The 72,089-nt window shown below is 32.2% G+C and overlaps 5 protein-coding genes across 6 annotated transcripts; 3 read left to right on the top strand and 2 right to left on the bottom strand.

The window, feature by feature from the left end:
* Positions 1–24,351: 24,351 nt before the first annotated feature.
* On the top strand, positions 24,352–27,045 carry LOC148554277 (uncharacterized). The gene is made up of 5 exons (XM_088495068.1): positions 24,352–24,836; positions 25,450–25,532; positions 25,623–25,978; positions 26,379–26,569; positions 26,619–27,045. The coding sequence occupies exons 1-5, from the start codon at positions 24,352–24,354 to the stop codon at positions 27,043–27,045; spliced, it is 1,542 nt and encodes a 513-aa protein (XP_088351194.1).
* Positions 27,046–40,420: 13,375 nt separating this feature from the next.
* On the top strand, positions 40,421–43,580 carry LOC107606067 (elongation factor). The gene is made up of 6 exons (XM_016308032.3): positions 40,421–40,894; positions 41,041–41,155; positions 41,412–41,623; positions 41,714–41,741; positions 42,277–42,385; positions 43,228–43,580. Exons 1-6 carry the CDS (start codon positions 40,616–40,618, stop codon positions 43,307–43,309), a joined length of 825 nt encoding a protein of 274 aa, XP_016163518.1. The 5' UTR covers positions 40,421–40,615; the 3' UTR covers positions 43,310–43,580.
* A 784-nt stretch (positions 43,581–44,364) lies between these two features.
* Positions 44,365–48,024, bottom strand: LOC107606066 (basal transcription factor complex subunit-like protein). The gene is made up of 11 exons (XM_016308031.3): positions 47,811–48,024; positions 47,647–47,735; positions 47,278–47,560; positions 47,061–47,107; positions 46,631–46,668; positions 46,500–46,545; positions 46,275–46,328; positions 46,107–46,175; positions 45,731–45,807; positions 45,072–45,167; positions 44,365–44,900 (listed from the first exon to the last, which is right to left on the bottom strand). The coding sequence occupies exons 1-11, from the start codon at positions 47,839–47,841 to the stop codon at positions 44,837–44,839; spliced, it is 894 nt and encodes a 297-aa protein (XP_016163517.1). The 5' UTR covers positions 47,842–48,024; the 3' UTR covers positions 44,365–44,836.
* Positions 48,025–57,083: 9,059 nt separating this feature from the next.
* Positions 57,084–60,340, bottom strand: LOC107606064 (lysM domain-containing GPI-anchored protein 1). The gene is made up of 5 exons (XM_016308030.3): positions 59,255–60,340; positions 58,726–58,843; positions 58,387–58,548; positions 58,248–58,279; positions 57,084–57,528 (listed from the first exon to the last, which is right to left on the bottom strand). The coding sequence occupies exons 1-5, from the start codon at positions 59,931–59,933 to the stop codon at positions 57,242–57,244; spliced, it is 1,278 nt and encodes a 425-aa protein (XP_016163516.1). The 5' UTR covers positions 59,934–60,340; the 3' UTR covers positions 57,084–57,241.
* Positions 60,341–62,281: 1,941 nt separating this feature from the next.
* Positions 62,282–69,770, top strand: LOC107606063 (P-loop containing nucleoside triphosphate hydrolases superfamily protein). Of its 2 annotated transcripts, none has more exons than XM_016308029.3 (16): positions 62,282–62,653; positions 62,736–62,867; positions 63,083–63,250; positions 63,382–63,645; positions 63,814–63,908; positions 64,468–64,552; positions 64,635–64,865; positions 64,969–65,028; positions 65,163–65,242; positions 65,932–66,251; positions 66,337–66,428; positions 66,528–66,657; positions 67,328–68,439; positions 68,550–68,848; positions 68,973–69,134; positions 69,247–69,770. In XM_016308029.3, exons 1-16 carry the CDS (start codon positions 62,399–62,401, stop codon positions 69,380–69,382), a joined length of 3,621 nt encoding a protein of 1,206 aa, XP_016163515.1. In that variant the 5' UTR covers positions 62,282–62,398; the 3' UTR covers positions 69,383–69,770. The 2 variants fall into 2 exon arrangements, with proteins under 2 accessions (XP_016163515.1, XP_020962037.1); XM_021106378.2 differs by having other exon boundaries at positions 68,961–69,134; positions 69,247–69,584.
* The last annotated feature ends 2,319 nt before the right edge of the window (positions 69,771–72,089 follow it).

Here is a 72,089-nt window from a genome sequence, read left to right as displayed (position 1 = left end):
TGCCCCGCCTCGCCTAATAAGGCAGTCTTAAATTTCTCCCCCGTCCCCCCTAATGGTAGGTTGGCAGGTTGGCGGGCTCTTTTTTTTATAAATTATTAAATATTAAACAATATATATAATTTTACAATAATTTCAATAAATTTATAATTTCTAAAAATATAAAAAATATATAATTATAACTATGTAATAAACATAATTATAAACCAAATTTTTTGAAACAAAATAATAAAATCAATATTGTCCAAAGCAAAACAAATATTGTCCAAAATATATAATTAAACATCTTCAAGTTTATAATCAATCAAACATAAAAACATAATCCAAAATAAAACTTAGAACATCTTCAAGTTTATTATCTTCATCCTCTTGTAGATTAATAACATCATAAAAATTTGTAAAAAAATTGTCTTGACAAAATAAAAGATTGGTCCAGCGGAAAAACCTGCACCGTCCTACCGAAACCCGCCAAAGCTCATGGATTAGGCGGTGCGGGGTAGGCAGACTTTTTAAGTTTGGCAGTCTCAAATTTTCAGCCCAACCCTCCTTTTTTGTCGGGTTATGCGGGTCATCCCGACGGATTTTGGCCCGTTTGCCACCCCAAGTCTCCATCCATTTTCGGGTGGCATGTCGTGAGGATTTCACGAGTCCTCATCTAACCCCAAAATGTGAGTAATCTCTGCAAATACCTTTTTTGGTTATTTTTGTGATCATCCTTATTGCTAGCATTCATTGGTTTGTGACGTGGAGCTATTCTAGCCACTCAATAAATTTTTAGATAATCAAATTTTAAGTTATATCATTTTTATACAATCACATGTATCCTTGTTATAACAATATTAATAGAAGATAAATTGATAAACATTAAGCTATTGTTTGAATATAAGATAAAAAATAAGAGGAAAGAAAATAGAAAGAAAGAAAATGAGAGGAAACAAAATGGAAAGAAAAGTATATTTTTGTGTGTGTGTTTAGATGAAGAAAAAATGAATGGAAAGAAAATAGAGGAAAAAATTTTCTTTTGTTTTGATGGAAGGAAAAGTAAGAAAAGAAAAAATTATAATAGAGTAAAACTATATTAATGTTTTTATATATTATATATAAATTATAATTCAAATAGTAACTCTGTATTTTAACCCATGTTTGCATTTTTGCATGAGTTTTTTCGCAACTTTGAAGAGAAAAAATTTACATGAGCTCTACATACATTTTTATATTTTCATTTAATTTTTTTGTTGATCCAAACAATAAAAAATTGATTTTTTTTATCTATTTTCTTCTCCAACATTTTATTTTTCTACAAATTCTTTTAATCTAAACAATGCATAAATAAGTCACATTATATATATATAACATATTAGGTTAATTTATGTTGATAAACCAAAGCCACCCCAAAATTATCGAAATCCCCCAAACCCAAAAGCGTTACCTAGTTATCTCCATTTATATTTCTATATAAATCGAATTTAATGAATTCGAATTAGGATAATAAGTAATAAATTGAATCTATAGGATTCGAATTACTTAACATTGTGGTTTGAAAGTAAATTGAATTCAATGAATTTGAATTATATCATCTGTAAGACCCATAATTTTCAAAAAATTATTATCATGAGTTAATTTCAATTCATTTATCCATTAAAGACTTTATTATTAGAAATTATTTTATTAAAAGTAATTAAATTAAGTTTTGACAATTAAATTAGAAATTTTACTTAATATTATAATTATTGAATAATTTTCTATATTTAAATTAGGCAGCTTAACAGTTGTAAAAGAATAAGGATTTTATACAATTTAATTAAATATTAGAGATTCTAGAATTTAATACTTTAATTTTATAAACAAAGAAAATTAATTATATTATACTTAATTTTAAATTAAAATATTTGATTAAAAGTTAATTAATAAGTTAATAATCAAACAACATTTTCAAATAATTTTAAAGGATTAAATTATATTTTTAATTATTACTCTATACCCTAATTTTATTAAAATTACCTAAACTACCCTAATCCTAACTCTCTACCCCACCGGCCACCGCCACCCACCCCTTCCCCAAACCTAAACCTAATTGCAAGGGAAACAAAAGCAGAGAAGGAAAGAAAATGGGGAAACGGAAAAGGAGAGGAAGAGAGGTCTGAGGGAGAAGTGAGTTGCGCCGCAGGGGAGAAGAAGGAGACCGAGCTGTCGCGCTTACCGCTGTTCATCCCATGTCGTCGCCGTTTCGTCGAGTTGCTTCGTGGCGCTGTCTTGCCCCGACCGCCGCCATCGTGCCGCCGAACCGAGTTGAGAAGAGAGACTGGATCTGGTGGTGCGAGAGAGCGACATACGCGAGGAAGAGAAGAGCCGCCGCGCTCTGCCGCAACCAGCACCATCGTTTCCTGCGCCGCCGCTGAGTCAAGACGTCGCCGCCGAAGCCTATCGCCGCCATTCGCGCCTCTGTTGTCGAGAAACTCCGCTGCCGCCACTGAAATTCACCATCGGTAAGGGTTTTTGAGTTTGGTTTACCTTCGTTTGAGATTCCAAAAACCTTATTGTCTCTGCGAGTTGGTTTTAGTTACCGTCGAAGAAGCTTCAGCCGCCGTTGTCGGTTGTCACTGGGGAACGACCGTCGTGCCTCTGGTCGCCGGAATCACGGACTGGAGAGAAGGGGGCTGCCTCTTCTATTGCTGCTGCTTCGTTCTTTCATCGTAAGCGGTCTCTGTTTCCAGTTTCATTGAATTCATTTCTGTTTTCGGTTCCATTGAGTTTGAATTCTCTATTGTGCTGTAACCATGGTCACTATTGCTGGAATTACAAACGCCGCCCTCGGTGCTGATTGGATTAACCACCATAGCTATTCTGCATCACCTTCACTTTTCATTATTTCTGTCAGGTCCCGTTCTTGCTGGTGAGAGCCGTTGGATTTGCAACAGCTCCAAATTTTATTTCCCTCTTGATTCGGTGAGTTTTTCTTGTTTTGGAACTTTTGCTGTTAGCAATTCGTTATAGTTTATTGAGGATTTTGCAATGTTATTTGCTATTTGATTGAGTTTTGGTTATTTCTTATTGCGATTAGAGTAACTATTGTTGCTGCAAAAATGGTTTGGAACTACGGTTGTGGTTGCCGCTATGATGAGCTGGGGGGAAAAAGGATTCAACGCGTTTAATTATGCAGATTGCGAATAATTGAGGTATGGCTTTTCTTAAGATTTATTTTATATTACAGAGTTGTTATAAATAGATATTGATGCAAACATATATTTCTGTGATTATGTTCGCCTTGTGGATGTGGTTGCTTGATTGCTTGAGTGAAGTACGGTTGTTGATAAGAAATGAGTTTAAAAAGTTGTTTACTTGATTATTATGAAAAGTGGTTTTTCTTGGTTTGGAGTCAAAGTGGTTTGATTTTGAGTCGGTCTGATTTTATAAATGATTTAATACTTGAGCTGGTTTGATTTTAAAAAAAGTTTTATTATTGGAATTGGTCTGATTTAAAATAATTTGATATTGGAACTGGTTGAATTCTGGAAAATGTTTGAGATTTGGAAATGGTTGAGAAAAGGCTTGAGAAATATTTGGATGGGACCCGAAAAGGGTGGTAGTGTTCGAGTTTTAGAAGAGATACTGCCGAAATTTTATAAAATTAGAAGTTTTATTTGAAGTAATTAGTTAAAAAGATTTGTTTTTAAACGTTATATGTTTTAAGATTGATTTATTTATCAAAGAAAGAATTATGTTTTGAATTGGGATTGTTAAAGAACGGAATGGAAAGAAGGATGATGAGAATTCTCTTTGAAATATGGTTTTTGAATGAATTTGGAAATGAGATTTGGATTGATGAATGATTATGATATTGAGATATTGATCGAGAATGATGAGATATGATCTTTGAATTATTCATATGGCTTATGAATTTGAATTATCTGAGATACGAGGTTCCTTGGATAAAGTACCATAGCTTGCCACCATGTGTACCAGGTTGAAAACTCGATACTCTGTTGACCCTACGACGTAAGTGTGACCGGGCACTATATAAATTCCCGGAAATGTTACTCCCATTGAGCAATATTGATTATTTGAGAAAAAACTATGCATAGACTCTTGGGGATGCACGTCGGGGGACAGTCTAAGGACAATTCAGACTTGTCGGGTTGGCTGGATAACCGACAGATGAGCCTCATCAGCCGTAGGACAGGCATGCATCATATGCATTTGTATGCTTTGCTTGGGTTTGAACTTGTTTGGGTTTGCCTAATTGCTAAACTGTTCTTAACTGCTACTTGAACTATTTGCTGTAACTGCTACCTACTTGTGATTTCCTTGTCTGTCTTGCTTGTGTTTGTCCTGGCATGCTACATTTGAGAATGAACTTTGGTGCTGAATTAATGATTGTATTGTTTGATTACGTGGTTGATTTTTGATTGAGATTTTTCTTATAAGAAAGGAAAGGTTTCGGATTTCTGAAAGATTAAACATTGTTTCTTTGAAAAGGTTTTGAACGATTATCTATTAGTTTTTTAAAAAAATTCATAAGGCAATGATAATCACTGAGTTTGAAAATAATTTTCTTATTAAATATCTTCTTATGACAACTTTGAGACTTCGTGGTGAGACCGTGTGATTAGTTTCTCACCCCCTACAGCTTTACCTTTTCAGGAACCGGATAAAGAAGCATTAAGAAGAGTTGTACTGCGTTTGGTTTATATGTTGTTGTATTGATTAGTTTATTTTCTTCCCTCATCCTTGTTTTTACAATTTTGTAAGAGGGATAGGAGTTGTATGTTTTATATATATTATAGTATAAGATATTATGTAAGAAGTCTTGTATATAAATTTATGCCTGCTTATTTTTTTTAAGATAAAGTATTTATTTCTGGTTTTTAAAAGAAATCAACGATACGGTGTTGAGTCACAGGCTCCTATTTTAATATTAAGTATATAAAGTAGTTGTAATACTTCTTGCTATCAGAGTGGCGCAGCCGGAAGCGTGACATTCTGGTAGTGAGGGTGTTACATCATCCCCTACTAAATCAAATCTATAAATTTTGATTTATATGGTCCATGCTAAATCGAATCTCCTTCATTCGATTTAGTAGCATAGATAGCATCCAAGTAATTCAAATTTTATAGATTCGATTTATTATGAAAACACATAATTCGAACTCCATAAATTTGATTTACATAGATATGTAAATTGAGACATGCGCGTAATTTTTTTACTTTGGCAGATATACGTAAAATTAGTTTGCAAATAGTTTATAAAGGTGATTTACTCCACATATTATAACTTGTGAAATCATAATATTTTGAAAAGTGATGTATAGACAACTTAAATATTGATAAGATAAGTCTGAAAAATTTTAGAAAAAAATAAAAATATAAAAAAATTACATGTTGATCCATAAATTTTTTTAAAAAAAAATTGTCTATAGTCTATGATTAATAACTTTAAAATTATATATATTTTTTATTTTTATTTTTATTTTTATTTTATAGAGACTTATAATTTTGTTATCGGCGATGTTAGTGGTTATAGAGAGATTTTTACTTTTAAATAAATTATAGAGAAAGTAAAAACAAAATTGGTTGCTATTTTTCTTACAATTCATTTAGTTTTTAGTTTAAATTAAAATTAAATTATATATTCAATTTATATTTATTTGTTTATCCTAATGATTGTATATAATAGATAATATATTTAAGTATGATTTGAAAGAAACTATTGAATTTTATATAATTGAAAATTAACTATGAAATTTAAGCTAAGATGAAGTGAAATACAACAAACATCTGAGGAGTGAAATTAAAATAAATAATTAAAAATAAGGTAATAAAATAATTAAAAAAAAGACAGAAAAATAATGTATGTAGTTGATAAAAATACACTGTAAAAAAATTTAGTATAATCAATGAATATAAAAGATGAAAGACAAAAATTAAGATATATTTTTGTTAAAAAATTCAAGAAAAACATTGTGAAGAAGAACCTATTAATCAAGTTTTATAAAAATATTATAAAAAAATTTAAAATATTAGTAAAAAAAATAGTAACTTTTTTAAGAATTGTTAATCAAAATACATAAAAGTACATTCTGATTTCTAGATATAAAAAATAATTCAAATTAAATTCATTTATTTTATTTATTTGTTTATTTTTTATTAAATAATTTAATGTTTATTTAATTTTGGTCAAATCAGATAATATAATTAATTAGTTATAATTAATGTTGTTCATCCTAATGGTTTAATTGAAACATATTGAAACTCTAAAGGTAAAATTGAAACTAAATGTTAAGGATAAAATTAAAAAAAAAATTTCATTTGCTATCTTGAATTTTTTTTTTAATAAAAATTTTATACTTCTTTAAAATGCATCACTTTAATACAATGATATTTTTATTAAAAATAAAAATTATGATAAATATCTTATATATTTGTTAGTAAATTATATACAAATATTTTTTAAAGTATATCATTTTTATTATATAAAAATAACTTAAATACTTTTAAATGTGATTATGATAATTCATTAAGTATTATATTTTTTTACTAATTTATATTTAATCATTTATCTCTAACTTTTAATTATAGTAAAAATGTAACATATGATGCCCAAAAAAAGTTAAAGCGACATAAATTTTTTACTAACAAAAAAATAATTTTTTTTATTTTTTAGACACGTATCTATTTTTTTAAGTTATACATTTTAATTTATATAAATTAATGACAATTAAATGTATAAAAAATATTAATTAATAAATAAATAAATTTTAAGATAAACATGTCCTGAACAAATTGAAATAAAATAAAGACTTTTAATTATGATCATTAATTATAATCACATATACTTACTTCAAGACTTATACTTCAAAAACTCAGTATATTAATATTGTGTATTTTTATTTTTTAATTTTAGACTATCACGAACATTAGTTACTCTTCAATAATGACAATGCTTTTAAAAAAATAAACATAATTAAATGATCTTAAAATTATATAATAATTTTTAAAATAACAATAAAATATACAATTACTTAAAATATAATATTTATGTAGTAATTAAAATTTAATTGCCAATATAAAAGTAACATATAATATCATTTCGTAATCAAATAAGTGTTTAATCAAAGAATTTAATATTTATATATATAATAATATGACAAAATAAATAAAATTTTGAGTTTAACCATAATATAAATTGTAACTGATTTGATTTAATAATTTAAAAAAAATTGAATAACCCTTTTTAGAAATGTGCCAATCTAAATAATATAAATTGAAAATAAAAAATATAACTAAATTATATAATACAATATAATATTTCTAAAAATTTATTTTATAGCATATCTAATATCAAGATATTTATCATCATTTATGGTATAATCTAATTTTATAAATTATTTAAACATTGTTTTTATGAAAAATCGCATTATTTATTTTGAAAAAAAATATTTACTCATTATTATAATTTAAATAGAATATAAAATAGATATTAAACCAATTATTTCTTTTAATAATTACTCAATCACAAATATCCATCAAGGACATGAGATTTAAGAGCATACAAAGTAAATATAATGCTTACAACTTTTACATTACTACGATAAGATGATTATCACAAGTCTTTTTAGCGTAAATTAAATAGAACAACATATAATAATAAAGAAACAATCAAATCCAAAAAAATTATAGAACACCTGTCATACACTACGACGGTTAGTATTGAGAAAACTTTAACCATTTATTTTTTTATTGAATAAACTACCATTTGTACCCATAAAAGATACAGATACTGACAAATGTACCATATAAGAATAAAACGACAATTATAACCACGAAATATGGCTTTCGTGTGCCAAGAGTACCCGGACGTTGGTTACATAATTGGTTCGTTAGGGTATTATATTCTTGGCACGTATAATTGTCGTTTTATTCTTATATGGATACATTTGTCAACATTTGTATCTTTCATGGATACAAATGGTAATTTATTCTTTTTTATTAGCTATCTTTTTATCTGCTCTGCACTTCATCTAGGAATATGTTAAGGACTAAACATATACTTTAACCTTTCAAAATCTCATATATTCTTTCCAAACACAATATTATTATGCCTTTTTTTTTTATAAAAACCATTGAATGAAAAAACCGTTAGTAAAAAGATGTATGGCTTCTGATGAAAATAATATATTCAACATGGATATTGTTTGTTAGGTAAAAGATAATAGATTGACAAAGAAAATTAATTACAATGGGTATATTTATTTTAAAAAATATTTTTTTATATAATACTATAAAAAATATCATGGTCACCCTAAATTACAACAGGTTCAATTTCCATCGACAGCGATAGAATGCCTAAATTGAGACATTTTCAGACTATAATATTTGTTAAAAAATAATTAATGAAACACTCATACATACCTTCTCATTTTGAGTATATTTATATATAAAAAAAAGAGTTAAAATAGCAAAAGTGATAAAAATGATGATTTTTATAATTTTGTATGGCTATCTATATATCTGATACGCGAAAATTAGAATATTAACGCGCAACCGGCAAGTATACCGGGTCGTATCAAGTAATAAAACTCACTAAGAGTGAGGTCGATCCCACGGAGATTGGTGGATTAAGCAACTTTAGTTAAATAGTATATTTAGTCAAGCAAACATGGTTTTGAATTCATGAGATTTGATTTTTGACTGTAATTGCGGAAAGTTAAATGACAAGAAATTTAAAGAACTAGAGTAAAGAAGAACAATGAAAGTAAATAACTGAAACTTAAAATGCAAGAAACTTAAATGACATTAAAGATAAATTGCAGGAAAGTAAAGATTGCGGAATTATAAAGAGCAGAAAAGTAAACTGCAAGAAATAGAAAACAGAATGTAATTGGCAAGAAGGATAAATTGCAAGAAGATAAAAGGGAATTGGGTAGTGGGTATTCAAAATGACTAAAGAACAAAAGAAATGAGAATTAATGATGGATAGATCATTAGAAGTCAGAGATGTAAATTGTCATGAATTGATTTTGCTCAATTCCTTCTCAATCATGGGTATAGATCCATGGAGGATTGTGAATAATTGAATCTCAATCTCTTGGCAATTCAATTTCTCTCAACACAATCAATTGCCACTCTCGTGATCTAATTGGTCATGAGAAGAGGTGAAGTTCAATTTCTAATCCAAGGCCACACAACTTCCAGGATCTCAACTAAGGGAGGTTACATCTCACATACCAACCCAAAATGTATTGATCAAAGAAATCATGAAAGGATGAACTCTAAACTGAGTTATATGGCTCCTTTCTCAAGTTCACCATATAATTCATATAGATTCAACCCCTCTCTCGATGGTGATTGAATCTGTGAAGAACAAGAGTTTCCTCTTGGATGAACCACTTTGAATTGAGAAGGAAAAGAAAAGTTATCAACCCATTTAAATAAACAGAGCTCCTCTCCCTAATGAAAATGGAGTTTAGTGAATCATAGCTCTAATTTCAACAATAAATGCAAAAGTAGAATTAAAATTGAGTAGTGAAGAATATTGAAGAATGAAGAAGAAGTTCTTAAAAACTGAAATTTAAAATTGCAGAAGAAAACAAATTAAAGGACGGGTGAGAAAAAGTAAAAATGCTAGTGTAATAGTAAAAAAGTCTAAGTGTAAAAGTAAAAAAAATCCCAAAAGTTTCCTTAAAGTACAAACTCCTTCTCTATTTATACTAGTCCTAAGACTCATTTAGAGATCTTCAATTGGGTTAGTAATGTGGGCTTTATCCTTGTTGAATATTGGCTCAATGAAGTGTTACCAAACAGAGGAAACAGAGCTCATTCTTCTCGCTTCTGGCCCAGTGGTCTGGCGTTACTGGCAAACATGCTAGCTTTATGCACGTTGGCAACGTGCTCAAGAATTTCCTAGGTTGGGAACTTGGTGCTTGGGCGTTGCCAGCCCAAGTTGTTGCTAAACACTTGGCCCTTTCTGCCTTTTTGAACTCAGTTTTGATGCCCAAAGTTACCTCTAGTTTGAGCTTTAATTTTGTGCTCCACTATAGACTATGATATATGGTTGGAAAGCTCTTGATGTCTACTTTCCAACGCAACTGAAAGCACCTCAATTGGATCTCTGTAGCTCAAGTTATGTTCCATTGAAGAAGGCAAGGTCAGGCTGCCTGGCGTTGTTGCCCAAGTTGTTGGCAAAACACGCCAGCAACAACGCCTTAGTGTCTGAGACTCTAAATAAAGTCAGCTTTTGAGTCTTCAAATGAACTCAAATCTCATACTATGATATATGGTTGGAAAGCTCTTGATGTCTACTTTCCAATGCCACTGAAATCACCTCATTTGGAGTTTTCTAGCTCAAGATATGCTCCATTGAAGAAGGCAAGGTCAGGCTGCCTGGCGTTGTTGCGCAAGTTGTTGGCAAAACACGCCAGCAACAACGCCCATCCTTCTTCTCTGGTGGCTTCCTGGCATTTTTGCCCAAGTTATTGGCAAAACACGCCAGGAACAACGCCCAAGCCTTCTTCTCCCTGGCAGCTTGATTTGCATGGGCGTTGTTGCCCAAGTTGTTGGCAAACACGCCAGTAACAACGTGCATCCTTCCTGCACACACACTTGCACGTTGCCAACTTGGTTTTCAAGTTGCCAACTTGCTTCATCACCTCAACTCCAAAATGTGCCCAAAATTCCTCTTTTTTTCTTTTTAGTTTATTTTGTACTCTTTTGCTTCTTTTTCTTTTTATTTCCTACAAAATTTATAAAATCAAAAGATCAAGAAAATATACCATTTAAGTACAAAAGAATGCAATAATTAAGCACTAATTATAAATTTCTTGTATGAAAAAACATAGAAAAATATGACATGGTGATATGTCATCAATATCGAAGACCAAAAGACTATGATTATCTAACAAAATTAATTTTATTTATTACATTTAATTTGAATAAGTAAAAAATCATCTTATTTTATTTTATTCCTTAATTTCACATGATTTAAATTTAGCTCAACTAGTGTATGTTCCCGTACAGTGTACGGGATAATTAATAAAAATATATAATTTTTTATTAAAAGAAATTAAACAAAAGATGTTATATAATAATTATTACTATAAATATTTTACAAAGTTATAATTAAAATCAAAATTTAATTATTTTTAATGTTAAAAATATTAAAAATAATTAGTATTTGTCTTAACTGATTTGGATTGACTGAGTAATCATCTCACTTGTCTACCTAAGTAAGTATTAGAGTTTCGAATTCCGCCTTGTGTATGTAACAACTCATTGGCTTCAATCCGTGGAGGATTAGTTCTCGACCTGTCGAGTTGGAAAATACAGTGAAAGAAAATAGTATTTGTCTTGAAAGTAGAACAATTATCATTGATGATAGCAATACTTATGGAGATTTGCCTTTGTTAAAATTTAACTCTGACGGTTTTATTTATTGGTATCATATTCATTCAGGAAGTCAACCAATATGATCAACGTTATTACCGGTTAAAATTTTATATTTTATGACATGATTTTCAAGCTTCTAAACTTATAAACTTATGTCATTAAAAAAGCTATTAGATTGATTAATATTTTTTGGTAATATTACCAAAACACCGTAGTTGAGTATATTAAATTGTGTAAAAAGAAATTATAATAACTTTTGTTATTTAATATATAATTTATTCTATTGAAAAATAAATTATTATTCGTAGATTGGAATATTTTTTTTCATTTTTATATCATTTTATTTGAAAATAATTTTCATTAAAAAAATGAATGACTACATTATTTTATAATATGACATACAAAATAATTTTTATTTTAAAATTAATTCTGGTTAGTGAAAAAAATTTAAAATAATTTCTTACACAAATTTAAATTTAAATTTGAATTTAGAATTGATTAACAACTCACCTTTTTTAAAATTTTAATAACAAAAGCAAAATTAGTTAACTGCAAAATATTTAGCATTTAATAATTTTAATCATTTAAATTTTAATTACCAAAAATTGAGTTAGAAATTAATTATAACTTAATAATCGATAATACATATATATATATATATATATATATATATATTTATTTATATATATTAGTACACAAATAGTAATATTTAATATATCATTTAATTTTTTTTAAAAAGAGCTAATGTATAATTTATTGAGGATTAATTTATTGTCTAAATTTTTTAAAAAAAACTTTATAGTATGCGAAAATAGTGATCTTATTTTTTATTATTATTTAAAAAAATATTTATAATTTTATTATGTAATTAACTTAATTAATAACCTTTATTATTGTTTTTCTACAAACAAAATCATGTTTATATTATTTGTATATTTTTTTAATACTAATAAATATATAGGTATTTGTACTATTATATTTATTGTCTTAGATAATTGGCTTAAGTTACTTATTTCGTATGTTAAATAATATAAATTATATTTTATATATTAAATTCATCAATTTATCCATATTAAGAGGAGAAAAATTATGCAATAGATCGTATATTATAAAGATTAGTTAATTTACATATAAATTATCTTTAGAAAAATAAAGAAATAATTTATCACATATAATAATCCTTGATATATGTAGTGTCATGTGTATATTAGGATGATCTATTTTGATTATGTGAGTGATTATTATTATTCACTTTTTCAATAAGATAGTAAATAATATTTAAAATAAAAAAAAAATAATTAGATTTTTTTTAGTTTGATTATAATAAAATCTATGATAAGTATACTTAACTTTTATATATACTAAATACAATCATATTTAATAGTATAGTATTTATTACAGTAATGACCCAAAATATTAAGTCAAGTGTGTAAGATCAACCTAGGTCTATTGTTAGGATCCTATATTCGAATTAGGTTCATTGTCTTAAAATCCGATATAGACGAAGTTCACGTGTCCTATCTCAAATCGGCTCAAATTGAATTTTCTTTCTTAGTTAGATATAGTAATAGATACTCGTGTGGGCACAGCGGCAGACCCCTTTTTCCGTCCTTTGCTCCCATTTAAAAAAAATATCCCCCGTTTGCTCTCTATTTTCGTCGCAAGTCCCCCTATTTAATTATCTCCTTAGCGAATGCAGATACCCACGATTATTTATGAATATTCTTTGAAATTTTTTGAAAAAAATAACAAATAAATTATAATATAATAATAATAAAATAATCAATTCAATATAATTGAATACAACTCATAATATATTCATTATAAAAAATAACATTTAAAAAAATATAAAAACATCTTCCAACATAATAACATAATATAATATTTTAGAGCGAAACTGAACGACATAATGACGAACTTAAGAGGCAGAGAAAAGGAGTTAGAGAAAGAGTAGATACAAAATCAAGGCTAAGGATGAGTCTAGAAAGAAAAAAAAGAGTTTAAATTGGAGACAGAAATTAAGATTACCAAATTTAAAAAAAAAAAAAAATATATATATATATATATATATATATATATATATATATATAGGATAAATCAATAATTTATATTCACGTGGATTTAACGAGTCCCTTAAAAAGGGTACCTATGTCCCCAACTCCCCATCCCAGTCTATTTCACGTGGACAGATCTTCACCTGTACAAATTTTACTGATTCACATTTAGTCCCCAATTAGCTAGTCTTTTTTATCATTCTAATTGCTAGCATTTGTTGGTTCGTGGCGTGAAACTACTCTAGCCACTTAGTAAATTCCTAAATAACCAAAGTTTAAGCTATATCATTCTTATAAAATAGGTACACCCTTAAAAATTATTAATCAAAATACATAAAAAAATATATATAAAACAAAATCATAAAAAATTTTGACAAAATAAAAAAAATGACAAAGATTATAACGGAAGTACAAAAAAAGAAAAAAAATATATAAAATACATTCTAATTATATAATTATATATATATATATATATATATATATATATATATATATATATATAAAATAATAGGTAAAAAAATTAAATTAAATTCATTTATTTTATTTTCTTATTTATTATTTATTAAATAATTTAATATTTATTTTGGTCAAATCAAATAATTAGTATAATTAATTATTTATACTTAATGTTATTTATTTAGTAGTATAACTGAAACATATTAAAATATCAAGAATAAAACTAAAACTAAATATTAAGGATAAAATTAAAAAATTTATATTTATTATTTTATAATTTTTTTAAATAAAAATAGGAAATAATATATTTATAAATAAATAAAAATTATTATTAAAAATTGAATATTCAAATAAAATAAAAATAAATTATAACTTGTAAAAACAATTTATAAGATTTGTTATATAAATATTAAAATGTATAAACCGTCGTGATGTCACTAACACAAATACAACTCATACAATATAAACAAATGTATAGAAGTAAAAATAAAATCTTCAAACTCAATCAATGTAACAATAAATAAAAATTTTGTTATTTATCTACTAAACGCGGTAGTAAATACTGGACAAAATAAAATTATATTTTTATAAATATATTTACACATAACTAAAAAATTAAAAACAAACACGCTAAACAATATAGAGCATCAATGATAAAATATAACCTTAAAAAGTTACTTAAATTCAAAAAGAACATGCATGTGATGAATTATAATAAATTTATATATGAGGAGTAAAAATAAAATTAAAAATTAAAAATAAAATAAAGAGAACAATTAAAAGAAGTAAAAGAAAGTAAAATAAATAATGTGTGAAATAAATAAAATATGTATTATGATAGAAGATTAATATAATCAATGAATATAACAGATAAAAAAAATTAAAATACGATCTAATTAAACAAATTTTAAGAAAAAAATTTTGAAGAAAAACCTATTAATCAAATTTTATAAAAATATTATAACAAATTTAAAACGTCTTTAAAAAATAATTCTATTAATTAAAATACATAAAAAATAATTGATATAAAATAAAATTATAAAAATATTTAGCAAAATTAAGATAGAAAAAATAAAAATAAAAAAACTACAAACATTACACCCGAAACACAAAATAAAAAGGAAAAAAGGATAGAAAGCACATTCTAATTATATATAATTAAAATATATTATTGAATTATTAAATTAAAAAAATTGAATTGATGTCTAAAAATAATTACTAAAAATAATAAATTATGATGATTAAAAATAATAAATTAAACTAAAAAAAAATTGAAAATATTATCTGAAAATATAAGAATCATAGAATATATTATATAAGAGTATATATACATTAATAACAAAATAAAATCGTAGCATATAGAATTGGAATCCTTCAATATTTTTAAATGAATTAAATGAATTTATTTAAAAATAATAAATATTCATTCACTATAATGATTAATATTCGTTTTATTTACTGGACCATATTAATAAGAGAGCAATTAAAAAATATGTGATTAGTTTAAATAATTATCTAAGTATCTATTAATTAATACAAAGTATAAACTCGTTACCTTCTCAATAATTAATACTCATTTTATTTAAGCATCAATTAATTAATACTCATTTTATTATATATATAAAATAATTAGATAATCAATTAAATTAAATAAATTCATTTATTCCATTGCCTTATATATTATTTATTAAATCATTTAATATTTATGTGGTTTAATGAATCAAACAAAATTTTAAATAATTTAATATCTATTATAATTAAATTAAATATTTAATTAGTTATAATTCATGTAATTTAATGAATCAAATAAAATATTAAATGATGAAATATTATTTATTTTAATAAAATCAAATTAAATATAATTAAGTAGTTATAATTAATACAGTTGAATGAATCAAACACATTAAATTAAAAAATAATTTAGCTAAGTTGTCTCTTAAGGACACATTTTAAAAATATTTTTTTTCAATAATTTTTATAAAATATTTCTTTTTATAATGTTTTTAGCCTATGTTCTAAGGACAAGGTTAGCAGAGCCCGTAAAAAAAAATACTTAATTAGTTAATACAAATAATTAGTATACTTGATTTGGTTCAATAAATTAAAAGAAATAAATGTGAAAGGAAGAGATAAAGAAAAAGTGAACGAATAAAAATATGTAGTTATCAAAAGACAATAAAAAAAAGTCTTTTTATTATTTTTTACTAATTATTAACTTATTATAATTAATTTCACATCATTTATTATGTGTTATTCATCTTACAAATTAACACAATCAATTAGTTTAATTATAGATAATTAATTATAATTGATATAACTCATTTTACTATACTTTCTAAAAAAATAATTTAAAAGGCACATTTTAATTTTTTGTTAAAGTAAAATAAAATAAAATACATAAATTGAATAGATCTAAATCTGAAAATTATAAAATTTTATTAACAATTTAAATAAATTAGTACTATAAAAATAAATTTAATGTCTATTTAAAATAATTACTGAACCTTTTATTCTTCTAATCTATTCTATTATATAAAAATCGGATGTCTGCACTTAATGATGAAACTGACGTGGCATGCTTCAAAGAGTGTTTCCCGATTTAATTGTTTTAACTCATTCAATATAATTTATTACACTGACTTAATTATATCAGCTAATTGATTTAATTAGATATTTAAATATTAATATAATTAATATAATTTATTATAATTTATATTACTTAATTAATTATATTACATTAATTATAATTCGTTATATTAGTGAATTAGTCTTTTCATTTATAAAGTCTAAAATAAAATAAATAAATTATTATTTATTCTAATTAAATTATTTATATACTATATATGAATTAACGTTAATTTATAAAACATAGAACTTGTGGATTGTGATAAAAACGCAAATAAAAAAAAACGCATACAATTATAGAAGAATTATATCTTTCCTCTTTATTTATTTTTAACCATCGTTTCAGATTTTATTTTTTTTAAAACCAATGATAGTAGAATTTTATTGATGCTAGATAAAATTATAAATTGTTGCTCTTTCAATCAAATCGATCATACCACATACAAAAATAAATTAAATTAAATAAATCGAATTTGCATTTCTATATAAATCGAATTGAATAAATTCGATTTAGGCAAATACGTAGTAAATTGAATTCATAAGGTTCGAATTATATGCAACTTCTGAATAATTATAATGTTATGGATATTTTATATAAAAATTAATACAAAAATAATTTAAATTTCATGCAATATTTTTTTGTATTTATGAGCTATTAAAAATGAACAAAAAAATATTGTATGAAATTTGAATTTTTTTTGTATAGATTGTTATATAAAATACTAATATCATTATAATTATTTATTTTGAAACAGAGTACAACTAAGATTTTACTAACAATTTTAAATAAAATATTTTTATAAAATTTTAAAATTTTTTATTATGAGCACTTTTTTGTAATTATTATAAATAATTTTATAAAATTTAAAAATGGCTTAACAGATGTTATGAGTAAACCGTTGGACAAAAAAATTGATTATAAAACCGGTCGTATATGTGATTAATCGGTGAACCGTTAGAACTGGTCGGTTTTTTTAAAGGGTTTCTGGTTTGTTAATAACTCCTCCAAACGGTGCCGTTTTAACTTAAAAAAAAAAACTGAATCCCAACGGCTTAGGCCCGTAACCCATTCCCACTCCCACACTCCTCTCCTCTCCTCTCTGAAATTGACGTGAAATTTTGAAATTGAAAGAAGAACCCTAACTCCACGAATCGCAAGCCTGCAGCCGCCACAACGTCAGACTTAGAGAGAGCGTGCTGAGATAGAAGAAGAAAATATTATAGTTAAAGCAATACCAGAGGCTGAAGGTCAAGCGCATGAAGCAATTGACTGAGGATCATAAAAGGAGAATGCTTATAGAACAGATGCAGGGTGAAAGAGATAAATGGCTTGCTGCGATCAACACATCCTTTGGTCATATTGAAGGTTTGCAACTGTTAACAAACCTTTTGGGAATTATATCAGATTAAGAAACAAAAAATTGGTGCTATATATCAAATCTTATTTTCATACCCTTTTTATTTTGTACGTCTTGAAATGCCAGTATTTATGATACAGGATGATTTGCCAACATACAAAAATAAAATAATTTCATGCATTTTCAAAATTTCTTGTGATTTATAATACCTAATTATTGCATGTAAATACGGTGATTTCCTCTTTAGCATATATTGCTTCTTATTTTGATTTTTCAAAATTAAATCGCATTTTACCATGTAAATGAAACACAATAAATGTTGGCCGTTAATTTCTATCCTAATTTTGATAATTATTTTATTTTATTGATATGATTCAGATTCTTTAATCCTGAATAGTCGGTTTTTTTAAAGGGTTTCTGGTTTGTTAATAACTCCTCCAAACGGTGCCGTTTTGACTTAAAAAAAAAAAACTGAATCCCAACGGCTTAGGCCCGTAACCCATTCCCACTCCCACACTCCTCTCCTCTCCTCTCTGAAATTGACGTGAAATTTTGAAATTGAAAGAAGAACCCTAACTCCACGAATCGCAAGCCTGCAGCCGCCACAACGTCAGACTTAGAGAGAGCGTGCTGAGATAGAAGAAGAAAATATTATAGTTAAAGCAATACCAGAGGCTGAAGGTCAAGCGCATGAAGCAATTGACTGAGGATCATAAAAGGAGAATGCTTATAGAACAGATGCAGGGTGAAAGAGATAAATGGCTTGCTGCGATCAACACATCCTTTGGTCATATTGAAGGTTTGCAACTGTTAACAAACCTTTTGGGAATTATATCAGATTAAGAAACAAAAAATTGGTGCTATATATCAAATCTTATTTTCATACCCTTTTTATTTTGTACGTCTTGAAATGCCAGTATTTATGATACAGGATGATTTGCCAACATACAAAAATAAAATAATTTCATGCATTTTCAAAATTTCTTGTGATTTATAGTACCTAATTATTGCATGTAAATACGGTGATTTCCTCTTTAGCATATATTGCTTCTTATTTTGATTTTTCAAAATTAAATCGCATTTTACCATGTAAATGAAACACAATAAATGTTGGCCGTTAATTTCTATCCTAATTTTGATAATTATTTTATTTTATTGATATGATTCAGATTCTTTAATCTTGAATAGTCCAAAAACTTTCTGTCTTTTTTCTTAGTTGGATTTTGATAGAAACGTCAAGATTTTTGCAATCCTTACCAATACTGGGGCTGAATTGTAATGTGACTCTCTATAAATATAGCATGGATGATCACCATACTTACTGTTTATCTGTACTGAAATTCATAATATTTGAGTAATTTTGTTGTGGCAGGTAGCAATGGCCATTAATTTCTATCCTAATTTTGATAATTATTTTATTTTATTGATATGATTCAGATTCTTTAATCCTGAATAGTCCAAAAACTTTCTGTCTTTTTTCTTAGTTGGATTTTGATAGAAACGTCAAGATTTTTACAATCCTTACCAATACTGGGGCTGAACAGTGCTGTGACTCTCTATAAATATAGCATGGATGATCACCATACTTACTGTTTATCTGTACTGAAATTCATAATATTTGAGTAATTTTGTTGTGACAGGTAGCAATGGCCGTTAATTTCTATCCTAATTTTGATAATTATTTTATTTTATTGATATGATTCAGATTCTTTAATCCTGAATAGTCCAAAAACTTTTCGTCTTTTTTCTTAGTTGGATTTTGATAGAAACGTCAAGATTTTTGCAATCCTTACCAATACTGGGGTTGAATAGTGTTGTGACTCTCTATAATATAGCATGGATGATCACCATACTTACTGTTTATCTGTACTGAAATTCATAATATTTGAGTAATTTTATTGTGGCAGGTAGCAATGGCAGCTAGGTGAATTCATGTGCCATGTGGTGAATTTCACAATATTTTTTTTTATCTTTCACTAAATATGAAGACTTTGATTTTTAGGTATGATCTCATCAAGTGTATCAATGCTGGTCCAGAGCATAAGGTGTGGAAGCTTAAAGTACATGTCATTAGACTTTGGACCGTTTCTCACTTTGCAAATTCTGGGGTGAAGGCACCTATTGAGATGGTTGTCCTTGATGAAGAGGTAAAATCTTCTCTTTGCATTTGAGATTTATTTTCGTAATGACTGAGCAATAAACCTCATTTATCTATGACTCTATAAAACTAATGCATTCAGGGGGATACAATTCAATGCTCTATTAAAGGCATATTTGTTCCTATCTTCGAGGGCCTACTCGCTGAGGGCAACGTGTACGTGGTCACTAATTTTACAATTTCTTTGAATACCATCAAGTTCAAGCCTACTAGACACGAATTTAGAATCAACTTCAAGAGGGACACGAATGTGCATCCGGTACAAGACTCTTCAGTTTCATTGAACGATTCAATTTTGTTCCGTTCAAAAAAATTCATGCAGAGTCTAAAGAAGATGGTTATTTAATTGGTAAGTATTTTGTTAGAGTAATCTATCACGCATGTGTTGTTTAATTCTTTGAAGTCTATATTTAACGTAAAATAATTTATCATAATTTTTGTATTACATAATATGTCTATATTTAATGTATGTCATTTGAATTGGCTGATGCGTCATTTTTTGTTATAGGTATAGTACTAAAAAAATTGTATTATTTAGTAAAATTATTCTTCAATTCATTATTGGCTTTGTTTTCTATTATTTTGTGTTTTATTTTAACACATCTAAATATATATTTCATATATATATAACAACTAAAGAAGTAGTACCTTTAAAGGAATCGTTGGTAACAAGTACTAACCTATTTATTTTTTGTTTCTTCACGAACTTCAATTTCTAGGCTCTAACTATTTATTAACAGTCTTTTATATTTTTATTTTTAAGAAAATTAAAAAAAATCTGATTTCAACATGGATGAAACTTTGAAAAAGATATGTCATTTTTTGACAAAAATTTGAGCAGATAGAGTTTTGTTAATGGAAAGATTGGTGCCTTTATTTTGTAGATGTGATAGGTCAACTTGCCTCTAAGGGTAACTTGGTCGAGTTCACACGGGACGGGAAGCCGTCAAGTTATATCACGATAGAACTTGATGATCTTGAGTAATGCTTAATATCTTTTTGATAGTGGCTTTTGTTTTAAAATCTTATTTTGCAATTTTGTGCCTCTCTTTACTTTACAAGCATTGCTATTTCTTATAGGGGTGGACAGAAATTAAGGGTAACGTTGTGGCAGACTTTGGCTTTTAACTTGATCAAATATTTGGAGGAACACCCATGTCTTATCTATGTGGTTATTCTCCAAATGGGCAAGATGAAATTTTATAGTGGTTTGTTTATTTTACTGGTATTTGAATGCATGTTTTGTGTCATCATATGCTTCTGGTATTTTCTTTAATTTGTTATGTCTTTTTGTAGGGGTCATGGGTGTTTCTAACATAATCTACAATTCGAAACTATTTATCAATGTTGAGTTTCCAGCTGCCAGGAATTTCTTTACAAAGTACAGTATATAGATCAGTAGTGTGGCCAGCAGAATATTTATACAAGGCTTTTGATTATTTAACTATTATCAAATTTCATAAATTTTGATTTAAAAATGTAAGGGTGAACAAATTGGATCCTGTTGACGGACAAAGCATAATGCTGCTGGTCTGTGATCAACCTGTTTCAATTGAGGAAGATTTTTTGCGTCTATCAGTCTACAAAATAATTGCCGAGATAAAGGAGCATAATCAAGTAAAATTCTTTCTTTATTAATCTTCCTTTTTTTTCAATTATTATGTCTAATGTTTGTTGGATCATAATCTCAATTGTTGTGTTGTACCCTTACATCCATTGATTTTAGGATGCTGTATTTGTTACTGCTGGGACAATTAAGGAAGTTGAGACCGAGTTTGGTTGGTGGTACAAAGGATGTAAGAAGTGTCGTCGTGGCTTAAGGGAACTTGAGAAAAGATATTTCTGTCCCAATTGCGTTGAAGACTACGGGTTCTATGTACCAAGGTATGACTCACGATACTTTTTTAACATTGACACACTACATACTCTGTCTAAGAAAATAATGGTATAAACTAATTATTTGTATTATTTCTTGATAAATTTTGTTGTTGAATTCTATCATTCATGATTCAGTTAGCCTAATAGGTTAAAGATAATTGATTTTAAATAAGCCTAACCATCTCTTTCAAAGCATAACATATAGCAAGAGTTAAACATAATTAACCAAATAAAAGGGTTTCATTGACTTAAAAGTGTCGAAGAACAATAATAATACAAATTTTGACGTACATAAAAATGTGCATCAGATTACTACAAGTCAAAGAACAGTGTGTCGAGAAATTGGTACCTCATCTAATATTCTCAGTTTACAATCCAGTGAAGATAAAGGTGACATTTTTCTCACTGTAATTGACTCATATTTATCTAAATTTAATTTATATCAGTTTAATGATGAAAATTTTCTATATATTTCTCATTACTCATTCATAGGGAAGCAACTATCTATGTATGGTTTACACTGTGCCTCGCATGGAATTGGACAGGAAAATACTCCTCCTAATTATGTAAGACCTTCTACATCAGAGATAAGATCTAAATCTTTAACTCTACGGACGGATCCCTCATTGACAAAAACTCCACTGTCCGTGTTAACAAATAGTACGTATAATTAATGATTGCCAAATGATTCATACACCAATATTTAACAAAAGGTATACTTCATCGAAAATCATTTATATAACATAGATTTATTACAATTCTAGCATACTCCAGTGTACAAGGACCCGCCAATAATCTAACGAAAAATATAAGGACATTTAATTCAATGTTTTGTTTTACATCAATGGCCAGAAAAATTGACCGAGGGGTGAACAATGGGACTGCTCCTCCAATTTTTAAGCTTGGGGGTCAAAACTACCATAGCATTGGTAGCTTACTTCCTCCTGATAGTTTGCGACCAACATTTGCCCAGCTATATGTCTATGACACAGAAAATGAGATTGATAATCGAATAGGCACACTTCAGTAATTTTCATGCAACCAGTCAAATTTTTTAGTTATTTCTTATCTGTGAGAGAAAATAACATAAATTTTATTATTTTTTTTCATAGCTCCAATAAAGCTATAAATGAGCGGGATAGAGAAATTGTTGCAATATTAAGAAACATGCTAGACAAATATAATAGTTTGGCAAAGAGTTTTTGCTATGCAAGAGATAGGTACCAACAGAAAAATTGCACAAACATAAAGTTTAAGTTGATTAGTAAAAGGACTAAAGATGGCAAGACATACAACTTGCCATCTGCATCTGAAGTGGCTGCATTGATTATTGGCAATGTCGAACAACTTAGCGAAGATAGAGATATTATTATAGAGAGTCAATCTAGAAAGCTCCAGCGGATTGATGTTTTTCATCCATCTTATTTAGCCTTGCAATATCCATTGTTGTTTCCGTATGGAGAGGATGGATTTTGTTTAGGTATTGAAACATCAGATTCTATCTCTGCTAGGCTTAACAAAGAAAAACAAAACAATCACTTTGCGACAATTCTTTGCTTTTCGACTACAAAAAAGGACGGGTGAATCTCCATTAATTCTGAGATCAAAGAGATTATTCCAACAGTTTCTGGTAGATGCCTACACAATGGTGGAATCAGAGAGGTTAAAATTCTTTAGGTGTAAACAACCACAGTTGAGGGTTGATAAATACAAATGTCTACATGAAAGTCTTATAATCGGGGATGTAGATGCTGCAAGGCTTGGCAAAAGAATCATTCTTCCTAGTACTTTTACTGGTGGACCTAGGTATATGATGAATAATTGTAAAGATGCATTTATAATTTGCAGATATGCAGGATATCCTAGCTATTTTATCACCATGACCTGTAACCCTGAATGGGATGAGATAAAAAGAGAAGTGACTTCCATTGGATTGAAGGCAGAAGACCGTCCTGATATATTGTGTCGAGTTTTCAAGATCAAGCTTGATGGTTTGATTGATGACCTAAAAGAGGAAAAAATCTTTGGCAAAATTTTGGGATGTAAGTCTGTATTTATGCAACGCTTTATTAAAATCTTATGTTGTAATGCTTTGCTCATTTGTCTTTTTCAATTTTCAGACGTTTGCACTGTAGGGTTTCAAAAGAGAGGGCTTCCGCATGCACATATCCTTTTATTCATGAGTAACGAGTTCAAGCCACAAACACCAGATGACATAGACAAACATATAACAGCTGAGATTCCTGATGAAAATGAAAGGCCAAATCTACATGGAGCTATTCAAAATTACATGGTACATGGTCCATGTGGTCCGTACAACAAGAATTCACCTTGCATGAAGAATGGATCCTGTTCAAAGTTCTATCCTAAAGAGTTTAGACAGCGAACACTCATTGATGAGGCCAGATTTCCCAAATAAAGGTATACTGATAACGGTCAAACAATGAAGAAAAGGGAATGTGTACTAGACAATAAGTTCATTGTTCCGTATAATCCAGAATTGTTGCTCAAGTTTGGGTGCCACATAAATGTAGAATACACATGTCAAACAAGTTCTATTAAGTATCTGTTTAAGTATGTACACAAGGGTAATGACTGCGTAACAGCTACTCTATACAATGCTGGTGATCTGTCAAAAGCCACACAAGTTGTTGACGAAATTAGGAATTACTACAATTGTAGGTACATTTCGGCATGTGAGGCAGTCTGGCGTCTATTTGGATACGAAATCCAAGAGAAAGAACCATTTGTGATTAGACTTCCATTCCATTTGGAGGATGAGCAACCTTTGGTTTCTGGTGAAACTTCTAATGTGAATGATATCGTCGAAAGAGCAATATCTCATAAGTCCATGTTTTTGGGATGGATGGCGGCGAACATGTCATATCCCTATGCTCGAAGTCTGACTTATCTTGAGTTTCCAACCAAGTTTGTTTAGAAGGACGATTCTTCACAGTGGTTTTCTCGAAAGAAAAGCTTCGCAATTGGAAGGTTGACTCATGTACCTGCAGGTAATGACAAGTTTATATTCAATTTTGATCTTACTTATTTAATGATTTAAATTTAAAATCTTAATAGCCTGTACCCCACGTCCATTTTATTCGATTTATCTACACTAAAAAATAAATGTTTAAATAACTTTCAACAGTTATAATCTGTAGATTATACAATTTTTTATTTTCTATATTTTTTAGGAAACTTATTCTTATGCGGATGTGTAGCTACATAATAATTAAAATAGCGTAGCTTAATCCATTTAACAACTTAAAAGTGGGATTTTAACCAAGTTTTTTGCAGCAAATACTGAAGAATATTACCAACGACTTCTCTTGAATACTCAAAGAGGATGTATGAGTTTTCGAGATATAAGAACAGTAGGAGGAACAATTTATGCTATGTATAGAGATGCATGCTTCGTCCTTGAACTCTTGTAAGATGACAAAGAATTTATTGATGCAATTAAGGAAGCAATCTCATGGGCCTCAGGATCATATGTTAGGAGGTTATTTGTCATTCTATTAACATCTAACAATATCTCAAGACCAGAACATGTCTGGGATAGATGTTGGCATGAACTCTCAGATGATATTTTGTATCGACAAAGAGCCGTGATGAACATGAGGGGTGAGTTTTTATTAATTACAATTATAAAAGTTTTTCCTTATTGATCATTTTTAGTTTAATTGAATTTTTATAGTATTGTATAATATGCAGAGTTAACAATGTCAGATGATGAGATTAAGCAGTTGTGTTTAATGGATATAGACAATATCTTACATTCCTATGGTAAAACCTTGAAAGACTATCCTCCTATGCCTTTAGCAACTGAAGTTGATAGTTCTTTGTTAACCGAAAGTGTTATTAGGGAAGAGCTAAACTTTAACATGGATGATTTAAAGAAAAATGCCTCAGACATGTTAGCCATCGCAACACCTGAGCAGAGATATGCATTCGATAAAATTGTTACAGCTGTGTATTATGATGAAGGGGGTTTTTCTTTGTGTATGGTCATGGGGATACTGGAAAAACATTTCTCTGGAACCCTATGTCTGCTGAGATTTGCTCAAGGGGTGATATAGTATTAAATGTTGCTTCGAGTGGTATTGCATCTTTACTTCTTCCCAATGGAAGAACGACACACTCAAGGTTCAAAATACTGCTGAATATAACTGAGGATTCTGTATGTAACATCAAACCTAGTTCCCCTCAAGCAATGTTGCCGTTGAAAGCCAAACTTATAATTTGGGATGAGGCTCCAATGGTTAGTAGGTACTGCTATGAAGCGCTGATAAATGCTTGGGTGATATCATGAGGTGTTCTCCAACATATAGCAAAGATTTTCCCTTTGGAGGAAAAGTGGTTGTACTAGGTGGAGACTTTAGACAAATTTTTCCTGTCATTCCACGAGGATCGAGACAAGACATCGTTCATTCAACTGTGAATTCGTGTTACCTTTGAAAGTTTTGTCAGGTGCTCAAACTAACAAAAAACATGAGACTCTCTGTAGGGACGACTGCTTCAGATCAAGATGAGACAGAGCAATTTGGTGAGTGGTTATTGAAAGTTGGTGATGGTCTAATAGGTGACAATATGGATGGTGAATCTGAGATATGTCTTCCAGGAGATATTGTTATTCCTTCTTCGGACCAGGCATTTGATGAGTTGGTTCATTTTTCTTATCCAAATATTTTGGAAAATATGTCCTCAAAGGATTTTTTTCAAAGCAAGAACTATACTGGCTCCCACACTAGACATCGTTGAAGAGGTCAACAACCATCTAATGGCTATCATTCCTAGAGGGGAAAAATTATATCTTAGTTCGGATTCCATTTGTATGGATGAAGGGAATATGGAGAGTCAACTAGATATCTATAGTCCTGAATTACTGAATAGCATAAATTGCTCTGGTTTGCCTCCACATAAATTAATACTCAAGGTTGGTGTTCTGGTGATGTTACTGAGGAATATTGACAAATCCAGTGGTCTTTGTAATGGTACAAGGCTACAAGTTAGGAAGCTTGGAAATCATGTCATAGAATATGAAATCTTAACGGGTAACAATGTTGGTCATATTGCTTTGATTCCAAGAATGAATATGGTACCAACAAATGAAACCGTCGCAGTTAGATTCCAATGAAGACAGTTTCCCATAATAGTATCTTTTGCCATGACAATTAATAAGTCTCAGGGACAAACTTTATCTCATGTTGGATTGTATTTGTCCAAACCAGTTTTTACACATGGCCAACTATATATGGCACTTTCAAGAGTTAAGAGTAAGAGAGGTTTAAAAGTTTTACTTATGAATCACGTAAGAATGTCTGCAAATTCAACCATCAATGTTGTTTATAGAGAAGTCTTTGAAAAAATAGTATTCTAATGTAATTATTTTACTTTAAAAAATATAAAATAATTATTACTCACTTTTTTTAAGTTAAACTTTGATTTTGATAATAATTTTATAAATTTCTTAAAATAATAATTATTTTGTACTTTTATTTTAAATATCGAAGCATATATTTTTTTTTTTACTTTTATAAATTTTTCCGTGCTGAGCACGGGGTCATACACTAGTTATTAATAATTTAAATAAAATAATACACTATAATTTATTTTTATTTATTTTAAGTAATTACTAATATTTTATTTTTTAATTATTTTTTTATCTTATTTATTATTCATGCTTTTGATAAAATATATTAATAAACAAATTAACTAAATTAACGACCTCAATTATACTTGGACTATTCAACAATTCAACAAAATCTTTTCAATTTGGAATTAACTACTAACCATAGAAAATAGACAATTTAGAGTAATTTAGTATTATTAACATTAATTATGTGTCGTAAAATAACCTAAAATCATAATATAATTTATTTTTAAAAAATTAATCAAGCATTATTGTTAATTATGAAATAACTTAAAATTATAATGCATTTTATTTTAAAGAAACAATCAACCATTAACATCAATAAATAAAAACTATCGTCAAAATGTTTTGATTAAAAATATGAGGGGTTAATTACTATTCATTATTAATAATATATCGATTATATCAAAAAGTAAAAATATAATTATCCGCATTTACATTATTAGAAGAATTAGCATCACAAGTAGAATTTTATCATAAAAAAAAGAGTAAAATTGCATATATATATATATAAGAAATAAATGTTATAAACTATATTCTTTCATAAGTAACCTTTTTAAGTTGTAGGTTATGTTTGGCATGGTTTATTTGTATATCATTTAAATTGCCATTATTTTTATAACGATCATTTATTCTTAATAATTGTCAGAGTTTTTGATGCCTTACAATAATTATCTATAAAGAAGAAACATATATATTCTGAAAAAGTTATTAAATAAATTTATTCTTTTTGTCCTATTTTTATATTAAAAAAAATTTTGTTCTGTCTTTTTTTAACTATTATCATGTTATTATAATTGTTAAATAATATTAAAAAAATCTTTAAAAATAGAAATAACGATGACACTTCGAATAATGAATTCAATAGAATTAAACTTAAATGAATAAGATGATTTAATTAATTATATATATAATAGTATATTTATAAATATTAATAATAAAAATAGTCTTACTAATGCAAATGACCAATACAATAATTATATGAAAAAATAAATAATTATATAATTGCATAATTTTCAAGATCCTATATGATTGAATTTAATGGACAAATTCAAAAATATCTATACGATAATGTCCTAATATTTTAGCATACTATAAATCATACTATAATTTTATATATCATATTATAACTTTAAGTCAGCTCTTTAAACACATAAAGTACACATGATAAAAGAGAATATTAAAACAAAATTATAGTAAGATTATTTAAAAATACCGTAAAAAAGACACATATCTTTTGTTAATCAAAAGTTAGAAGGAAAAAAATATGTGCCTAATAATGAACAACTAAAATAGACAAAAATCTTTAAAAAATATAAAAAAAATGAAATATATAAGTAGTGATAAAAGAAATAAAAACTAAATAAATTACAAAAATTGTACCCTAAACACAAGAGAGAGAGAAAGAAAGAGAGAAAAGAGAAGGAATGAGTAAAAAACATATTATGATTTCGTATAAATAGATGACATTGAAAAAATAAACTAATTAAATTAATTCATGTATTTTGTTATTATATTTATTATTTACTAAAATAATTTGATATTTACTCCTATCAAATCAAATCAAATAATTAATATAATTAATAAATTAATTAATTAGTATAATTAATTGTGAAATTTGAATGTCTAATCAAATTAATTAATTGATATTATTAATTAGTTATAGTTAATTTGCTTTACAGAATTAAAAGAAATAAATCGAGAAACACTCTCAGAAGCATGCCATGTCAGCTCCATCATTAAGTGTAGAAATCTGATTTTTATATAATAGAATAGATATATATGATTTGATTTGATTTAATTATTAGTGAAAAATATATTGAGAACCTATTTTATGCATAGATTTGTTATTTTAATGATTAATTAATTAATCTAATTAATTAATTAATACAGATAATTAGTATAATTAATTTAATTTAATAAATTAAAAAAATAAATAAAAAAATACTAACAAAACATTAAAAGAAATAAATTAAAAATACTACCAAATCAATTTGATATAAATGATAATAAATTATGTGATATTTAAATATCTAATCAAATCAATTAGTTGATATAATTGATTTATCATAATAAATTGTATTTAATGAGTTAAAGGAAACAAATCGCTAAACACTCTTATAAGCATGCATGTCACGTCAACTCCATCATTAAGTGCAGAAACTTTATTTTTATATAATAAAATAGATATTAAATAGAATATATGAGAATATGATATGAGACATATTTTAATTATGAAATTGGTATTATATAATATATTTTTTCTAAATTCTTATTACTTGTTCGTTGCTAATTTTTACGTAATTACTTAATAATTTTTGCCTATGAAACTATCAACTACCTAATACTATGATTTAATTAATAAGAATGATGACATTAATATTTTTCCATAAGTCTTGTTATTATTTATAATTAGAAAATAGCTATAAATAAATTTATTTCCTTAATGAGTGTTAAATTTGTTGTCAAATTCTATATTACCTTTAAAATTTTAGCGTAATTGAGTCTAATTTCTACATTTTGAAATGAATTTACTCAAAAAATTAATATGTAAATCACATTATTATTACAAATTACTTTTTTAACATAATTAGTGGTGCTTATTTGAACCATTAAATTTAGCTTCTAATGATATTAAAGTCAACCTATTTTATTATCTTGTGCCTTCAAAAATTTACACGACTAACATAAAAATATAACAATTGAAAAAAATAATTACAATGGGTATATTCATTTTAACAAATATTCTTCTATCTAATACTATAAAAAAATACATTGGCCACTTTGAATTGCTACAGGTCAACTTCCATCCATATTAGTAGAATGCCTAAATTAAGATATATTCATCAAATAAACAATCAATAAAACACTCATCCGTACTTTCTCATTTTGGGTACATTTATACATAAAAGAAATTATATATATATATATATATATATATATATATATATATATATATATATATATAAAAAAGAAGAAGAAAAGAAGAGTTGAAATAGTAAGAGTAATAAAAATTATGATTCTTATAATTTTGTGTGGCCATCTATATATAGTAGACCAGACAACTATGATTATCTAACAAAATTAATTATTTATTGCACTCAACTTGAATAAGTAAGAAATTATCTTATTTTAATTTAGTCTTTAATTCACATGATTTGAATTTAGCTTAATATATATTATTTGATTTGATTTGATTTAATTATTAGTTAAAAATATCTCAATTGTCTATTTTATTCATAAATTTATTATTTAATGACTAATAAATTAATCAAATTAATTAATTAGTACACACAATAAATTTGGTTTAATAAATTAAAAGAATTAAATTAAAAAATACTAACAGAATATTAAAATAAATGAATTAGGAAATATTACCAAATCAAATTGATATAAATTATAATAAATTATATGATATTTAAATATCTAATCAAATCAATTAGTTGATATAGTTAGTTTATCGTAATAACTTGTATTTAATGAGTTAAAAGAAATAAATCGGAAAACACTCTCAGAAGCATGCCACGTCAGCTCCATCATTAAGTGCAAAAATCCGATTTTTATATAATAGAATAGATAGAATATATTATTCTAACTTTAATTTCAAAGATCCATTTTTTTTTTTTTTTTGCGTTTAGAACAAGTTTGCCGCCTCCTTCGACAAATCTTGTCATTTTTACAAGGTTGGTCACTCCCACGGCAAACTTCGTGTAATGTATATAGTTCGCCGTACTTCTGGATAAATTTTAAACTGCTTTCTCACCAAGGCTAGTCAGTCACCAAAATCACTACTAGTGACTCATCTTTTTTTTTTATCTTCTGTTTAATCTATATATTGTCTAAAATTCTATTATTATCCATTCATTATAATGGTAAAATAATATATGATCAAGAGAAATCTATCGTGTTTAGTTCTTCTCAACCAGTATTTGTATATATGCCATCTAAAGTCGAAAGTCTAACTGCATTGAAGAATTTGATATTGCATGCCATTGGTCAACAACACACGAAAATCGTAAAAAAAATTACTACATATATCCATCCGAAGTAGATAACACTTTGTTTTAAAAAAAGTATATCATAGATTACAATTATTATTTTGTTATTCTTTTATTTGATGATAATTTTGATAAGGTTTTATGTTTTTGTGAATTAGGTATCGGTTACATGATGACAAGGACATACGTCTTATTAGCATGGTTCTGAAAACCGAACCGGACCGACCGGTTCAATCGGAAAAATCGGAAACCGGCCACCTAACCTGTCCGGGTAAGGTCAGAAACCGGCTGGCAAAAAACCGGTGAAAAAACTGGTCGAACCGGCGGTTAACTGGTGAACCGGGAGAACCGTCCGGTTTTTTCACGGTTTATTGGTTTGCATATTAAACTTCAAAACGGCGTCGTTTTGAAGGGAAAAAAAAAGAAAAAAGAAAAGGGCTATCAGCTATGCACAAACCCTAATAGCCACCACCCTCAGTATCTCAGTATCTCTCAACTCTCACCCTCTCACCCTCCCACAGCCCCTCATCGCCGTCGCGGAGCTCCTCTCCTCCATCGTAGTCGCCCAACTCGCCACCTCCACCGTCGCACCTCTCCTCCATCGCCGTCGCGGAGCTCCTCTCCTCCATCGCCGTCGCCCAGCTCGCCACCTCCACCGTCGTCGCCTAGCTCTCCACCTCCACCGTCGTCGCCAGTAATACTCTGCCTTCCACCTCGGTTCATGTATGCGGGTATGTTTCTGTTCATGGTTCTATTCCTATTTGAGTTCATGTTCCTATTTCTGTTCATGTTCCTATTTCTGTTTATGTTTCTGTTCCTCTCTATCACAGAAAACATGCTCTTTGATGTTTATCTGGATTACATGATTTTGAGTTGCTGCTTCATGTTTATCTGGATTACATGATTTTGGTTTCTGTTTGATGAATCTTGAATCTGTTTTTGGCTTTCTATTATGATGCGTTGAAGGCAGTTGGGGATTATTTTTGCTGCTTCAATTTTGCTGCTTGATGAATCTGAGTTCAATTTTTGCTGCTTCAATTTTTGCTGCTTCAATTTTGCTGCTTCAATTTTGAGTTGCTGTTTCTTCAATTTTGCTGCTTCATGAATCTGAGTTTAATTTTTGCTGCTTCAATTTTGAGTTGTTGTTTCATGAATTTTGCTGCTTCATGAATCTGAGTTCAATTTTTGCTGCTTCAATTTTGCTGCTTCAATTTTGAGTTGCTATTTCATGAATTTTGCTGTTTTATTTTTTGTTTAGTTATCAATTTTGATGTTTGAAGTTGTTTGTGAACCTCTAATCTTAAGTAATGGATAATTTATTATGTGAAATATTAAATTTTATTAAGTTATAAATTATTGAATTTTATTAAGTTTAATAATTTTATTTAATATTTAATTAAACCGATTGAACCCTGGTTGAACCCCGGTCGAACCAGTAAACTATTGAACCAGTGACCTCACCGGTTTATTGACCGGTCCGGTTCTCGCAACCTTGCTTATTAGGGTTTGACACAACTATTGGACAAATGTCCATCTGTTGGAATTATTTTTTTTTTTCTAGTCGACTTGGATGGAGGAACTTCTGCGGATATTGTTAATGATACCCTTTTAAGTGGGGCAGTTAGAATAAATATTAGAAGGACGATGGTTGACCTAAATAGGCCACCTAAAGGTAATCAAGAGGGATCAAATGTCGAGAATTCTAATGATGGTATGATGCAAGCTAATGTTAAAAGTCATGAGAGTTCTGCTATTAGAGACCCGATGATGGATCTTTATCAAGTTAATCCTGATGACGGTGAAGATACTGAAGTTGAACCAACGAAAATTTCAGATGAGAAGGAGGAAGAGATGAACTACTTCAGTGACACACAAATCGTGTTGACACAGCCTATCATTTTCGATCATATGATCGGCTGGATCACTTTTTCACACTGAATCTCGAAACAATGACTTCTTATTTATTCTAGGAGGCCCCGAAGATGATCTCACCTATGAGAAAGTTATTATGTTAGTTAAGACATATAACATTTAGAGGGTTATGGAGTATAAGATACTAAAAAGTGATCAATTGAAGTATGTTGTACAGTACATCTTCTTTTGGTCTGGTTTTTGATAGAACATACGCATATCTTATTGTCGAAAGTAGAAAAAATGGGAGGTGAGGAGATACAATCATCTCCATACTTGCATGCAAACATCAATGGGTCAAGACTATAGAAGGTTAGACTTAAAGGTAATTGCTTAGTACATATTTACAATTGTCAAAGCAGATCCAACCATCAGTATAAGGATTTTGTAAGGAAGTGTGGAGAATCACTTCGGTTACAAAGTGTCGTACAGAAAGATATGACTTGCAAAGCAAATAGTCATTGCTAGAATATATGGAGATTGGAAGGAATCATACAACGAACTTTTTCGTTGGTTATTCGCAATACAGATGTACTTATCTGGTAAGATTCATTACATTGCCTTTTCTTATCTATGCTTAATTAATTCATCACTTATATATTATAACAACACTAGTTAGTTAGGTACTTGGGTGCAACTTGTAACACAACTTTTGCTTGCTTTAGTTGATAGTGTCATGTTTCATCGAGTGTTCTGGACATTTCTTTCTTGTGTTAAGACTTTTAAGCACTGCAAACCACTTATTTCCATTGATGGCACTCACTTGTATGGTAAATATGGAGACACTTTACTTATAGCTATTGCTCAAGATGGCAATTCAAATATATTGCCTATTGCTTTTGCCGTGATCGAGGATGAGACGAAAAAGACTTGGTCATTTTTTCTTTCTTATCTGAGGCAGTATGTGACACCTCAACTAGGCCTGTTGGTGATTTTAGACAGACACAAATCGCTTGTTGCTGCATTGAACGCTGATAGAAGTATATGAAAACCGCCACATGCCTTTCAAGCGTTTTGTGTAAGACATATTGCTGCCAACTTCATGACACACTTCAAGAACAAGGACATGAGAAAGATACTTATTAACACACTTCAATAATCTAAATAAAATAATTTAAAATTATCTAACTTATTATCAAATACATTGAAAATAAATCTAAATACCTAGCCCATAAACTATAATTTTACCCTAAATTATAATTAGTTCAAATAAAATCATAAACAAAATAAATTTTTTATTAACTAACATCTATTAATCTCCTACTATAATCACATGATCGTTTAACATTATCTAAACTAATAATAAATGATAATCTAAACTAACTATATCATCTAATTATCAAACCAAATAATTATCAAACTAACAAGAAAAGTTAATCTAACTAGATAAATATGATAAAATCATAAAATAATAGAACAATAAATTAAATTAAAAAGAAATAAAAGAACAGAATTACTTAAAGTGACAAATTGAAGAGATAAAAATATCAAAACAACCAAAATGAGAAATAAGACAAAAGAGGACAAAAATAAATAGTAAAAAGTGAAAAGTGAAATCTGAGAGGGACTACAAGTTTTTATATTTGGACAAATTTACTTAAAATTTGCCGAGAAGTACAATGAAACTCATACATTACATAGAGAATGGCGAACATACTCTAGACACCAAAAAAAATTTAGATCTCCAAAATTAAAATTAAAATAATTTAAATTTTAGCAAAATATACTAGTACTTTTTGTTAGAAAATATTAAGAATTAAGTAATTAACATTTTTAAATTTTTTAATAAACATCAAAATTAAAATTTTAAATTAATACTAATTAATTTTTTATTTTTCATTTAAAATATTGTCTCATGACATTCCCTCTTTTATTATTTCTTGTCGGCCGAAAGGAATGAATTTTTTAATGCAAAATACTTAGAGCAAACATTTTAGTAAAAAATAAAAACTAAAATGTTAAATAAATAAAAGAATCTTGATCTTTAAATATTTCTAATTTTGAATATATTAAATATAATTTTAATTTTTATATTAATTTATACAAATAATCAATTATATATCACATTAAAAATAATTCATTTTTAAATTTATTATTTAAAAATTTTGGTGTAGGTATTTAATTGAAAGAAAAAAAAGTATAAAACTTTAATTGAAAATTTAGTGAAATTATAAAAACGAACAGAATAATTAAACCTTAAGAGCCTGTTTGAAATGTTAGGAATTAAAATTCACTCAAGAGTTAAATTCTTTTTCTTATTTTGGAACAACTAAAAATAAATTATTTAAATTTTTTTGAGAATTCTAATTCTCATTTTTCTTTCATTTGTAAATCAGACCAAAATGAGTTTGATTTTCAAATGAGAGAGTATAGGTGAACATGTAAATGTTGAACAACAGTTTAAAAAAAGAAGGTTAAATTAATTATTAAAATCAGATTCTCAATTCATTAGAATAATCAATTTTTGAATTTAAATTATTAGGGTTAGACAATGTTCCTATTCCTTTTCAACCCTCCTCCACTCACATCGTCGTTCATCCCAACGCTCATCCCCTCTTTTGCTTAGCCCGACACGCCTCCACTTTCGCCGGTTAGCCCAACGCTCCTCCCCCTCCGGCGCTCAGCCGCTCCCACCGACCCACCTATAGTACACCCTCGCCCATTGTTAAAGCTGTCTCACGTTCTCTCTTCATTATGTCGACATTGTAAGAAGCCATGGACGTCATCGCACTACATCCCCGTTATTTCGCTGTCGTTGTCTCTATGCAACCTTGCAGTCGCAGCTGTGCGTTTTTCATGAATTCGTGCTCCCGCCGTCATTGCGATTCACGACACCAAAACTACTACTGCAAGATACTGGCTCATGACCAAGCGTCGCCGCTTGTAACACCCTACCACATAGATCCTTATACTTAAGTCATAAGACAGAGGTGGTAAGGTATTACGACCTCTAAAGTAAAATTTTATATATTTAGTAATAGTGAAAAAGATTTTTAACTAGGAGCCTTTGAAGAAAAAAGTAAAGCAAATTCATCAAATCGAAAAGCGCAGCACTCCAAAAATCGATAACATAACCGAAGCAGACAAGGATGAGTTGATACGGACATACATACATATAAACAGAAGAGTGCCAAAATACAAATAACAAAACTCAAGACTCGGTTCGCGAAGATAACCGGTCTGAGCATATATATATATATATATATATATATATATATATATATATACACACACATATATATATATACACACACATAGGAGAACCCCAAAATAAAATCCAAAAGACAGAATTATATAACCTGTTTCTCCAAAATAACCTCTATGAGGAGTTAATACAATATATATATATATATATAAACAGTGGAGAATATAAGTGTCAAACTAAGTACAAATAACCAAAATAAAGCCCAAAAGATAAAGATCTTCGCGACATCAGAAGCTTCCAGCATGCCTCAGTGAGAAGTCTCACATCTTGCATCTGAAAATCACAAAATCCACATGGGTGAGAACCAGAGGTTCTCAGCATGGTAATAGTGCCCACATATCTAACATATAATGTCCTGGAAAAGCCGAAGGCAATCTTAGAACTTCCAACATATAATTAAAGCTTATAAACATAACTAAACCATGAGAAATGAAAATAGGCAACTAACTAAGGGTCTTCGGTCTAACTAAAACTCCACTTTCCAACTCCCCCGAACCTCCCAACCGCCACCGGTAATTTTATATTGCAAACACAATTATATCAAGTAAGGAAATTACAAACAGGAAGCAGATACAACAGTTAAACAAGTAGCAAGTATTTATGCAGACAATTAGACATTCCAAACAAATCACACCAAACAAACATATAAATGCATATGATGCATGCCTGTCCTAGTGGCTGATGAGTCTCATCTGTCGGTTATCAAGCCAACCCGACGTGTCCGGTAGCTAACTCGGGCATAATCTCTCTGTTGTGCCTTAATAACATTAGAGGAAATCCGTGCCCTGTCACCATTAGTCTCTCTGTTGTGCCTTAATAACATTAGAGGAAATCCTTGCCCTGTCACCATTAGAGGGTATCTGTGCCCTGTCACCATTAGAGGGTATCTGTGTCTTGTCACCATTAGAGGGTATCTGTGCCTGTCACCATTAGAGGGTATCTGTACCCTGTCACCCTTACAACCAGAGAGAGAAATACAAGCATAGTTATCCAACATTTTCCATCATGATTCATTTACTACATTCATTCATTAACTCATATAGGCAACCCCGGCATACTCGCCACATGTTCAAGCTTCCTCAATCAATCATAATCATTTAATCATGAATCATATGTATATACATGCCCAGTCCTAATTCAATGTTTATCACAGCCATCCGGCTCATAACACACAAAGCAATTTCACCATCATCCTCAGCAACTCATACAATCATTATTACTCATGATTCCTCATAATTTTCTCTTTTCTTCATCCACAAGTTACCCCCTTCCCTAACTTCTTCTTAATTACTAGGCATTCTATTGTGATATAGTACTTAAAGGATGAAAATGGGGGTTTAGAAGTTTAAAATTTGGTTTTAAAAGCACAAAACACATGTTTGCTGGAAACCAGGTCACGCGTACACGTGGGTCACGCGTGCGCGTGAACGCCAAAGAAATACCAAGTCACGCGTGCGCGTGAGCATGCATGTTGGCCCATTACGCGTACGCATGGCTCTTTTTCGCGTACGCATGCGGACCAGGTAGAATCGACTGGTCGCGCATGAGAATTTTGCGTACGCAAAATCTCCATGTCACATTTACGCGTGGGCATGCGATTTTGCCCGCGTATGGGCTGTATGCGTATGCATATAATGCAGCAACACAAAAAGCTGCTGAGCCCTAATTTTTCAGTTTACGCACCGAACTTCGATCGAGCATAGCTTCCTCATTTCAAAATATTTTTCCTCCGTTCTTCAAACAGCATAAACATCTCGGACCCAATTTTATTTCTAAAGAAGTTTGATACTAATTGGGGGTTCCGAGATTAAGTTATGCTCCACCAAAGTTGGGTTGAAAATCATAGTTTAACAAAACTTCACAAATCTCCTAATTCAAAACATACAAGTTTCCAAACCTTTTAAAAAACACCCAAAACTTACCAATTCAACATCAAACATTCTCAACCAATATTTTCAACTCCCTCATAATATCTACATCCTACCAATTCTCATCCTTCATCAATCATAACTCAATAATTGAATCTCAACTCATATTCAATATTCCAAATTCAACATCACGCAATACTTCAATTTCCAACAATACTCAACTTGATCAACTATTATACATACAAATTAATATCACATACCAATTACATACTCCATCAACAAGAACATCATCCACAATTTCCAATCTTTCCAAGTTCAATAATACACAACAAGCATTATCAATTACTCATCCACTTAGCCCCCAACATGATATCAAGTTAATCACATCACACAATCAAGCTACAACTTCCAACATCACTAACCACATATTTAATAATACAATCCATACCAACCAATCAACCAAAACAATTCAATTCCTATCTTAGGGTCTCTAGCCTAAGTTTTCACATTACATTACACTTTAAATACAGGAAATCAAAACTATACCTTAGCCGATTTTCACGTGGTTCCCGAGACAACCCCACCAAGCCAAACACAGTGACCCAAGGTCCAAAGTCACCCAAACAAAAGCACTCAACCTCCACCAAACTCCAAAGCTTACCATTTAAGTTCCAACATACACATATACACACCTATTACATATATACAACATATATACACCCACATTCAATGCCCAAAACACCAATTCAAGAATTTAACTAGGGTTGAGGATCCTTACCGCACCCACGGACCAAACGAACCAAATCCAACGAGTTTTGTAAGCTAGATTGAACCTAAGGTACCAAAACCCACAAAATCTCAACACCACCTCAATGAATTTCGAAAATGGGAAGGGATAGAGCAATTGGGGTGATAAAGTGGCTTACCTATAAAATTGTTCCTGTAGAATCGTAGAACTCGACGCGGTGGTCGCGTGGCCACAAACGATGCGGCGATGGAAACTCGAAATAAGAAGTTATGGTGGATTGATTGAATTCAAGGGTTTTATCTCTCTTCTTCCCTTCTCTTCAATGTTGCAGCGTCAATGAAGAAGGAAGGAAGGGAAGCTGAGTTCTTCAAATGCTTATTGGGTTGGTTTGGGCCTTTGGGCCAAATTCTTTGAAATTAGTGTCAAAATTCTCGTTTTATTTAACTCTATCACATTAAACTACAAAATTTTATTTTTCTAATCTTTTTGATTAATAATTAATTTATTCAATAATTATTTGCTAATCTCTCGAGTTTTACACTGCTGCTGCTAACCCAAGCTCATTACCCATTTTTGGTGTTGAAGGCGTGATATTGGGACTATTAATGGAGTCATCAATGGGTGAAAGGTATGCCGTGAAAATTTTATGTGCATACAAATATTTATTTTTCATACAAATAGAATGTTTATTCTTAATGCAAATGAGATATTTGTTCTTAATGCAAATGAGATGTTTGTTCTTAATACAGCATTCAAGTTGGTGACGACGGGAGAGGGCGGTGCGGGAGAGTTTTCTCACTGGCGAGAGGCTGCATGCTGGGGTAGGTGACGGACGGCTGATTTGGGTTAGAAGAGGATGTAATTAGGTTAAAGCGAAATTAAGTAAAGTGGTGGGTTTAGAGTGAGAGTGAAATTAGATGGTTAGTGGGCCTAAAACGCAGTGCTTGTTCACACATCTCATTATTCACATAGTGAGATTCTTTTCAAATTAACTTTCACACTCTTTAAACTTAAATTTTATTCTATTAGTATATTATAGTCATTTTAAATAATAAAATTGAGTTTTAAATAAAAATAATTTTTTTTATTAAAAGAAATCGAATTCTTTTTTTATATCTTAAATGGTTTCAAACCAGCTCTAAATTAAAATATGAAAACGTGCAAAAAGTAGAGAGGCTCTCTGACACGTGCACGTCAAAACGACGACTCTCTCAATTTTAGGAGAAAATTGAAGAAAATCAATTGGGGTTTCGAAAGCGAAGCACTTTGCCCAATTCAGGTTCCGATTCCACGTTCCCTCCTCAAATTGATCGTTGTCTTCGTGATGGGACACCACCGTGAAGCCGTAGAGGTGGCCAAGACGGTGCTTGAGGTTGCTGATGTCACTTTTGCCGCCGTCGAATACGGCCATCATTACCTCCACCACAAGCACCACAACGCCGCCGTCCAGGAACCTCCGGCCGCTAACTGTCCCTCGGATGAAGAAGAATTACAGTCTCTTCGATCGGAGAATCGCCGCCTCAGGAACTTGCTCGAGCAGAATTTGAAGCTTCTTCAGAACCTATCTGAATCGCCCTCTTTTCTGAACAATTGTCCCTCTGATGTATGTTTGTTCAATACAGCTTTATTTCCTTGAGGGATCTCGTTTTCTGACCAAAAAAAAAGTTTTTTTATTTTTTTTATTTTTTTAATTGGGCATATTGGTAGTGATAGATAAACCTTACAGTTTGTTTCTGTTGATGGTTATAGCTTCATGATCGGTTAGTTTCCACCGTGGAGTCTGATGAGTACTTGGCTAAGCTCAAGTTGTTGCAGCAGGAAGGGTTTAATGGTGCCATGCAATTTCCTTTTAAGGAAGCCACTGGTATATATGCATTATGCAATTATGCATTTATATTAAAGTTTAATTTTTATGCATTGATCATCATTCAATCAAATTCATTCGTTTAGATAACCATTTAAGTACACATCCAAAGAAATAAATAAATTTAAGTAGTGGGTAAAGAAGGTAGTTACTTTAGCTCATTTACTAATATATGATATGATATAATTAGATGTTTATATAAAATGTTTTTACATTGATAATGGATTAATTTACTTGGGTATTGAACGTTTGACAGAATTGGATCATGATTGTGCTGATATTTTGATCAATGTTGATTCCCAACAACCGAGTTGGTGGGTTTGGGTTACTGATGATCTTGAGCCAAGTAATGCGGAGGAAAGGAGTGGGATTGATGATGAAAGTTACATAGTCATCAGTGAGGAACATGTGGTTGATGGAGTTGCAAACTTCATGGCAAGATGCATTCTGTCAAATCCTAAGGCTCTGGTATGTGTTTGGTTGCTACTTATGCATGTTATTGCTTATTTGATAAGATGTATCTAATGAATTTGTGTGGTTGTGATTCGTTAATTGCAGAAGTTATCTCCAGAGCAACTGCAGAAAGGTAAATTTGCAGTCAGACCTTCAGATTTTGAATAATTTGCTTCTTCCATTAGATCTATAGAAATTATGTGTAAAGATCTAGTCTGTTGCTCGAATGAAATGGGTAATGATTCTACTGAATTGTGCCATAGTGCCCATGTACATTTTTATGCGTGAAAGGGTGAAAATAGGTATATAATAACCATAACCATAAACCTGGTTTGTCATCTCACTGTATCTTTTGAGCTGTTAAGACCATTATTATTGATGGTAAATATATATAATTGATATTCCCTGATAAATACGCTGGATGAGTGTAATACTAGTTTCTCTAGTCATATTGGTTTCTTCTTTTTCTGTTTGAGATTTTTATTAGTATTAAGATTGCCGATTAACCAGGATATTGTTTTATATACCATAGTACTAATTGTATTCACTTTTTGTTACTTCGGTTCTCTTGCATTCATGCAATTTTGTATGAAATATTCAACTCTGCACTAGCTGCAGGTGCAATCAACAAATTGATTCATCTTATATTTTAAATCATTTCATGGCAGTTCTATCAAAAGCTTTGGCTGGTACAAGCAAACTGGAAACGGTTTTTAATATCTGGGAAGCTGGGAAGTTGTTTTATGCTTTGTCTACCTGGGGACTTGCTTTGGCAGGGTCTCTCTCTCTCTCTCTCTCTCTCTCTCTCTCTGTGTGTGTGCGTGTGTGTGTGTGTGTGTGTGTGCGCATACTGCATACTTGTTTGGCCTCACCTTTCCTAGCCATAACAAAGATATAGACACTGCATAATGGAAACTGTTCTTTGGAACCACCTTTTGCTTCGATATTGAGTTTGAAAAAATAAGTTAATATTTTGAGCAAGGTAATCAAACTCGAGTTCACCTTAACACATGAAGCTTACATGAGTGAGATGAACTTGAATGGTAAAGCTCAACTCACAAACTCGATGAGAGACACAAATTTGTAAACTCTCTACCCTCTGTTGAGATGAGTTAAAGGTTTGATAACATTGAATTTGAGAGACTGCAAGGACAAGCATATATAACGGTTATCTATGATCTGCCATGAGCCCATGACCTATAATCCTATTATTATTGTTATTGTTATTGTTATTGTTATTGTTTTTTTTTTAAATTTGGATCCTCTAAAGTGAGGAAGCTAGTAAAGTGATAAAGTGAAGGGTTAATCACTATTGATTTTGTAATTTCCATGAAATGTGTGCCCACTATCTTAATTTAAAAGTGATTAACTCTTCAGTTTACCACTTTACTAACTTTCTCACTTTAGAGGATCTTGACCCATTTTTTTTTATCGGATTATGATTATCATTATCATTATGTAAAACCTGTCTTTTTACCTAGCATTTAGCAAATAAGACAATAAAGAGAGTTCTTTCAAGGCAGTTTATAGTTTACTGAGAATTCCTTTGTAAAAGATGTCAATGGCTATTTCCTTTATCCGCTATTCTGATTTCTTAATGTCTTTTATGACCATAATAGGCTGTACAAAAGTCGTGCTGTGTTAAGAGTTGCCGCAAAGGGTATTCACAGTGGCAGTAAACTCGCTCTAAAGGCACTCTAATGATGATGCGTCTTCCATGGCCATGTTGAATTTCAAATGAACATATCCAGCATGGAGCTTATAGGGCCTTATCCAACATGTAAAACGAATTCGTTCATTATTTCCTATCAGTTCCAGGCCTCATGTAAATAATGGTAAATAACATTTACATCTGGTGCTTGTTAAAACTGTATCATTTGGCTTCTAAAATATTGCTTTGTTTCATTGATTGATTGTACTGTATAGATTATCAAAGCATTCAATGATACTAGTGCTGCTGTTAATGTTTGAATGACCAATTCTACCATGTGATGAGTGCAATTTTTAAGAATAAACCCTAGTATGCATATTGTGAATTGGCACTTAAGAGCAGGTTTATTTTTCTGATTACTTAATAGGCGGTTGATGGTTTTTATGCTCACTTTGATCCGTGTAGGTACATGATGAGTTATTTCGGTCCTGGAAATTTTAATTAGTCAAAATAGTCATTCTAAGTAGTAAATGCAAGTCAAATTAGTCCTTTGAAAATACATGGAACTAATTTCAAGCAACTAATGTAACTCATATTGGTCTTATGGGACTTAATTTTGAAACTTGTATGGATCAAAATGATTCATGCATCATGTAAAAATTAAGCCAATTTAGAGATTATATATTATCAACTTGTTAAATATCACTTTAAAATTAAAATTGATTTCTTTCTAATAAATATTTTTTCGACGGTATAATAATTAACTCTCAAATAACAATAAATAACCATGTAAAAACAGTATACAATTACTATTTTAAAAAAATAAATACTATAAAAATTATCTTCTCGGTTTATAATATTTAACCATTTACATTTAGATAGAAGTTAAAATAAATACAATCAAGAATTAGTTAATTTTACCAAAACACTAGTTTAATACTAACCATTATTATATGTTTAACAGTGACAAGAATACTTAGGAACGTTGTAATTAGTTAATTAGAATTTTGAAAAAGACAAATTAAACCAGAAGTTCTCATCTAAGGCATGTATGTAACTAAGCCATTTGCCGCGAGAGAGAGAGAGAGAGAGAGAGAGAGAGAGAGACAATCAAGACACCTTGTACTCTGTTCATAAGGTTACCAATGCAATTCTTGATTACGTTGCCGGTGCTGTTAGACATCATTACAAAATGGACGCCTTTTAATAGAACCCAACTTTCTCCAATACAAGAAAAGTTCACGATGGTTCATCAGAGAGGAATAGATGCTATTAAATAAAGTTCGCCGCCCACCATGTGGATATGGTGCTAATAATAGCTTTCTACGGAAATGACAGGCCATTACGAAGCTTTTCTGTATCTATCCTGCTATGCAACTATCCAGTATACACAATGACCCTCATTTTTCTGGGACCTACAATGATCTCGTAAGAAACTTCAGTTGCCCAACAAGACAGTCGAAGTAATTTCTCGCCAAAATTTCGTCGCGCTGCTTACATGGAAGAGAGAACCTTGATCGATCTGCTTTCTAGTGGAAGTAACAAAAAATGTTAACCATCGAACACACCATAATGTATCAAGCTTTTCTTTTCCGGTCAGTAGATGAGGGAACATTTGATTGAGCCTGGCCAAATACAGACCTGCAGAACGTTCAAAGACCAAAAACAGGGCAAACGACATGAGATGAAACTGGAACCCTCGGGTTAAGTAATTATCATGAGACTATCCACGTTATATTCATTCAAGGTCAAAGAATCTTATATGCAGCTTAGAGGAACAGACTATCAAATGGCCATGATATAAACACTCACCCACAAGTGGAACATTTATCATGATGCTCACAGAATATGGATAAGCATACAGAGCATACATAGCCCATGTCAATTGTTTGCTTATGACAGAAGCACCTGCAAAATGTTACACAATTAGCCAGGTGTAGGTATCAAATGCATAGTCTGATTTTCACATTATAATATTCACATTTATATGGGGGATACATAGTAAGGTAATGAGTGTAATTTGGGCACAGGCCAATTAATGGAAGTAAAATTAGATATTAGATATTACTAGAAATAGTATAAACAGGAGTACTAGAAATTGTATTATCAAATGTTGAATGTTAATGAAAATCCCCTCCCCCTTTGAATTCTCACTATCTTCTCTCTGGTCAACAATCAGTTAACAAAAAAGAGTCCCAAGGGGAAACCCCACCATAATGTACCGCAGAAGCAACAATGAGAACAAAGTTTGAATAGCTATGTACTGCCTTCAAATCCACATGAAATAAGAAAGAAAGAAAAGGTACATTGGAAAAAAAGAAAAGAAAAACATAAGAATCATAAGTTTGCTCGAACCTAGGGTGCAGTCCAAATGTTCTGAGCATTATAGATGGGAGGGAGAAACATATAAAGAAGAAATGATGATAAGAGATCTACAACAGAAAAAGATAACAGCACATGAAATAACTTACGATGCACGAAAATCCACACCCACAGATTTAGGAAGCCGCAAAAAGGCACGAGAATGCAAATCAGTTGCAAACACCGTCTGTATAAACAAGTTAAACTAACATCAAAAGTCGAGAAATTAAAATCATAATATAAATAACCTGATGAAACAAAAAAAAAAAGATCCTACCGCAAAAGAAATCAAAAGTTGTAAAGGAATCATTATAAATCCTAGAATTTGTTTCCAACCATATACACCAAAGCATGTAAAAAAAGACACTTTTTTTTTTGGGTTGCAGGTTTCTAAATCTTAAGAACTACACAGATTATTACTTAATCATGAACAGTAAGAAGTGGCAAAAAAACAAAATCACAATTCCGCCAATTAAGAGAACTTACTGAAAAATATTGGAAAAGCCCATCCAAATGGGGAGGCCTGTAATATATGCCACCGGTTATGTACGAAGCCTGTTATTCATGTTATAAAATGAAATTGTTAGTGCCAATATAACATATCAGTAACTGCAACACCAAATCATTCAACATGCATTTGTATTATTTAATCACCTGTTGGAGGAATGCAGAATTGTTAGAACCAATATAACAAGAATCTATAGGGACCTGTGTTACAAAAGTATTAGTCATATATAAAAACACTAGCAATTTTATGTCCCATTAAATGACTACTCCCTAAAAAAGCCCAAGAACATAACAGCTAGCCCAGAAAAATGCCGAGGTCAAAGTGAAATACAGAGGAGAAAAAGAAAAGTAAAGTGAAGATTCACTACATACTGTTGAGTGCTGCGCAGAGAATATTGAATTCATGATTGCCACATACCTACAAGGGAGTAAAATAAAGTGAATGTTCATTGCAAAAATGAATAATGTGAAATAATAAAATATAAAGATCAGGAGGAGCATACTGTTCTGGTCCATCAGCAGATCCTTGTAAGCACAAAATCTGTTCATAAATTAGCAAATACATGAAATTTATTAGTCAAAATCTGCAAATCTTTAACAAAATGGTAAAATAAAGCCGAAACACGCAAATAAAATAAAAGAACAGGTGAATCATATCTCAATACTCATTCTACGATTTATACCAGTTCAGAATAAACTAGATTTCACAACTCATTTATAACTTGGAATGATCTTTATTTAGGTCTTTCCCTCTCATTTCTGGTAATACAATATCAACTAAAACACATGCCCACTAAAACAAAAAGATATTACTAAGCCGATCACACTTGATTAATAGCAACCCATTACATTCAAGTGCAGTATAAAACTCTATCTAAGAACACACTCATGATCAGGCATTAGGCAAGCATATAAGAATGTATATATACACACCCGAGGCTGAGGATGAATGGGTCCCGAACGAAAAGCTCTCTGTATATCTGAATAGCAAATCAGGTCAAGCAAAAATCTCACAATAAACTTACAAGTCCATAGTGAAAATTCTTAGATATCAGAAGTAATACATAACTAAACTTCTACCCTAATCATTTAAAATAAGACATTTTCATAACTAAAAGAAGCATTGAATGCAATGACTGGAAGAGGATACAACAAAGCGCCATGGACAAGGATCCCGAAAGGAGCGAAGGAGGAGGAGCTCCTCCACCTGCAGCATTATCCCTGGGCTTTGCCAAATGCTGGTCCTTAGCTAGGAAAACCTCGAGATTGTGCAGCAAATCGGAGTAGAGGGAGGGCATGGAACCGGTGGTGGAGCCATGGTTCTTATCGGAAGAAGAATCGTAGAGGTAGGTGCAGGAATTGCAGCCAGTGGCGATAACCACAACCTGATTGAGCTGACTAAGAAGCAGGATCGAGTTGAGAAACGCAAGCACCTGAAAAAATAAAGAAAGAATTAGGGGGAAAAACGGAAGGGAAGGGGGTCTAGGGTTTATGAGAGGAAGAGGATGAAGTTGGTTACATGAGAGAGGAACTCGGAGAAAGGGAAGGAGAAAGTGGACCAGAAGAAAGGGTTGGTGTCTAGCGTCACGACGAGGAGGCTGACGTCATCTGCAACGGATTGAATGAAGAAAGGGATCAGAAAATGAATGGAATTGGAAGGGCAGGTGAAAGCACAGTACGAACCTGAATAGAGCTTTGAAGGAGCAGAAGGCATGCTTCCACTTTCACACACTGCCACCGCCACTTACTCAGCCGCACTCCGCCCACATAAAATGTCTCAACTCTCAGATTGTCCTTGGTTAATGGTTACTATCTAAGACAATTTATGACCCAATTAACGGAAGCGTCTTTCCGAGTGTATTTTAATTTTAGGTATACGATATAACAGTATAAAATTAATTACAATTTAGTAGTTAACAATAGTGTATAAATAATCTTTGAGTAAGGTAATAATTAGGTAATTGAAGATTTTGATTTTGGATTAATTAATTTCTGTCTATGATAGTAAATAATAGATATGTGATGTTATTCTATTAAGAGTATTTATTTAAATTGGTCTCTAAAAAATTTTAAAGTGGATGTTTTAGTTCTCAACTAAAATTAATCACTCCGTTAGTATTTAATGTTTTCTGGTGTCAGACAAAATGATCCTTCCGTTAGATTGGTATGTTAAAGTCTAACGGCGAAGTCCAACGTGTCACATTGAGTTGATGACACAAATGGTAAGTGACACGTGAAAAAGCAGATAAAGTGGTCCCTATGTTGAATTGTACAAAAACGACAATGAAAAATTGCATATAGCCATGAAACGACGTGTGAAATCAAATTCTTCTTCTTCCTCTTGCCAAAACCCTAAATTATCGAAAGCTATAGTTGTTAACAATGACAACCGGAAAAAGTTGTGGAAGTTCATATCAGCGGCGAGTTAAAGCTAGTGGTGACGGAAGTGTTAGCAGTGGTTCTGCCCACGGTGGTAGGTTCAGAGTCGCCAGAAGAAAAATTCGAGATGTCATTACAGAGTCTATGCCATAATTGTAGAGTTTGAAACGGAGAAAAATATGAAAAGACCTTTCTTTGGCTGTCCTTTTTTGAAGGTAATGTATCGATGATTTTAAACTTTTTTTGTATGCAAAACATTATTTCTGATAATGTTGTACCCTAAACCCTTCTATCTGTATGGGTAGGAGAAAACTCCCCACTGTGATTTTTTTGTGTGGTTTGATAGGGTATTTCAATGTGATGGTCATGGTGGAGAAGATGATGATGCTCTTGCGGAGAAGGTGAAGAAGCTGAAAGAATTGCTTGATGTATTTGAGAAGAAGAACAAGAATGCCGTTGAGAATAGACGATGGTTTGGGTGCTGCAGTCCTGTGTTCTTTTTCATTCTAGGATTTATGATATGTGTTCTTGTAGGTAGGATTTAGGTAGATTGAGGAAGATTTTATCTTATGTTATATAGTTGAATAAGTAATTACAGTGTTAGCTTTTGTTTATGCAACACTAATCTGTAAGTGCTAGGACAAGCAATGAACGATGAGTAGGTGAATGATGAGTATTTGCTGGATAGAGAAAAGTTGTATTAGAAATGAAATAAAATCAGACGTACTTAAATTTAAGTACCATACTTTCATTCCATATAACCAAAGTTTTAAACAAAAAGGTAGTTAGTCTTTAAGTTTTTGCTAGGACTAATAAGATATTCCACCAAAAAAGTGCAGTGACATGCATTATCAACATAATAACCAAACATAGACAGATCACATTGTCTCAATAAGATGCACTAACAACATAACAAAATATGACAAAGTTGTATTAAACTCATAAAACTACGTTAACATAGTAGGATCAAATCTATTTTGGAAACCTTAGTCCAGGTGTTGGCATGAACTTGAAGATTCTTGAAGCTGTGCTAGAACTTGTAGCAGCAAGTGTTTCAGGTGATGCTGATTGGGTAGGCCTCTGTGGTGCTGCGGAGATGGTTGGACTTGGAGAAGGTGCTGAAGTAGATGGTGGGGTAGGTGTTGGAGTAGAATGTGGCCTCCTAATTGGTTGTTTAGGTCTTGGAGGGTAAATGTTGATGGGGGTGCAACACGGTTTGACATGTTAGTTGTTTGCTCCTAATACAACACAAAATAACCAAATTGTTAGACTTTTTGATTCCCAACTAAACAGTTTATCTGACATATAGATCCCCAAATAAGAAATTTATTAGGCAAATGGATCCCTAAGGATCAAGCCAATCAGTCACTATCACATTGAAGATCATATGAATGCAGGTAGCATGACAACAACACGATCATAACAAATTCAATTGATATTTTACCTGTGGCAGTGGTTGGGATGCTATTTGGGAGACTTGGACTTCATCTTGTGATGGTGGAGCAGATGAAGTATTTTTTTTTAGCTGTTGGCTGTCCATTTCTCTTGACCTTTCGGGGGTGGTTTAGACTTTGGTGGTCCCTTGCATGTCTTTGCATTGTGACCACTCTGACCACATTTTTGGCAAGTAACCATGAATGTTCTTCTTCCCTTTTGTCACATCTGGTGAATCCTCAATAAGATTAGGTTTTCTCTTTTTCTTGGTTGGGCACCCAGGTGGTCTCTTAATGGTGGGTGGCTTTGGAGCCAAGAGATTACTCTTTTTTCAATACTCCTCTGAGTTGACTGTCTGATTACATGTCCATATGTGGCTCTAAATGCATCCATTTTGAGCCAAGGGTGCACATAAGGTTCTGGCCTATCACACCTCTTTTATATAGTTGTCAATGCATGAACACATGAAATTCCTGCTCAAGATTATCAAGCAGTAACATCAGATAAGCAAGTACATGTTAAACAACAAAACAAATTATTACATGTTAAAATCACAACTCACAAAAAATGAATAATACATCAAATTATTATCTGTTAGTTGCCACAAATTGCAAACTACAAGTGTGCCTTCCAAGATGCACACCAACTTTTTTTTAGTGTTTCTGGACTTCGAATACATTACGATTGTTGTCACCAGTCCACTGAGCTGTCCAGAACTTAGTATCCTTCATAATATCTTCCATTTTTCTCTGCTGAATTGGTGCCAATACTCTAGTGTATGTGCTTAGAACCTTCTTATGCTTGGCCATTCTTCTCATCAAGTAGCAACGGATCTCTTCCAATATGGTAAGAATGGATTTTCCCCTGTAGTGGTTTATTTTGGCGTTCCAAACTTCAATCATGTTGTTTGTCACGTTGTCAAGCTTAGGCCAATAGCTGAAATGGGCTTTGGTCCAACAAGATGGTTGGAAATTTGCAAGATAGGCCATGCACCCTCATTCATTCTCTTCAGCCGCTGTATGTGATGCTGGAATTCAGCATCTGTGCTACTCCTTGCACATGCCCAAACCATCAGAGATTGGATCATCAGAAAAGACATCGGCCTCTCTATTGTCATCAGTGTATTCTTCATTCATGTTGTTATTACCGTCATCTCTCTGACCGAAATTCATCTCATCTTCTTCCGACCATTCAACATCTTCCATTATTGGGTGGTCAAAAAACAAGTACAACTCATTAGTTTCTCTGTCCTCCCTCTTTGCATCACACATCTCTCTAATTTTTTTATCTCCATAAATAGGGTGTAAGCTTGCTTCCATGCTAGGGGCTCTTGGATCATACCAACACATCTTCTTGAATTCATGGTAGCCAAGATCTTCAAACAATTTCTTCAAGTCAAAGTAATTCACTAAGTCCAGATCCATCGGAGGAAATCTTTTTACATTGCCATTAAGATAGAGAAGTTCATCCTTGTTATCTTTGACAAAGCTCCTCCCATGTTGAAACACAGGGGTAACCCACTCAGTCATCTGTAATTTACAAAGATGGAATAGCACTATCAATGTCAGAATACTAAACGTTACCCTTAAATTCGAAACTTCTACCTAGTAATGGCATACCAAACCCTACTTCTCTTATTTGGATAAAATTTCATAATTAGATTAATCCATCAATACAATGTGTTTATCATGAAATATTGAGTCTTTTTCATGTTAACCTCATATATCTATGCACCACAACTCTTATCAGTAACACATGTGAAACAGTATCAAAGAATCAAAAACAATTTTTATTTCCAGCAACTAATAGTATTCTAATAGAAACAATTACTACATGGTCACACCGTTAAACAATGGCAACAATGATCAACTATACCATCAACAACTTAATAGATAAACTCATAACTATACTAACCTCGACCAGTGGTAGTGGTGAGCGATACACTCACAGTATCTTCTTCTGCAATAACTCTGACTCGTTCAAACCCTAGCGTCGACAATGTCAATGGAGGTGGTCGGAGGACTACAAGTTGACGTGGTGGTGGCTTTCTTAGTAAAACCTAGGAGAAAAAAGGGAGTTCAGAGTAATTTCGTTTTGGTGGAGGGAAGGTGATGAGTAGAATTTACGCAACATAAATTCCTCCGGCAAGTATACCGGATCGCTAAGTTATAACTCACTGTTGAGTGAGGTCGATCCCACAGGGATTGATGGATCAAGCAACTTTAGTTAAATGGTTTCTTTAGTCAAACAAATATTTGATGATTTTGTGTGATTAACTCAACAGAAAAGTAAATGACATAGAAAGTAAAAGTGCTGAATCTAAATGACTGAATAATAAAGGGCAAAAAGTAAATTGCAGAATAGTAAAGAGCGGAAACTTAAATGACAAGAAAGTAAAGGCAAGAATGTAAATGAAGGGAATGTAAATTGCATGAAAGTAAAAGGGATTTTGGGTATTGGGAATTAAAGGAAACTAGAAATTCAGAGGAATTTAAATGAAGAAGAATAATGGGTAAGATTCATTAGAGGTTGGAGATGTCATGATTCTTCATGAATCAATGGGTTTCAACTTCCTCTCAATCATATGAAGTAGATCCATGGCAGATTATAAATAATTGAATTCCAATTTCTCTTAACACAATCAATCGCCAATCTTTTGATCTAATTGTTCACGAGAAGAGCTGAAACTCAATTTCTAATCCAAAGGCCACATAACCTTCAGGATCTCAATTCAAAGCGGTTATATGTCACGTACCAACTAAGAATGTATTGATCAAGTAGATTATGAGAGTTAAGCCTCAAACTAAATCCTATGATCCCTTTCTCAAGGCTCACATAGAAATTCAAGTAGATCCAATCCCCCCTCTCAGTAGTAATTGGATCTATGAAGCACAAAAGCTTTCCCTTAGATAAACAACAATTGAATTGGGAAGAAGAAGAATTGCATTAATTCATTGGAATTACAACAGCGCCCTCCCCTAATGAGTGGGGGTTTAGTTGATCATCGCTCTAAGAGAACTTGAAAGAAATTGAAAGTGCATGAAAGTAAAACTACGCTAAGTACAAGCAAGTACAGAAATGTAAAGTGTAGTGATCTAATTCCTACTCCATAAGCCTTCTCTTGAAGTTCAAAACTTCATCTATTTATAGCACTTTCTCCCAAAGTCTTTACTTGATGTACTTGGGCTTTTGGACTTTGTAATTCTGGCGATTGGACCTGGCACTTGGTGCTGAGCGTGAAAAGTGAGCGCCAATTATTGTGCGTACGCACCAAGGGTTATGAGTACGCTCCTTTGCAATTTTCACCAGTTGTGCGTATGCATGAAGGGTTGGGCGCACGCACAAGTCCAAATTTCTTCTTGAATTACTCATCAATGACGCTCACTTGCGAGCTTGAGTGCGAGCGCTGGGGGCGAGCGTGACATCTCCCAGGAGAGCGCTACGCTTGCTCAAGAGCATCACCCAAAGAGCGTTGTGCACATGAAGATTGGCGCTCTCCAGCAAGCTTGCTAGAGAGCGCCACTTGAGAGCGTGGCATTGAGCTTCCTTGGATTGTTCATCGAAGACGCTCTCTGGAGAGCTTGAGTGAGAGCGTGGTGAGCGAGCGTGACACTTCCAGGAGAGCGCTAAGTTTGCTCAAGAGCGCCCTTTGAGAGAGTGACATTGGCATTGTTGGTGATTGGCGCTCTCCAGCAAGCTTGCTGGAAAGCGCCCAAAACGAGCGTGACACTGAGGTTGGTGTGCTTGTCTTGGCGCTCTTGAGAGAGCTTGAGATGGAGAGTGGTGTATGCAAGTGGCACTCTCCAGCAAGCTTGCTGGAGAGCTAGTGGGGAGCGTGGGATAGCTTATGAGTGAGGCTTTTGACAAAGGTTGGCAAGGTGTGGTGAAGGTTGCTGAGGTTGGGCAAGGTTGTTGAGGTTAGTGACAAGGTTGGGGAGAGTTGTGACAAGGTGTGGTGTGGCTTGACGGTGTCAAGGCAAGGTGACAAGGGGTGGTGCTGTCAAGGCATGATGTGAAGTGGCGCTAGTGTGCGAGCGTGGAAGCAAGTGCCCTTCAATTTTAGTGCTGATTTTCCCCGCGACGCGTACCCGTCGTCCATGTGTACGCATCGTCCACGTGTACGCGTCGTCCTTGATTATGGCGCTCTCCAACAAGTGTGGACACGAGCGTGATGGCGAGCGCTGGGTCTTAGCGCTCTTGGAGGCGAGCGTTGCAACGAGCGTGGCGCTATCAGCCTTATCACGCGTACGCGTTGCCCACGCGTACGCGTGACCCTTGTATTTTCACCTTATGACGCGTACGCGTGACCCTTAACGAAGGCGCTCTTGGACAAGCACTGCAACGAATGCTAAAGGAGAGCGTTGATGCCTCTCAGGACTCTATATCTGTGCCCCTGTCACAAACCAAAAAAAGTGCATCAAAGTGTTGGTATTTCATGATTTAACTCAAGGTTTTCTATCCTATCCAAATGCATGAAATCACTTAATCAAACCATCTTTTAAATACCACTTCTTGCATTTTATAGCTCTTGTTGTTTCATGAATTAACCACAATTTCCATTTATTTTTTATGCATTACTTCATGCAGAGATATCTCATAAAATTTTATTGTTTATTAACTACATTTGCACAAAATAAGACTAAAAATTACTAATAATAACAAGTAAAACCAACAATGATACTCATGCATCCGAAGGCCAAAGAGATGCTTCAGTCTTGATAGACTCTTCCTTTCACAAAACGATGTCGTGTCCTATTCCAAAATGTAGCATTTTGTATCAATCCGTCCAGGGACCAATTTGTCCTAATGAAACACGTGGAACTTAATGGCTGACTCATCACAGTCATGCGACACATCACCTCTTTTTGTTAGTGGTTAACGGAGATGAGAAAAAAATGATCAATTTGTCTGACGCCAAAAAACGTTGAGGACTAACGGAGTGATTAATTTTAGTTGGGAACTAAAACGTCCACTTTAGAATTCCTTAGGGATCAATTTGGGTATATACTCTTCTATTAATTCATCATGTAAAATTTAACGGTGGTGTTTATATGTATTGTTCCTTCTGCTATGACATAAATAAAACATGTCACAACAGATAATAACTTTTGGAGCAAAACTTCACTTGTTTTAGTAGAATTCGTAATAAATAAAGAATAGTTGATAAACGTTATATGAAAACTATATCCTTTCCATACTTACGTGACAACAACGAAACATGCACTCCCAATTTTGTTTCATTTTGTACTATTCATTGATAAAAAATATATGTCCAATATTTATTATCGTGAATGATCTAATTGATATTTTTTTTTTCCTTCAAAAACTAATTAATCAAAGATCAAAATTCTTGAAAATCTAATTGTCACTTCCCTAGTAATCTTTTCATATTCGAGTCACTAATTCACTATGAGTGTTTTAATATGCATCCCAAGAAGAATTCGAATGTCTCTATTTTAATATCTTATCAGGGTCCATGGTTCAAATTGTAGCCTTTCCTGTATTTCTTTAAATTGTTTTCCCTTTTTCATAAAAAATTCTATTTTAAGTTTTGCAACAAAAGATGAACAAAATTTGCCTACCAAATACTAGATTAATAAGATTTTCTTATACAAGATCTTCATCTGCGGTTGCAAAATCTTCAAAATTGAAAGCTTATAGTAATTAAATGGGATAAGTATTGTTTTGGTCCTTCACGTTAAGGGTCGGAATCAAAACCGTCCCCAACGTAATTTTCGATTTAGAATCATACTTAACGTTTTTTTTTTTTATTAAAATCGTCCTTTTAATTTTTTTTGGACAAAAATACCCTCACCATTACCAGCACAATTACCTCCTCCACCAACACCAACACCGCCACCACAACCACCACCAGCACCACCACTAACACCAACACCAACAACCACAACCACAACCACCACCACCCCCACCAAGACCACCACCAAGAAAGCAGAAAACAACACCAAACAGAAATAGAAACAACACCAAACAGAAACAGAAAACAAGAAAGCAGAAGCAAGGTGTGAGGCGGAGGCGGCGAGGCGTGAGGCGGAGGCGGCAACGTGAGGCGGCGACGCGGAGGCGGCAGAAGCGAGGCGGAGGCGGCGACGTGAGGCGGCGACGCGGAGGCGGCAAGGCGTGAGGCGGCGACGCGGAGGCGGCAAGGCGTGAGGTGGCAGAAGCGAGGCGGAGGCGGCGAGGCGAGGCGGCAAGGCAGACTCCAACGGCAGTGGCTCGCCGTCCCCCTGCCCCCTCTCCCCTTCCCCTTCCTCCTCCCCCTCTCCCCTTCCCCCCACCCCCACCCTCACCCCGCGTCCTTTCCCCCTTCCCCCTTCGCCGTCGCCGTCCCCCTCCCCCCTTTCCCCTTCCCCCCACCCTGAACCCGCGTCCCCTTCATTTTCTTCCTCTTCTTCTTCGGCTTCTTCCACTTCCCCTCCTCCCTCTCTTCGCCGCCGGCGTCATCTCCCCGCCGTCCCCCCATCCCCCCCCCCCCATCCCTTTCCCCCTTCCCTCCCCTCCCCCTTCATATACCCTTTTCTTCCCTCCCCCAACGCGTTTTCTTTTTTTTTTTAATTTTATAATTTTTTTATTATAGGGGTAGTTTAGGAATAAATTAAAATTTTATTAGAAATGATGATTTTAAATTCAAATACGACTTTAAAGATGATTTTAAATCAAAATATACACCAGAGACAGGTTCGATTCCGACCCTCAACGTGAGGGACCAAAACAATACTTATCCCTAATTAAATCTTTTCGTGCTTTTAATCATTTGCCCCCACACAAGGTACAATATTGAATAGAGGAAATTCTGCATTGTTGTGTACTGAGAGATGAGAGATGGGGAGATGAGAGAGATGAGAGAAATTCAACAATTCGACATATAAAAAGTTCACTATAACATTTGTATCAAGGTTGCATACCAATACTAAGAGAGGTTTTAAAATAACTAATAAATTAAAGGCAAAAACAAGAAAATAAAATGAAAATACTAGGGTAAAGAACCTACATAAATTACAAGTGTCCCCAAAGGTGCTACCATCAATTTCTTAGAGCTGTAAGAATTGATAACAGAGAACCTAGTTACTAGTATTACTGATATAGATCATGGAGCAGAAAAATATAGTAAAGCACCAAATGATGAGATGGTAAGCATGTCGTTAGAAACTCAAATTCCCATGGTTGTTTTTATCAACATCCACAAATCAGTTCAAAGAGTTACAAATGAGTATGCAATAGATAAGAGCACCTATGACAGACAAAGCAACAGGGCCAAAGCCACCACAAAATTGACAAAAATATTACAATGCCACAGGGATCATCAACTTGACAAGTAATAACACAAGTGCAGATGTCATGGCGGATGATGGAATAACCAAGGAGCAAGCGGCAGAAGCACCAGAAGAAAGCGCGCTAATAGGACCATTTGCCGGCGGGAATCCTGGAAGACCTGTTGTTGAAGGAACCACTGAGGATTTGGGCGTTCCTAGACCGATTCCATCTGATTGAGGTGCTGGTGCTGGTGCTAGTTCTGAATCTCTCCTTATAGATGTAGGTGGGGCAATGAGAGGGGGGAATTCCCTAGACCCTGCAGCATCATTGAAAATATATTTAGAAGACATCTAAAAACTTGCATTTTTTTTTCAGGGTGAGTTCGGGAGAGTGGGAAACAGATTAAATCAGGAATTACAATCTACAAAATAGACCCTTCTTGACCACCCCACCAGCCTCTAGAACAAATTAAAGATTGCTATACTTCCCGCATTCACCTTAATCTCGATAATAATGCTAGACAATACTAAATTTAAGCTCCTCTAGTTTCCACAAACAGTTTCTACTTCAAGTTTGCATACAGCGTTCATCACAGAGTATAGGTGTCGTGTGTTTAGACTAGGTATTTTCAGGTTTCAAACAACTTAGAATCTTCATATCACTTGAGCAGCTTTCAAGTTAAAAAGAAAGAAGTTATATTTCAAAATTAACCAGCTTCCAAATGTTCAGGCTAAGGATAATATAATGAACATAAAAATGACAGAAATTCAGACATCCAACATTTTGTACTTTTGTCCCCTCAATATTGAGGCAACTTCAAGCAGTGGAATAGAAAACCTAGCAGTAGCACTAAAATTTGCTGGCGTTCCACCTAATGTAAACCCAAAATGAAGAAGAATTCCATTTTTCTTTTCTTAATTTGACAACAGAACAATTCATTTATAATCGGTGTAATGGAAACATGATTAGAAATGAAGAATGCAATCTTATGACACATTTGGAATCTAAATATATAAATTGTTGTTACAATCTGACCTGGACATCGAGGTTGAAGGGATGGTGTCAACCTGCAGGTTGGCAGGAATGAACGAATAAACTTAAAAGTGCAATCAACAAAATAGATACTACTGATATCTATCAACGAGGAAAGCAGGTGCAACGAGTATAAACATACATTGTCATTATGGTTCCATTAACAATGCCATCATAGTTACAAGAAGTAACATTGCAGCCGCCACTACCTTGTTGGATCGTAACATTCCCAAGCATAAGATTGCTGTTTTTACATTGCATGCTGGAGCAAGAAACAGCCAGCGAAGCCGGCATACAATACAAACTGCAGAAAGAGTGAAAAAACCCAAATGCACTATAGTTAGAAACAGAAAATTTCGAACCTCCATGTTTACCCTCATACCAAACTTGTGAACCTAGAAGAGAATCTAAAATTATTTACAAGGAGGAAATAACTATATTGCAAAACACAAAAAAAATGACAAAGGTGCCAAGTAAGTACTTAAGATCCCGCGGTCCACAGCTACACTGCACACAATGCCCTGCTGTAATGGCATAACTTCCATTGGGAACAAGCAAGCCAAAATCAGAAGAAGATCTTGGGAAATTTGAAGCACAAGCTACAACAAGAAACAAATACTGTTACCAATTGAATTGAAGAACGAGTCACAAGCAAGGACCAAAACATATACATAACGAATTCAAAAAAAAAAAAAACATCAATCTAAAAATGTTGACAAACACAAGCCTAAAACTCAAAATTGATGAGTAATATTGGGTGTGCATTGGATTAAAATTCCTTCCAAGTCCCCATTTTAGAGAAAGGGCTTTACCAAACCACAACATCAACCCGAAATTGCATAGCCAATTCCTTAAAAACGTTTTTCTTTTCTTTTTAATAAACGCAATTACAAAACAGACCCTAAGAAAACAAAAATTCCTAACCACCTATATATACAAATCAAGGATCACAGCAACAAAAGAGAGGTAACCAAAACAAACCAATCATAATCCAAAACAGGAAATTTTACCCGGAATTGGAATGGCAAGAATATCACCATCAGTAATAGCAGTACTTCCCATGGCATTAACATCCATCAAATCAGTTAAAGTAGTGAAATACCTGGCCGCAATAGCAGCCAAAGAATCAACAGGCTGAACCACATAGGACATGTAAATCGCTGGAAGTGAATTATCAGTGCCATTAAAACAAGTACAAGGAAGAGGCACCAGAAGGCTCTGACCCACATCAAGAACCGAAGGGTCACTTATGGAGTTAGCCTCCGAAAGCTGGTCCGCAGATACCAAACCTCCATATACAGAGTCTGCAATGGAAGAAAGCGTGTCCGAAGGGCGAGTCCTGTAATGCGTTGAAACCGATTTTCGGATCCCGTCGACGCAGGAGCATGAAATTGGAACCTTGATGAAGAGCTTGGAAGGGAGAATATGGTGCTCCACGTCAGGGTAAGATATGTCGATGGCGTTTGCGGTGAGGAGAGAAATAGGGTCGATTTGAAAGAGTGAAGCTACCTCGGAGACTTTAAGGTCGGTGTAGAGTGTGTAGCCTAAGAGCGCGTTGCATGAGTCGTTGTTGGTGCAGGGTTCTATGGTGGATTTGCATGTTGCTGGTTTGGGAGCTGTGAGAATCTGCAAGAGTAGCAAGAACAAAGTGCAGTGAAGAATGGTGTCTTGCTTTGGCATTCTTAGCATAAAAAAAGTGAATTTCTTTTTCGGGATGGAGATTTTCTAGGGTTTGTTTGGAAGAAGAAGAAGGAGAAGAGTGCTTGAATGGGGTGAAAAAAAGGAGCTTGGTGTGTTTTTTCAAAAGGAGTTAAACCAAACAGGGTACAATGTGTGTCGTATAGTTGCTCTGCAACGTGTTTAAGTGGAGAGAAGAAAAAGGGTTTAGGGTTTTCTGCGTTTTGTGTGATTGGGTTGTTGGTTTTGTTTGTTCCAGTGAGAAGGAAGAGTGTTGGAGAGTGGAAAAGGTTTTGATTTCAGAGTGAAAGAGAAAAGAGAGAAGAGAGAGAGGTTTGAGTGAGTGAGTGAGTAGGAGACAGGTGGGTTGCATAGTTAGAAGGACAAGGACAGGGACAAGAGGGTCACACACTAGTCACATTCTCTGTCATAGAGAAGAGATTTCTCCATTACTAGATGTGCTGGACTATTTTGTCCCTCTCCCCAAATCATTATATCTAAGATTGCAATTATTATTATTTTTTACTCGCTATTATAGAGAGAAAGAGAAAGAGTAGGAATGTAAACTATATTCAATAATTAATATAAAATGATTTTTTCAGTTGAATTGATTGAACCATTCAACTAATATATCATTTTTGATAACCGATTCAATTTTTGAAATTTTGAAAAAAATTCTGCTTTATTATTTGGAAATTATTTTTTTTTAAAATTCATTTTTCACTTGTCCTTTGGCATGGTTTAATAAGACGGGGATGTTTTAGTAATTTGGCAGTTTTCCTTTTTCGTTTTTGTGGTCAATCAGGTATGGCCCACGTTCATATTATGTGGGTTCGTATAGTGTTCCTTTTCAGGGATTTGAGTTAGGAATTTATGGGTTTCTTGTTGCCTTGGTATACACCATAGCACCAATTTGATACCTTGCCTATGGTTACCCAAGTCGGGAAAAGCATATTAACAACAGAATTTTAGGTTTAGAACAACAATTTAGAAAACAAGGAAATCTTTACTAGGCAAATATTCTCTCGTAAATATATTTTTTTAGTAAAGTACGATTTACCTCGTAGAGAATACAATATGGCTTAAGAATGATATTTCATGATTGTGATTACATTATGTTCTATACATTTCATAACAGTTTTAAAATATATATTATTGTAACATGTTATATATACACTAAAATTAATCACTAACATAAAATATATATTAAAATATAAAAATAATTTTTAAAAATAAATTAAATTATATATATATTTATGTATAAATATATTAATGACTGATTTTGATAACTAATTTTAGTATGTAAATATTATTTTGATTATTTTATACTACAAAAGTATATTATAAAAATTAGTCACAAAAAAATAATATGTATATATATATATATATTATTTAATTTATTTTAATATACATTATATATTGCAACGTATATTTAAATGATTGATTTTTTTATTTACATCATAATTGTTTATTTATACTAGTAAGACAAAATAACTATAGTGCACTACTAACTACTATTATTATTAGGGGTGGCAAAACGGGTCGAATCTGTCGGGCCGATCTGCTAAACCCGCTAAAAAGGCGGGTCGGGCTAGGATTTGGAGCCCGCTAAATTAAAAAAACTCGCCAAACTCGCACCGTCAATTTGGCGGGGCGGGGCGGGCCGATCCGCTGGGCTGAAGATTTTTTTTTTATTATTAAATAAAAAAGTGATTACTATTATAAAATTAATAATTATAGAATTTTTAAACACTTTTTTTTTATTTTTTGTTTTTATTCTTCTTTTAGTTGTTAACTTTATTTATTTTATTTTACAATTTCGTATATATACTCAAATTATATGACTTATTTTTTAAAATAAAGATGATTCTATTGACAAATATTATTTTGAACAATTTTATTGAAGTTAAAATTTAAAAAAAAATAGTAAAAGAATTATATTATAATTTGACTATTTTTTATTTGTATTTGATTTTTTAATTATTATTTTTTGGTTAATTTTAATAAATTTTATTTAAAAAAAAAAGAAGCGGGCTAGCCCACCAATCTGCCATAAAGCGGGGCAGGCTAGCATTTTGAACCCATTTTAATTGGCGTAGCGGATCGGTCCGTCCTGTTTATGGAACGGGACAGGTTGGGGCAGGCCGGCCGCTTTGCCATCCCTAATTATTATTGTTGTTATTGTTATTGTTGTTTTACATGAGAGGAGAGGTTCAAATTCGAGACATCTGATTCAAAATTTCTAATCATCTATGAGAGAAACAAATGCCACATGATCCGGCTAAGGGATAACTACTATTTTTAAATGTAAATAATGTGGTTTAGTTAAGCGCCTAAATCAAAACTAATAACATGCACAATGGCGGGAACTAAGCGGTGTTCCCTCCAAGTATTTCTAACAAACTTCAAGTCCCATTCTCTCTCCAATTTCCCCAAATTCATAAAACCCTAAATCGAAGAATCTCAGTCATACAGTGATGGAGGACCTCGTCACGGAGGCCAGTCCTGGCAAGGCCGCCACGCCGCCTCCACCGCGCCGCAGCGTCCGGCGGAGGCTGGTCCAGTCTACTCTGTTTCCTCAGAAGCCACCTGAGCACAATGCGAAGGACAACGACGATAAAGGCAACGAAAATGACGACGAGTATTGTCCCTCTAGCAAGAACAAGAAGAGGAAGCGGAAGCCGAAGCCGAATCCGAAGCCGAAGCTCACTCCTCCTGAAAAACCCTCCAAGGTCGATCTTCTTCTTCAATTTCAATCAGTTCTCGCATTGAAATTCAGATTCTAATTGCGTGAATTTTTTTGGTTCTGAGCAGAATAGCACGCCGAAGAAGAATGCATCAGCTAATGGGAACAAGAGGTCAACTTCGAAGCAAGTGTTAACTGATTCTGACGAGGTTGCGACACATGTTCCTGATTTACGGTTAGAGGCAAAAATCTCAGCTGAGGTTGGTGTGGTAGTTCTTGCATTGTTGGTTCTATAAATTCTCTGCTATGATTAGAGCTAGCATTTTTGTGGGATTATATGTTTTGAATTGTGTGAAATAGCAACTAGGTAAAAACTTGTGCCATGATTGTAACTCATTGAAGACAACCTGAAAAAATCTTAGATATGACTAGCAATCTGACTTTATTTTTTGGGTTCCATATCTATTGTGACCAGGAAAATGCGAGACTGTTTGCAGGACGGCAAATACATCCGTTTTTTTCCTCATGGAAGGCCGGGAAAAAATCTCAGGAGCAGGCTGAAATAGGAAATAAATTTTGTGCACATAAGAAGGATAGTGAAGCAATTACATCTGGTCCTATCCATGTATTTGAAAACGTCCAGGTAAGGTACTTTTGCATATGATTTGATATTGCTTTGTTATACCAAAGAGCTTTATCTATATTACCTTGATCTCTGGATTTTATATTTTCACAATGTTAATTTTTTAAGTTGGGCATAACATTATCATGCAGGAGGATACGTTATGCCTTGACTGGAGAAACTGGACCTTTTTGGGAAAGGATAACTATGTGAATTATGCTCCTGGAAGTTATGATGATAAGACTCTTAGTGCTTTGGATACTTCAGGTGTTTCAATTTCTCATAATGCATTGACTTCGTCAGATAGACTCTCTATCCAGCCAGAAAACGTTCAGGCAACATCACTGTCAGAAAACTTAGCCATGCCAGCAAATGAACAAACAAATTTTCCTCAAATGCTAAAAGATGCTGAAGTGGTACATAATTTGTTTTATATTTTGTTATTTCGATAATGAATCTATTCTATACATAGTAATCTGTCCCCTTTGCACATTAGCTGCATGTGGGTAATCCGTGGAATCTAGTGTATAGCCACTAAATGTGTCTGCTCTTTTCCTGGGTTATTGACCAAAAAATGCTCTTAGGACTTGAAAGTGGATGAGTCTGTTACTTTTTCTGGGCAAGCTCACATTTTCAGAAAGTCATATGCTGATCCACTCAGTAAATTTCTGCAAGAAAGGTAACCAAATGCCACATCCATTCGCCCAATATCTTCATTGCAATATCATATGGGCAATTAATTCTTTCTTATATCCATTTTACATTTATTTCACGGTGTTCCTTGTGTTGCAAATGCTGCTTAGAAATACCTTTTTCCTATCTTTATTTTTTTGGAACTTATCAAATACATAATAAGCTGGGTTTTTTCCTGTCTTCTTATTTTTGGATGAAATAAACTGGTTAGGATATTTTTTTATCAGAAACTCCTTAATAGGAACAAAATCAACGCCGGAGTAAATAAACATTTAAGAAACCTATGTTTAATGGAGTGAATCATTTCCTATTTAGGAGAAGAAAATAGGAGGAATTTTGGTGTAAATCTCGCCTACATAAGTATAATCTGATGTAAATAGGTTCCCTTGGTTGTTTAACGATTGAATTTGTTAACAATTAAGGATAAAATTCGTGTACTTTGTAAGATAGTTATGGTATCTTTTTTTGGTTAAATATGCTCTGGGTAGTTGGGTTGTAAGCTCATTTCCAGGAACTGAGGCTTTCATTTTTATTATTCATTTTAGTATGAAGTCTTACTACCACAACTGTAAAGATAAGGCTGAGAGCAGCTTATGGACATACAAGTACAAGCCAACAAAGGCCACCGAGGTCAGACATTTTTAAAAGGTGTATAGTTGCATTTAAGTTTCTATAATCATAACTTCTTTTCTTTTTCAATATCTGGTTATAGGTTTGTGGTAATGATGAGTCGGTCAATTTTTTGCGTGACTGGTTACAACAATGGCATGAAAGACGTTACCAGGGGAGGAAGAATTCCTCTAACAGGGATAAATGGGACATGCAAGATGGTGATGATGATGATGATGGTGATTATAAATGTTCTCTCAGTGATTATGATTCAGAAGATCTAACTGAGGAGGATTCCCTGCACAATGTTCTTTTAATTACAGGGCCAATAGGGGTGGGTGGGAATCTACTTTAGCAAAACTTAGTTACATATTTTGTTCACTGTTAGCACCTCTTATTTATATTGGCAGCTAATGCATGAATCTATGATATTGCAGAGTGGCAAGTCTGCTGCTGTCTATGCTTGTGCTCAAGAGCAAGGGTTTGAGATTTTTGAGGTATCACTATTTATCACTATCCTATCAGCATTTTTCTTTTTCAGTGTGTGCACTTATAAATAAAACATTTGTTTCCTTTGTTTTCCATATATGGCCAAATATATTAAAATTTAAAGCTTTTACTGCCGTAACAGCTCAATGCATCGCATTGTCGAAATGGGCCTGCTGTCAAACAGTATTTTGGAGATACTCTTGGTTCGCTTGGTTTCAAAAGGTTTGTTAATTTGTCCTGCCATGTTTGCTGACAAGTTATGATCTTCTTCAGCTGAGTCGTTCTGCTGGACTTCAGTTTCCTCATATTATGTGCAAGTTTTCACTTCTTCCTCCAATATTTTGTTTGCTTAGATGAGCCTTTTTCCCTCCTTTTTTTGAGTACCACTGCATGACATATTTCATAGGAAATCAGTACTTCACTGAACTTGGGGATGTTGATGCTCTTGTACAGATCAAATGTTATAGAATAAAAAATTCTCTACCGGATTGCAAGTAGTAGTGGATTATTGTCGCAAACTTAAAAAAGTTTTTTCTGTTGTCATTATGTCGGTGGGTGGATATTTACAAGCTTTAGAATGCTTCTATCTAATGGAAGAAAAAAGAAAACAGTTACATGCTAAAGAAGCTTGTAGGAATTGTTGAATGAAGATGAAATTAAGCATGAAGAAGTTTGTTATAAGCTTTTGATTGGGGGCTGAACTGGTTCCTTCCTTTCAATCTTCAATGAGATATGTAAACCAAGAGTGGGTATAATGAAAATAAGACCATCTAACTTCTGATTAAACTTCTTTGTTACATGATGTTCATTGTGTGAATCCTGGATTAGTGAAATCAGGCTACTTATTGTGTAAAAAGCTATGCATGCAAGCTGTTTTTTGGTAATATTTCTTATTTGATGTAAGTATTCAGGTTACCAGAAGACATTGAAAGTTCACAAAAGAAAACAATGAAATTATCCCCTGCTATGGCTTTGCCCAAGGATAAAACAGCTGATGAGATGGATGATGGGATGGTTGAACTAATAACCATATCTGATGATGAAGCTTGTGGCCCTGCTGGAACATCACAGAAGTTACCTTGCAAAAATAGTGTACTTACATGTCATAAAGTCCAAACTTTAATTCTAATTGAGGAGGTAGACATCCTTTTTCCTGAAGATCGCGGATGCATTGCTGCCATACAACAGATTGCTGAGACAGCAAGGGGGCCAATAATATTGATCAGCAATAGTAAGCTGACTAGATATACCTCTCTTATTCTTCACATATCTTTTATCAATTTGTTGATGTTTATAAACACATTTTTGTAAAATAGGTGATGATCCCCGCCTGCCAGATAATTTTGATAGGCTCAATCTTTCTTTCTCGTTGCCATCTCCTAAGGAGTTGCTTTGCCATTTGTACAAGGTATGTGCTTAAGCTTAATAGTTTCCCTCCTCTCCCACAAAAAGGAGGGGAAAAAATTGAAACCCTAAATTATAATGATATACATTGAATGACATGCAGGTTTGTGTCTCTGAAGGAGTCAACATCCATCCTCTTTTACTGGAGAAGTTTATACAGTCTTGTAATGGAGATATCAGGAAAACCATTATGAACCTCCAGTTCTGGTTTCAGAGAATGCAATTTAGAAAAGGTGGGTTTCTCATGTTCATTGACTTTGTTGGTGATATGTAATGGTTATTTTCATTTTATAAGACCATAATCATTAAAATTTTGGTTAACTTTTTATTTGGTTGTTCTACAGTGAAGACCTGCTGGTAGGAAGTTTTAGCTTGTACATACTACATAGCTGAGGGAATATGCTGTTATATACACTTAATGACTATTGCATAAGTTTTTAGAAGTTAAGAGTGGCCACATCCAAGGCTAAGATTGGTTAAGTTATTGTGCGTGACCTCAAGATAATTGAAACATTTATTTTTACCTCAAGATAGATTCTTTTTGTTTGCAAGAGTTCCCCTTCTTGTGATTGCTGTAAGAGTGACCTTTTTGGATCAGTGACAACATCTACTCCCTCTCTCTCTTTTATTCCTGCATAAGTTAACTATAGGGTTAAGGAACAATGTAGACTAGTGATTGAGATTGTAACATCCGTATGGCTTATTATAAATATTTACTATTCTGGTTTGAATTGTTCTTTCCTAAGAAGTCTTCAGGAATTTACTCTGGCAACCTTTTTACATATATTTGCCATGTTTTGATGTACATGCTTAGGGGGATCAATATTAGTTATTCATAATTCCATTTATCTTATTATCACTGTATTGCTATGCAAGAACTTGATCTTCCTCTTTCCTGTACAGATGGAAAAGCACAAACAGGTTGTGGCTCACTTCCATTTGATCTTGAGCTTGGCCATCAAATCTTACCAAAACTAATTCCCTGGGATTTCCCCTCAGAATTATCTGAATTAGTTGAAAAAGAACTTGCAAACTCAATATCTATAACAGAAGAAAACTCTAGGTTGCAAGGTATGCAAAATGATTTAGATGCGCATGATATGGAGACTGATTATATAGAGGCCAAGAAGTTGGAGATGATTAAGAGGAATGAGACTACAGCTGACTATACTGAGCTTGAAATTCAATATAATATTTCTGAGATTTCTGATTCTTTTGGATCCCCACAAGCTTTGCCAACACAAAATGGTGGTCGACGGAAACTTATAGTGATGTCCTCTGATTCTGAGGATGAGGATCCAAATAATGTACATCTGCAATGCACTCATGATGAAGCTGACAAGAGCCAATCCCTCAATGATAATAATGAATCTCCCTCTAAGTTTCAATTGAATGAACATCACTCTGGCACGTCATTTCGCAAATTGGTTTGTTCTGAATTGGAGGATCAAGAGGAGGAATTTTTTAGATTTTCAGAAACAGCTAACACATGTGAATCATTAGATATATCCTGTGTGCCAGAGTCAACCTATGTTCCTGAAACTGCAATAGAGAATGAAATAGAGACAATGTCTGGGGCAGTGTCTTCTGGGCATCCTGCTGTTCCGCCAGAAATTTCAGTGAATAATGAGTTGAAACCATTGGGTGTTCGTAGGCGGTTAGTAAAATTTCCAGAAAATCCATGTTTGTTGGTTAATAATGGATTTCCAGAATCCCCTTCAAAAGAGGCTGTGCAAGATTTCTATAATGAAAATCCCGAAACTGCAATTGTCCACGTGATGGACGAGTGTAGTCGTGTGGATTTCCAGCTTAAGTCAAAGTTTGTTGAGTCCACTCCGATGATAGAGACAGATACAGTACAAAAATTGTGGAGAAATCTCCGTGAGTGTCAAACAGATTTAGGACGGCATGCCACGTCGGAGCAGCTAGGCGCATTTGAAGTGGTTAAACTGGTTAGCGAGCTAAGCAATCTAATTTCAGAAGCTGATTTGTTTTTTGATCACTGTGGACAATGTGTAAGTGCCTTGCGCTTAAATAAAAGTTGTTATTCTCCCCCCCCTTCTCCCCCGTCCCTTATTTTTTAATTGTAGTGTATAGGCACTCAGTTATATATACGAATGTGCAGGATGTTATGGAACCTGCAATGTCCTTGTCTGGGGAAGCCACAGCTAGTTGGTATGATGAGGAAATAATGATGTCCACTGTTGCTGTTTCTGGGTTTTGCTTTTATGTTAATCGTATAGCAGATGAAGGATCAAAGTTAGGTTTTGAGAACAAGGTTGATTTAACTTCTGAGATGTTGGCTTCCACAACTAATATTATGACATTGGGGAAATTATCCAGAGCAGATCTCACAAAAAGCACTGATATCTATACCGGAAAGGAATCAGAGTTGGACAACCCAGTTCATGATGTGCATAAGAGGTATATGGTCTTGCCTTTCATCTATAGTTGGTGCAAATTCAGCATGTTTTACCTTTTTCTGTTCTGTTAATTATATTTGGGCATGTTGTGATGTCAATTCTTACTATGGTAGCCTTCTATGCAGTGAAAACAATACATCTCTGTTCAACATCATCCAGTCTATTGTTCCTGCAAGAATATCCTTGGTACTGAAAGGTGTTGCATTCAATGAATATCTATCTTCAATGCGCCAAATTTCAAGATCAGAAGATTTCCGAGTTTCACAAGGTGTTAGGAGACGAGGAAGGTACATGTTTGCGAAGCAAATTCAATCTTCTTTTTTTCCAGCATTGTGATTCATTAGAAAATGTTAACCAGGTATCTGAGTATTTGATCAATTACCTGATGCTTGAATGCAGGGTGCGGGGCAGTCAACATTACTTGAGTAAATGTACAATGTTATCTCCTGAAGATATATCATTAGTGAGTGAACGTGATTTCTGCAAAAAGATTTCTTCACAATGTACAGCGAACGAGGAAAACAAGCATACATGATTAAATTTTATTGATAGCTTTTGTTCATTCTATGATATATTCGCTACACAAGCAACTAGAAGTTGCTGAATGATCGACACAGGACGAGGTCCGCGAAACTTGTTTTTGCCCCTGATGATTATTATGGTCAATTTATGGGGCAGAGATTGTAAATTGAACTAGTGGTAGCACATAGTTGCAGTAGCAGAGGTGGAAATTCTGAAAATAACTTGTACTTGCTCCTTTTTTGTAAAGCTTAGGTGATTCTTTCTGTTCTCTCTTTTATTTTTATGTGAAAGCTTGATTAGTCAGTCATTGTTTTTGTAAGCAGGGAACCATAATCCGTCTGATATTACCGAACCATATGATGAATTAAGAAATTCAAGATAGCATAATATTTTATTGCCAATAGGTATATATAATGAATGCAAATAGTAGGCTGCATTTTATGGTTAGTATAAAATATACAGGATTAAGTCTTTATATTATGGTTAGTATAAAATATACAGGATTGAGTTATGTCTTAGCATCATATTTGGTTTAAGATAAATATGGAGATTAAAGAGTAGATTTGAAATTTGAAAAGTTAAATGAGTATTTTTAAAAAGAAATATTATTAAAGTGTTAGGTTCCGTTCTTATAAATTTCAGTCTTCTATATTTTCATTTTTTTGAAAATATTAAAGGGATTGAAATTGTATTTTGTGACCGAAATTTTAGCTTTAATCTTTAGTTACCAAATACAATACTCAATCTTAATCCTAGTCTCAATTTTTTAATTTTAGTTTCAGAAAACAAATACAGCCATAATGTTTTAATGCCATCAGGTAATATAATAAATAGAAATAGTAGAAATTGTATATTTAGAACTGAGTAAGTCTATAATGTTAAAAGGTTAATTACTTTCGAATCATGGAATGTGAGACTATACAAAGAAATTAATTCATATATATATGTTGCACATTCAATTTTCCTTTAGAAAAATCGGGTACTAAAATTGAATTTTATCTTTTTTATCATAAACACTTTTTACACTTTTATACAATTATTTATGTTGATATTGTTAATTATATGTTGTTTTCAAATTAATATTGGAATAAGTCTCAAAGAAATGGCCACTACTCATACTTACCTAAAAAGTCCCAAGTTCAAGTCTTTCAATTTTTGGGTAAAAGAAAAAAAGTTTCAAAGAAATGTCAATTCTTAATAACGGAAATATAGTAGATGCAATTATTGCACAAAGACGGAAGACATGCATGCAAGAAAGAAAAAGAAAAAACAAAGGAAAAAAAAGAAGATAATATAATTGCTGTAATTTGTAACATTGAAATTTGAACAAGCGAAAAATGATAGAATTTATTATTTTTTTGTTAATATTTTTAACTACTAATTTAATTCTTTTAGTATAATAATTTAACAATATATTTTTAATTTATATTTTTTAAAATTGTTGATTAACTACTTATAAAAAATAATAAATTTTGCTCACTTTATGATATTTTTCTTTGAACAAAATGAGTAAAACAAGATGCGATAAGACAAAATAACTATACTACATCTACTGAAAGCATACCTTTTCTCAGAGACATGTATTATATATAACTTTGCAAAAAACTTGATGAATAATACTAAAACAACTTCTTATAATATGTCATAAATGTTGAAATGTAGTCTCTTAAAGTATTTTCTAGAGAGAAAAAAACACACACACACAACTGTTTGTGATTAAAAGTTATAATAAATAATTTTGATGATAAAAGAAAATATTAAATGATCAATATTTTTTTTTATTTGAACTAATAATAGTCAATTTTCTTATTTTTGTTTCACTCAATTATTATTCTTCAGAAAAAAATTCTAGTCTTTCTTTTTCTTTTTTCTTTTTTCTCTTTTATCGCTTTTGCCATACCATACCTGCCAGACTCCTTCAGGCCTGGCACTCTCAAATGTATCTTTACCATAGAGAGTGCTATGAATCATGATTGCCATCAGTCTTTTTCTTTTTTCTTTGGGGATCACCATCACAAATAGAAATATCAAATACACCTTGCTATGCTAAAAGTTTTGGAAGCATTTCACAAGTATTATGGTATTGGAAAAATTTCAAGTGTATCGAAAATACTGGTGTTCCAGTTGTTTTAACCGTTGATTTCAATTAATATATATTATATATAATTTTTATAATTCAGATCAACGGTTAAAACAACTAGAACACCGGTGTTTTCGGTACACTTGAAACTCTTTCGTTGGGTATTAAGTATTTTAATATTTTTAGTCATTAATCTTAATCATGTATATATTTTAGGAAGAGCTTTTAGTATATCTGAAATATCAGTGTTCTAGTTGTTTTAATCGTTGATTTAAATTATAAAAAAAATATATATAATATAAATTAATTGAAATTAACGATTAAAATAACTGGAACATCGATATTCTCCAGATACACTACTTGAAATTTTTCTTATATTTGATGATTGAGGTTAGATATGTGTAAAATGTTTCCAAAAATTTTTATTCAGGCCATGATTTTACTTTTTTTTTTTTAGGTAAAATACTATGTAAACAACGGATTTAATAAGAAATACAAGATCTTTTGAAGCATTTAAAAATAGAATGGATATTTCAGGGAGAAACTCATCCTATAAAATCCACAACCACAACACATCATGATGAACACCATCAACAACCAAAATCAAAACTAGCTAAAAATTCAAAATCATTGATCCACA

Source organism: Arachis ipaensis, chromosome B7 (genome assembly GCF_059453495.1).
Source record: "Arachis ipaensis isolate K30076 ecotype BB chromosome B7, ASM5945349v1, whole genome shotgun sequence".
NCBI classification, from domain to species: domain Eukaryota; kingdom Viridiplantae; phylum Streptophyta; class Magnoliopsida; order Fabales; family Fabaceae; genus Arachis; species Arachis ipaensis.
This window is presented reverse-complemented; position numbering and strand designations above follow the sequence as displayed.

Excerpts from the sequence above, each read along its gene's own strand:
- LOC107606066 (XM_016308031.3), bottom strand. The coding sequence starts at position 47,841 with ATGCCTTCTGCTCCTTCAAAGCTCTATTCAG. Across the intron at positions 47,736-47,810 it reads TCCTTCAAAGCTCTATTCAG|ATGACGTCAGCCTCCTCGTC; the intron begins GTTCGTACTGTG and ends AATCCGTTGCAG. Across the intron at positions 46,669-47,060 it reads CCATTCATCCTCAGCCTCGG|ATTTTGTGCTTACAAGGATC; the intron begins GTGTGTATATAT and ends ATTTATGAACAG.
- LOC107606063 (XM_021106378.2), top strand. The coding sequence starts at position 62,399 with ATGGAGGACCTCGTCACGGAGGCCAGTCCTGGCAAGGCCGCCACGCCG. Across the intron at positions 66,658-67,327 it reads GAGAATGCAATTTAGAAAAG|ATGGAAAAGCACAAACAGGT; the intron begins GTGGGTTTCTCA and ends TTTCCTGTACAG. Across the intron at positions 68,849-68,960 it reads GTTCATGATGTGCATAAGAG|CCTTCTATGCAGTGAAAACA; the intron begins GTATATGGTCTT and ends TTACTATGGTAG.
- LOC148554277 (XM_088495068.1), top strand. The coding sequence starts at position 24,352 with ATGAAGAAAAGGGAATGTGTACTAGACAATAAGTTCATTGTTCCGTAT. Across the intron at positions 25,533-25,622 it reads AGCCGTGATGAACATGAGGG|AGTTAACAATGTCAGATGAT; the intron begins GTGAGTTTTTAT and ends TATAATATGCAG. Across the intron at positions 26,570-26,618 it reads TCGGACCAGGCATTTGATGA|GATTTTTTTCAAAGCAAGAA; the intron begins GTTGGTTCATTT and ends ATGTCCTCAAAG.
- LOC107606067 (XM_016308032.3), top strand. The coding sequence starts at position 40,616 with ATGGGACACCACCGTGAAGCCGTAGAGGTGGCCAAGACGGTGCTTGAG. Across the intron at positions 41,156-41,411 it reads TCCTTTTAAGGAAGCCACTG|AATTGGATCATGATTGTGCT; the intron begins GTATATATGCAT and ends AACGTTTGACAG. Across the intron at positions 41,624-41,713 it reads TGTCAAATCCTAAGGCTCTG|AAGTTATCTCCAGAGCAACT; the intron begins GTATGTGTTTGG and ends CGTTAATTGCAG.
- LOC107606064 (XM_016308030.3), bottom strand. The coding sequence starts at position 59,933 with ATGCTAAGAATGCCAAAGCAAGACACCATTCTTCACTGCACTTTGTTC. Across the intron at positions 58,549-58,725 it reads TGTGGACCGCGGGATCTTAA|TTTGTATTGTATGCCGGCTT; the intron begins GTACTTACTTGG and ends CTCTTTCTGCAG. Across the intron at positions 57,529-58,247 it reads CCTTCAACCTCGATGTCCAG|GGTCTAGGGAATTCCCCCCT; the intron begins GTCAGATTGTAA and ends ATGATGCTGCAG.